Here is a 72,089-nt window from a genome sequence, read left to right on the forward strand (position 1 = left end):
AATTGCGAATAACATTTTCTCAGACTTCGGGATGAAGTTGAACTTTCTGGACAGTTGCCTGTATTCTGTTTCTACTCTCAGATGTCTGGAATAATCCAGACTCATTATTCCTCTGAAATACCTATATTTGAAGAACTTACATGGGAATCTTATTTCAGGAGTCAGGCCTGTGGATCACATCTGAAGTTTCTGTCAAACACACACTCATCAGTTTTGACCTAACTACAGAAAAGCATTTTGCATATTGGAAACTGAGTATTTCAGTGTATTTAGGTACATGTCTTCCACATCCAAGTTCTGGTGTACTATTAACTGATTTACCTGTTAAGAAAGAGAAGTGCCATGAAGCAATCAAACTAAATTTAAGGAGAACATTAGCACAAAGAAATGAGTACCCATGTTTAAGATGTTTAGAGTAAATGAACAATAAGCAATTTGTATAACTTTTGTCACACATCCATTACAGGTTATATTCTAAAATAAAACTTTAAAAGTTTACCATATAAATAGACATATGCAAACTTGTTGGTTTATCAAAGGTTTTATGTTTTATCTATTTGTAATATACTCAATATGATGGATAACAAATATTTACTAACCATATTTTAGTTAAATATTATTAGAAATTATTTTGAATTTTAAATAGAAATGTTTATTGCATGATTTGAAGTGATCAGCTTAAAATAGTTTTTATCTAAGTTATAAAAGATTTTTTAATATACATTCTTGTTTTCTAAGGAAAAAGTTTTCTTTGGCTCACAGTTTTGGAGGTTTCCAACCTTGGTCCTTGTTCTTGTGTCTGTAAGCACAACCTGGCAGACAGTGCTTGATAAAATAAAATAAAGCCACTTGCCTCAGGGGAAAAAAATGAGAAAAGAAACAAGAGACTATGTCTCACAGCCTCTTGGAAGGCCTGTCCCCAGTGGCCTAAAACTGCCCCAAGACTCCATCTTCTAAAGGTTCCACTTCTTCCTGAAAATGTCACAGGCTAGGGACCAAGTCCTTTTTGGTGAATTTCAGGTCCAATTTACAGCAGCATTATGAGTAAAACTATTGGCAATATTCGTGGGCATGTTTTTATGTGGACATGTTTTTGGGTAATTAGATTGTAGATCTAGGAGCTGTTAGTTAAAATTTATATTCATTGTTACAAATACATCATAATCTTTTGAGAGCATAAACAACTCCTTCACAAAGCATGATTTCATTTCATTAAGTAGTATGAATAAGTTCTGGCCAGTGACTGCAGACATCAGAATTATCTAAGTTTATTACTGATGCTATCTCAGGAAATTAATATTAATAGCATAAACAAACAGCAATTCAATCTCATACAACTCACTGCAGAATAAGACGTTTTGCTAATATGAGTGTTCATCTTTCAAAGTTGCATATTAGCCTTCTAAGACCCAAATATGAAAACTGCATGAACCTGAACTAGCATTTGTAGAGTTATCTTTAGTTACATTCTCAAAATGCAGTCTATACATTTTTAAAAATCATATTTTAAATAAATTTCACTACATTTATGAAAATGAAAGTTTAAAGTCAAATAAAACATAAAATATTTTGTTAGACCTATAATGATTTAGTATTCTGAAAAGAACTAAGCTATATTTTCATAGACCAAATAACTTCCAAAACACCTTAGTATACTACAGCCAGATGTTCCAATCCAGATGGATCTTTTCCTGGGTGCCCACGTCCATTGTATTGTGGGTTCTAGATTGTGTGTGTGTGTGTGTGTGTGTGTGTGTATTAAATTTTATAGAGTGACATAGACTGAATTGATTTAAACATTTAGTTTAAATTTAACACAAACTGAAATAACATGACCAGACTCAAGAATCAGTGTAAAGATTTTATTTTTTCTTTATGGTATATCATCTATGCTCTATTTAAAAAATGTTATCCGAGGACATATTTATATTTTACATTTATATTCTGTACTTGAACTAAAGCCAAAAAAGAATCTTAGGAATACAACATGCTCAAGTTCACCCCATCATTACCAGTTAAGAAAATCATTATCAATATTCCCATGTGATTACTTCAATCTCCATTAATAAAATTGTTTTTCTATTTCGGAATTATGGGAAAACAGATGAACTCTTTCTCCTATGTAATATCCAACCATAAAAGGCAGACAGGCTGACATTTTGTGGCGCACGCCTTTAATTCCAGCACTTGGGAGGCAGAGGCAGGCAGATCTCTTTGAGCTCGAGACCAGCCTGGTCTACAAGAGCTAGTTCCAGGACAGGCTCCAAAGCCACAGAGAAACCCTGTCTCGAAAAACAAAACAAAACAAAACAAAAATAAAATAAAATAAAATAAAATATGGCTATAGTAAATATTAACCTTCAGTGCTATTATTCCCATGAATTTATAACTAATCTCCATGACAACAAGCTGCACTATTGACCCTAACTTATGATCAATCATGCTTTGGTTTTTTTTTTTTGTCTTGTTCAGAATTAGACTTAAGAAATAAATATAGAAACCCAGATTACAGCTCAATATTTTAGAAGATGATTCTAGCAGTGTCTATGAAGATGCTAAAGCTCTTACAAAATCTACTCTTATCATTTTGGGAACAAATATTGTATGATCAACTCTTTTACATATTGAAAAATGCAGTCAGACAAATATCTAAGACAACCATGTTTTTTTTAAATTTATTTATTTATTAAGGATTTCTGCCTCCTCCCCGCCACCGCCTCCCATTTCCCTCCCTCCCTCCCCCGATCAAGTCCCCCTCCCTCATCAGCTCGAAGAGCAATCAGGGTTCCCTGACCTGTGGGAAGTCCAAGGACCGCCCACCTCCATCCAGGTCTAGAAGGTGAGCATCCAAACTGCCTAGGCTCCCACAAAGCCAGTATGTGCAGTAGGATCAAAAACCCATTGCCTACTTCCCTTAGCCAAGAGAACATGGCGAACAATGAGGGCTGATGAGATGCCAAGGACAATGGCAAGGAGTTTTGATCCTACTTAATGTGCTGGCTTTGTGGGAGCCTAGCCAGTTTGGATGTTCACCTTCCTAGATATGGACGGAGTGGGGAGGACCTAGGACTTACCACAGGGCAGGGAACCCTGACTGCTCTTTGAACTGGAGAGGGAGGGGGAGAGGAGTGGGGGGAGGGGGAGAAGGGTGGGAGGAGGGGGAGAAGGGTGGGAGGAGGGGGAGGGAAATGGGAGGCTGGTAGGAGGTGGAAACTTGTTTTTTTTTTCTTTCTCCTTTTCTCAATAAAAAAAAAAGAAAAAAAAAACCATTGCCATTGTTCTTGAGTTCTCAGTAGTCCTCATTGTCTGCTATGTTCAGCAATTCCGGTTTTATCCCATGCTTTTTCAGACCCAGTCCAGCTGGCCTTGGTGAGTTCCTGATAGAACATCCCCATTGTCTCAGTGTGTGGGTGCACCCCTCGCGGTCCTGAGTTCCTTGCTCGTGCTCCCTCTCCTTCTGCTCCTGATTTGGACCTTGAGATTTCTGTCCGGTGCTCCAGTGCGGGTCTCTGTCTCTGTCTCCTTTCATCGCCTGATGAAGGTTAATATTCAGGAGGATGCCTATATGCTTGTCTTTGGATTCACCTTCTTATTTAGCTTCTCTAGGATCGCGAATTATAAGCTCAATGTCCTTTATTTATGGCTAGAAACCAAATATGAGTGAGTATATCCCATGTTCCTCTTTTTGGGTCTGGCTTACCTCACTCAGGATAGTGTTTTCTAAACCATGGGTTTTTAAATAAAAATCCCCCCAAAAAGGATAAACTGTGAACTTCAGAATTTAGATGCATTATATCATACCTTTCTTTAAAATTTTGCAAACAGAGCAAGAAGCTGCATTAAACTCTGTTTTGTGTGTGTGTGTCTAGAATTCCTTCCCAAACTCTTACAGGTTTTAAGTAGATTTAGTTAGCCATGTGGGCTTCAATTTGTTGCAAGGAAACCACTAGTTAGTTGCCAGCTGCTCAGTTCCGAAATAATCACACAGTAACTACATTATTTAAAACACTGCTTGGCCCATTAGCTCTAGCTTCTTATTGGCTAACCCTTACATGTTAATTTAACCCATTTCTAGTAATCTGTGTGTGACCACGTAACTGTAGTTTACTGGCTACAATTCTGACGTTTGTCTCCAGTAGGGCTACATGACTTCTCTCTGACTCTGCCTTCTTCCTCCCAACATTCAGTTCTGCCCTGCGCTGCTATAGTCTCAAAGCAGTTATTTATTAATCAATGGTAATCACAGCATACAGAGGGAAATTCCACACCAAAACTCATTCACAGCACAGAACTAATTAGTTCAAATCTCTACTTGAAATTAAAGCTCATCAGTTCATCCAGACTATTTGACCAATGAGCTCCAGGAATTGGGATCTCTGCAAGTGCTCTAAATATTTCTATTTCCCCAAAGTTACAGGCATGAGCAAGAATACTTATGTGGTTCTTGAGATCTGAACTTAGGTACTCATTCTTGAAAGCAAGCACTTTAACTACTAATATCCCCAGTGATAATTAAAAACCTGTAAAATATAATATCTATTTATTTATGTGCATGCACTCTGATTTCACAGTGCACGTATGAAACTTAAATAATGTTCCAAGTTCTCTTCTTCCACCATGTGTGTCCTGAGGATTGAACTCAGGTCATCAGCTTTGGCAGCAGCAGATAACTTTATTTGTGGTGTCATCTCATTGGATCCCAAAAAAGCCCCAAAGCTTCTTCAGAGAGAGTAGGCTAGAAATCAAGAATAGAGGCAGAAAACCAAGAAGATTTTCTACCCAGAATGATCATTTACCATTCATAGATCCTATAGGGTTTAATTTAAATCTTTGGGGAACTAATAAATCCAATATTTGTTATGTGAACTATTTTTAAAGCATCTCTGATGACGCTTGTGTAAGTGTTACAAGGATGTATGTTACATAATACTTGGATAAGTCTTATTATTAAACCACATGGTGAATCTTCATAACTTTGCATATGTGTCAGATTATATACGTGGCTATGGATGCACACACACACAGAAATGAGGAAGCAAGCAGGAATTGGCAGGGGTTGCTTGAGAATTCAGGCTTGGCATGAGCCAGTGGGTTCAGTTCACGCAAATCCTTTGGGAAGAGTCATTTTTCTGTTGTTGTAAGCTAGCAATCTGTATCAACTGAGATTCCTTTTTTTTTTAATGAAATTCACATATGGCCAAAACTCTTGGCAAATAGATAGCATAGTCTTCTAATTGAAGAAAGTTGCAGTTGCTCGTAGTCAACAACAAATACACTCCCATTCTAGACAGCCTTTGGTTCCTCATGCCAGGCATTGTGTTCTTATTCCATGGAGCAAACACTTGGGAAGTGGAGAAGAAAGTATCAGGAACTGACATGAACAGTAGGCTGCAGAAGATTCTTACTGTATGGCAGAGGGTAATCAGTCAGAGCTCTGTGGCTGGTCTCTTAAGGATCAGCATTCTAACCCCATCTCTATCTTTTCCCATTCGAGCCCTGTGCTGTCTACTGACTTTTAGCCTATTCCAGATTTTACACTCCCCACTTCAAGGCCTTTATATATTTAGGTGTTGAGGGTAAGGGAGGAACATCAGAGTGCACAGGAAGCTCTCTTTCCCTTAAAAGAATTAGTGTTTGCCCAGTATTCAGAGTGAATTTGATGCAAATTAGAAGTGACAGAACAGAAATCCCGTATCCAAAGTTCTCTTTATTGGCCTGAGCCATTTTCCTGTATTTTGAAATCCCTGGTCTTCACAATGATGCCTTTTCCCCATTATCTACTATGATTTTAATTTGGGAAACTGCTCATGTTCCAGGGCATGCATTAGATTCCCATAGTCCTTACACAGACCTTAAAAGTTTGATAGTATTACAATTGGAAATTTTCCTACCAGCAGTTATGTAAATTAAGGCTCAAAGGTCATCACAGAGCTTGGAAGATAAAGGACCAGGTATGGGAACACTCCTTTCAAGTGGTTTTTTTTTTTTTTTTTTTTTTTTTTTGGTTTTTCGAGACAGGGTTTCTCTGTGGTTTTGGAGCCTGTCGTGGAACTAGCTCTTGTAGACCAGGCTGGTATCGAACTCACAGAGATCCGCCTGCCTCTGCCTCCTGAGTGCTGGGATTAAAGGCGTGTGCCACCACCGCCATTTTTTTGATGGCAGGATGAGAGCAGGAACAGGAAAGTTTTTAACTCTTATGGTGGTTTTCCCAAGGAAAAAAGTGAATATCCCCTATAGTATATGAAAAGGTCTATAATCTAATGAGCTAGGAAATAGATTATAATAACTTGAAAAGCCAAACACATGACAGTGGAGTTGTGCACATCTTAATTTAATTCAAGGATAGATGCATGACTTCAACAACAACAACAAAAAAAATCTTTCCTTTGAGTCTTAATGTTCCGGCTTCACATTTTCTAAGGACACATTTATTGATTCATTAAAACAATCATAGTTTTGGCCTCTGGCCTCTACCGGTTTCAAAAAACATGAAGTCCTAGATGAGAAGAGAAGTAATAAAGTCAACTTTCAGCAACAAAAGTGAAGCTACTTTTAAAATTAAGAAAACTGAGTTTTGAGTTTGATGCCATAGTGGTCTGCATGGTGAGAACTTTTTTCAAGCAAAGTAAAGACAAACAAGACAATCAGACAAGCAATAATAATCAAAGTATAAACCAAACCAAACCAAAGGGAAAAGAAGAATAACCAAGGGAAATGGGGTATTATACTACAAATTAAATACTTTATATTCATAATAATGAATTCTTTTAATAAACAACAAAATGGATAACCCTGGAAGATGGTATATAACATGAAATGAGCCAGAGAAGACAATAAAATATAGCATACTCTTCACCTGTGAAGTATAAAAATGTTGAACTCTTCATTCTAAACAAAGGGAGTAGAATTGTAGCCTGAGGATGGAAGCTGAGTTGGGAGAATAAGGGTTGTACCAAAGACTCTAAATGCTCATTAATGAAGAATAAAATCTAGTGATTCACACAAGGAACTGGAATTGGAGGTATATCACTGCACTGTATATTGCAAAATTGCTAAAGGGTAGATTTTAAATATTCACATTGCAAAATAAAGACAATCCTTAAGGTGATTGATATTTCAGTTAGTTTGATTATCTCACGACATATACTTTTACTAGAATATCATTTAACCCCATAATTATCAACAGACACAATATTTGTCTGTTGAAGTAAATGGAAATGCTGCAATATTGAAGCTTTAATTAGGAATTAGTTATTGCACATATCTCAAATTTGCGAGAATAGCATGCTAAATTTAGTGATTCCTAGCCTGGTTTTATAATTACTAACATGACTATGTTTGGCGAATCTATTATTTCATTTCTTAGATTTTTATGACTTTATTCTCATTGAAGAGCAAAATTATTTTTAAAATAAAATCTCTCCTGTGTTGAAACTGAAACTGTGTGAATACCTGAAATTATAGCACTTAGGAGACTCAGGCAAGAGGATTGCCATAACAGATGCCAGTTTAGACTAAACAAGGATATTTGGTCTCAAAAGAAAATTAAAAGCAAATATCAAATGCCTCATGTCTTAGGGTTTCTATTACTGTGATAAAACACCATGATCTAAAACTACAAGGTTTATTTTAGCTTAGAGCTCACATAGTCCTTCACTGAGAAAAGTCAGGTCAGGAACCCAAATACACTAGGGACCTGTAGGCAGGAGCTGATGCAGAGGCCATGAAAGGATGCTGCTTACTGGCTTGCTTGTCATGGTTTAGTTTGCCCTCTTATAGAACCCAGAACCAACAACTCAGATGTAGCACTGTCCCAGTGATCTGGGCCTTCCCACATTTAATCATCAATCAAGAAAATGGATGACCAGAGGCAAATCTGATGGGGGCATTTACTCAGTTGAGGTTCCCTCTTCCAAAATGACTCCAATCTGTGTCACCCTGACATAAAATTAGCCAACATCCCATGATACGTTCCTTCAGATATATATGGACTTCATTAAGTTTATTCACAGCCACAATACCATTGCTGCATTAAAAAATCAATAGTTTATTTTAGCATCATGTAGCAAGTGTTCATATTTCCCTGGATGCCACACAAAGCTTTCACTAATTTGATAAAATAATCTGTCTCTGTAACCTTTAACTTTGATCACATGGGAGAATTTCCTGTATATTCAACAAACTTCTGATTTTGAGGTTGGAAATTAGTATGGGCACTGAAAAAAAAAATCTCAGGACCACTGCTTTATCCCAAATATTTCCTGTAACATGTTAGCTAGATCTAGAGATTTGTTTGAAAGTATATTATTGATGGTTACACTTTATTTTGTTTGGTATTTAATCAAATAATATGTCAAGATAAAACTCTTTGATTCAGCAACTTCTATTCCATAGAAGTATTAATTTTTTGAAGTCTCAAGATAACTTTCTGTTTTGTAAAGTCAGAACCTCTCAAGAGATGGGCTTTGAATCTTTGATTTGAAACTGTGTGGATTCTTTAAATAGAAAATGTGTCCCTGAATCCAAATTTTAAGGAAGACCTGAGATCATCTCAGAGCTGGGGATATACATCACCTCTTCTATAAAACCTGGGAAGTAAGAATATATTACTTATATTGTTTAGCTTTCTTTTTCCTGTTTTTTTAGCATTGCATACATATATACAATGAAATATAAACATACCCACTTCCCATCTTCCTAACTAAGAAAAAGATCTTTAAGAGTGCAGTTTTCTGCATTCTCTCTATATAGTTCTATACCATCTGAAACAGTAATCACATGATGGTGTTGGAGGTCCTTCTGTCTACGTGCTGCTTTTATTGGTTAATGAATAGAAACTGTCTTGGCCTGTGATAGAGCAAAAAAAGAGAGCTAGGCAGAGAAAACTAAACTGAATGCTGGGGAAAGGAGGCAGAGTCAGGGAGAAGCCAAGGAGCTGCCACCAGAGACAGACATGCTTGAAGCTTTGCTGGTAGGCCACAACCTCGTGGTGATGCACAGATTAATGGAAATGGGTTAAATTAAGATGTAAGAGTTAGCCAATATGAAGCTAGAGCTAATGGGCCAAGAAGTGATTTAAATAATATAGTTTCTGTGTGGCTCTCCCCCTCCAACACAAGGAGTCGACTTACTATGAGGAAACACGCTCCAAGCATCACAGCCTTCATCTTCACATCAAGGTCTAGTGGGAACTGGATCCCAAAACTGTCCACATCTGTCAGTAACTCCTTCAGAAAACCAGACCAATGCTTGGAAATCCTACCAATCACAATATTTTCGTCGAGAGACGTGATCTGTATTGAAAACAAAAATCAGTGAACCAAAGGAGAAGTTTAAAACGTTCTAGAAAACTAATAATAAACTACTTTCAGGGATAAATATCAGAAATGTGCCATTCAAATCACGCTCCCATGTAACTAAACATTGGAAGGGGTGTTGCATAAAATAGGAATTTTTGGCATTATGTATGAAAAATTCACAAGGTTTCCCCAGTATTTTCACTTATTTCCTAAAAGTAAATTGTATGTCAGCTTGAATTCTGTTAATGTTTCTGAAAATAGAAATAATAATAACTTTGCACATATCTAGATGCTTGCTCATATAGATCTATTTTTACTCCTACCATTATATAAAGTCTTTGTAGGCTGTATTAAATACCCTCACACATGTTCACAGCCTCATACACACATGCTTTGTAAGATCTCTTGTAGTATTCACCTGTAATTTTTTAGAACTGCCCATGTTTGTGATTGACCATGCTTTGGTCATTGTAGGCAAGGCTTCATGTACACATAACTGTATTCTAAGGGAGGAATGAAAACTCCACAGTTACCAAGTGCAGCAGGCAGTATGACAAGAGTGAACACAGAGACCAGCATTCACTGGCACGGAGAGAGGGTTCTAAACATGGAGACCGGGTATGAGGAAGTGGCAATCCTCATTTGCTTTAGACTATCTATGACCGTTCTGTGGAAACATAGGCCTCGTTTGTTTTCAGGTTTTCTGACTTTCAAAGAGAATCAGAGAGTCAAATTTCCTCAGCTTTAAAAGTCCTCCAGGAAGTAAATGTAAAAACATGTTTTCCAATGGACTGACTGAACAAGGCGATCCCAGAGAAGCATGACTGGACAGTAACCACTATACCTGCACTAAGCTTTTTCTTCTAAAAAAAAGATTCACTCATTTTTATTTTATGTACGTGGGTGTTTTGCTTGCATGGAGGTCTATGTAGCATGTGCGTGCAGTGCCTGAAGGCACTTTTCTTTGACCTTGCTTCTTGTCAGGTATTGGTCATAGCAATTTGAGAAGTAGCCAATACAGGAATTGTGGATATTTTTCAGATGACTGCACCTTATTCTTTAACAGCATCAGCAAGGACCTTTCATTGGATCAGAAAATATTTCTCTGACCACATTATTTCTCTTTTGAAATATTTGTACAAAAATCTCCATTTAATCCAACCATAGCTCTTTGCAAAATATGTTCTACTTATAAGGAAATGAAGTCCAATAAACATGATCATATCTGTTACCTCAAAATCAATATTTCCTCCAAAGCTGCACGTGATACATGGGCCAGCAATTTTTAGAACAGCCTGTTTTTTCTCATTTTGAACTGTAAATGTTGGCAGACAAGGGTGCCAGGTCTGAATAACATAACCTATTGGCACACCTGGAGGAGCTTGGACTTCTATCTAAAAGGAAAAAGAACATTGATAAATATGTTTGTGATCATATTGTCTATTTGTGCCTTCATTTACTAAGAACGGCCCACAGGATTCCAATCTGCAACACCTGTTAATTAGATCACTGCTATTTCTTTTCTTAATTCATGGAGGAAGTAACTGCCCCAAAGAAAGATGAATTAAGTTGCATCAGATTCCTCAGCTAATACATAGAAGGAACAAATTGAATGCTTGACAGTTTGCATGTTTCATTTATAAAACTGAAAATTATATATATATAAATGAAAACTTTTATAAAAAAACTGTCAAAATCATTAACAAACTCTTTTTTCTTAAACTTGTTTATTAACAGTGGCTTATCTATATGGACAGAGCTCTGATCATTGGTGAATTTTCAACTGTGAGTCCTTCCTGATGTTGTTTAAGGAAAGGACGCTGAGCACTAGACTCATGGCCCTGCTATTTGTTTACTAAGAGGACATCACAATCCATGACCAAGCTTCATGAGCATGTTCTACTGGTTATATAGTACTTTCCTCAGATCCTTTCTCCAAACATACTGCTATGCGTGTAAGATTATACCTTGTCTAAATAGCATGGACAACACATTCATTATACACAAACTTATTCTCTCAGAGTACAGTAAGTACTGTGTTAAACCTCAAATAACTTTTTCCTGTGTTCTTTGTTTGAGCCACACTATAAGAATATCATCAGCAGAATCACTGGGATATGCAGGCAGAACTGGTCATGGGCTAGTGAAATCCAGGCAAGAGCTACCTTCCCTGAAAAGTCTGTATGCCCTGGTATCTGTTCGAAAAGGCGCCTTTGCAATGATTAGATCACCAAGTAATATGAACCAGACAGCAGGACTTTAGCTGAGGAAGTTTCCATCTGGAGAATGTTTACTACAGAGGACATAACTTGCTGTGTTTATTAAAAGAGAAGAAATGAAAAATACAGGAAATGATATTTTTTTCTGTTTGTCCCTCAGTTTAGTATTCAAATCATCAGACAAATCACAAGATGAATACATGTATCCTTATCCCAGCTCTTCTGTCAATGCACTCTATTTCTGGAAAACTGTTCCAAGACATCCTCAGACATGGAGCCCCATTAGTTTGATCCATACCAGTCATGATCATTTCTGAGAAGAGATGTAACCAAAATGTCCTCCCTTGAACATCAGAAAGTGCTGTTTGAGATATCACTCTGCCACTAAGGGGAGATTAGCCAAGGGCATAGGCTTAGTTTTTCAGCTTCCTTCCTACCGTTGAAGAAAGACCAAATATTGCTCATGGGTCACTTTTAAAAATATTAAAAAACATGGCAAAAATTCTTGCTAAACTATGTTGCAAACTGTGTTGGTAAGTGTTCACAGACCTTCTGGAGGCAGCAGGGGCAGAAACAAGAGCTACATCTTAGTGGTCGATTCAAAAGTATGACTTCGTGACCTGAGTTATCAAGAATCCTCATGGAGAAACTCCTGTAGTCCCCACAGCAATTGCGTGTGAAGAAATTAGACTCCTCCACTGCGTAGTAAACCTTCTGCCCAAGTTGGTTCTGAATTTTGTATTTGTTAGCTGTTTCAAAATCTAAAATGGCTTAAAGAGATAAAGCATGTAAACATAATCAATGGTGCATTAAAATCCTCAACCTATCCTAAGATCATATGATATCTAGATATTCTGGGTCTAGATGATATTCTAGATACCACAAAAAGAGAAAAAGGAAGAAGGTATATATAGACAATTCAGTCTGAAGGAAGGAAAGGCAGAAGAAAAGGAAGAGAGGCCAGCAAACTAAGAAGAAATCAAATAGCTGTGGGAGACACGGAAAACAAAGCAGTCATTTTTGATACCGCTATGGTTTAATTCATGAAGGAGACTGCTGCACAGGGCAGGCCCAGTGATGATAGGTGTGTGTATAAACATCCACTTCTCAAGCATAGTGTTCATGTATTATGGATAAACTAAAGAACGGCTGATGTTTTTAAAATCATATGAATCAATAAAGCAAATCAGTTGGTTTGAGACTTTTTCATAAACCATATTTTTTTTTGCATTCTCATTGAGCAATGGGGAGACTTCCTCTTCATGCACACAGGTAAAATGAGAGCAATTGAAAGTGGAACGGTGAAGAGCAACACTGCACTGAGCCAGGGTCCCCTTGAGGAGGGTAGGGAAATACTGGACAAGAGGTGAGTGTGAGAAAGGTGCATGGCACCTCAGCTCAGATTTCAACTGTCCTATCGCGGTGCCGTGTTGTGGGACCACAAAGCCATAGGTGTCCCAAATGAACTCTGCCTTACTGGTGTTCCTTTCAATGCTGAAAACAGACAGGTGCCAAATGCAGATTCTCAAGTATCATCTAACCAAAGTCTAGCTATGGGGGTCTTCTCTTATTTAGAGACAGAAAGAGTAGTTAATAATCAAATTTGCCCATAGAAAAATGTCCTTTAGAAGCCCTAGCACTATGGACTCATTTTAGAGGCTTTGATGAGACTTGAAGATGCCTTGAATTCGGTCTCTTAAAAACTGCCATGGTAACAATACCTGCCACAAATATTTTTGCGAAGATTTAGAAAATTGAAAATTATTTTATTTTTACTGAGAGAACATCTATTATTCAAATAGCAGTTCAATTGTGTAGCTTTAACTATACTCATTTTATCCAACTTCTAGTTTTCTGCCAGCTCATTGGAAAATTAAATCCAACAAAATGAGTCTATACAGGGCTACAATCAGTTTAGTGGTAGCATAATTGCTTACGATGCACAAGACCCTAGATTTGAGTCCTAAGAGTGCAAAAGAAAAAAAAAATGATGGAACTCTATCCTTAGCGTCTGTTTACTTTTCAATAACATGAAAGTACAATTGCTGGTTATAAACTCAGATGTTGAAAGTGAACAGAGAATTTGTTATCTTTTATATTGTTTGTAATAGTAAAAATGACTCCATTTGAGAGAATAAGTAAAAATTTGAAGATGTGGGTTTTTCTTCTTAATCACAAACTGAAGAGCTAGTGAATGTGGATTAATAATACAGTGACTGTAATTGCTGAGCAAATAATTTGAAACTTACATATCTAAAACTTAGAAATGTAAGGCTACATAGTCTATAAAATCTGACTTTGAGGCTTAAAATTCTCAAAATATGTACTGTGGAATTTGAATATTTGCAAATATTCAAAGTACAAAACATTATAAAAAAGATAGTGTTTGTTTTCAAAGAAAAACTTGGTTTAGAAAAACTTAAGCCCAAAATATTATAATATGTAACAAAATACATAAAAGGCTATTTAAATGAAATAAGGAAAACTATGTATTTAAAGTCCAGAAGTGCGCCATACAATGCATGGCCCGATTTTCCAATGAAAAGTAACTTTGTAGACAGGTGACCATGAATTTAAAAGGTGTATTCTAAATGTCAGCTGTTACCCTGTTCTGGTAGATACACGACACGGTAGCTGACACATCTCTCTACAATCTCCATCCACTTGGAAATTATCATAATTATCTAGTAGCTTCTTCAGTTCTTTTTTTTGCACCTGGAGACATTGGACCTGTGGAGATATCTGTAGGCACCTGGCCATGCTCTGCACAGCGTCTCTAAGACAACAGGGCCCTGGGCTGAACTAGGAAGTGCTGAGGAGCCCTATAACACGTAGATGTCATGGTCCTGCATGGCATTAACAGTGATTTTACAGAACACCGCCACCCTAATTCCAAAGATCTTTCACTGTATGACCCGCACCATTGCCCAAGGTACTGTGCAAGCCTCACACTGGTTACAATCTGGTAGAGAGCAGCTGAGAAACCAAATAGGGTGGTAAAACATGGGGCAATTTTTAGATATGAGAGCAAAGGTAAGTTTTCGGTGTTCTTTTTCAAATTAGTACCTGTATCATGAGGGAAGTTGGCCATCATAATATTTACCAAGAGATCCCTAATTTATAGAAATGAAAATTTCTAGATACCACTGCTTGTTTGAAGACTATGAGGAAAGACATTGTAAGCAACCGAGTTCTCCATCCTGCGGCCTCCAGAATGCTGTATTTGTGGTCTTCAGTGTGCCCTTACTTTCATTGTCTTTCTAGAAATATGAAGAAGAGAACAGAATACACACCTTCCACAAACTCAAACTGCTGGTGAATCAGAATGTGATCTATCTGTCACAGTGAAAAGAAAATGGAGAATTTCAGATGCTTTAGCTAACCAACTTTGGATTCATATTTTTAGTATTTATAACCAGCTGCCAACAATTATCAGTATCAAATTCTCATAATTGTTTATTTTTTGATAAAACTATATTTAAAAACTTTTTCCATTAAAACATATCTACTGAATTAATTTATTATTAATGTGTGGAAATTAGTTCAGTTTGGCTTAACCTGACATATCTATAAAAATTAGAAAGTCCTCCCTAGATGATTTTTGTGAAATATGAAAACATTTTATATATGTTTATATACATCTTCTATACATGTTTATTTACATGACTTCTATACATCTTATGATCTGTGGCCTTTTTGTTGTAGTGGTTTTTCAGGTTTTGAGCAGGGTTTCCTTATGTAGCCCATGATGGCACTGCACTTACGATCTCTCTGACTTGGCTGGATTCAGGGCATGGGTCACCATGACCTGCATGATGCTGTCTCTTTAAAAAATGTTTCAAAGTATTTTTTTTCAAAATATAAACAAGTACATATTCAGAAGACAGTTCCTTTGCTGAACTCCAGATGCTCTCTTGTACAAACACTGAACTGTAGACTCTAATTAAAGCTATCTGACTTACAAAACAAAGCAAGTGTCAACTTAACATTGCTATGTTAAACTATATGCAGTACCCCCAAACCCAGATTTTTTTTCTCTTATGGTTGATGTTTGAAACATTGCATGTGTCTAATATTAAAAGTGGTCTGAGTAAAAATTGTAATTTTATTAATTACAAAAAATAGTAGAACACTCGGCACACAGAATATAAATTCATTTTTTTCAGTACCACTTACTGAATCTGACCTCTATGATTTACTAAGCTATTTAACACACCAAGACATTTATACAGTATTGTGATTGCAGAGTACAAAATACAGAATCAAGGCATGAGGTTTCAGAAGGCAGGTCTGCTTTCATAGGCTTATAATGCTGAGCCGCTGAGGTAACTGGAAGGTTTCCACCCATGTAAATGGCTGTAATTATAGTACTTCCGCATCACAACGGCTCTGTAAAGAAAAAAGAGTTAAGCCTTATAGCCTGTGTATAAGCATGACCCTTCTCCACGGCCATGCCAGATCTTGTCAATTATCTTCTTGAAAATGGCCCCAGGTGAGGTAGAATCTCAAAAATGTTTTTAAGCTATATTTTACAGCTAAGGATAGTGAACACTTTTAGTGATGTTTACTAACCACATGTATTTCTTCCTTTTGAGAACTTTCTGTTCAATTCTATAGTTTCACGTTTTTTGGTTGGGTGCTTTGTTTTCTTGACATTTAGGTTTTTTGAGTTCTTACTATACTCCATACACTAATTGTCTGTCAAATGTATAGGTAACAAAGATTCTTTTCTGTTCTCTGAGCTGCCTCTGCACTCATTAACATTTTGTTTGTGATAAGAAGATTTAGTTTCATGGGAAACCATTGGTTGATTTCTGATCTTATGTCCTGTGCAACTGGATGGAGTTTTATTTAGAAAACCCTCACCATGACTATGTGTAGACGTGAACTCGTTAGAAGTCCTATGCAGAAAGCGCTAGCCATGCCTACATGTAAAAGTGCACTCATTACTTCCTTTCTAGCACTTTCAGACCATCAGATCTTATGATCCTTGGTCCACACTCTTGGCAGGATTTTAATGAATGTAGACACAATGAAAATCGATCTGGAAGTTTTGCAAAAGACTGAAAATAAAACTTCCATATGTCCCGTGCATGTCACTTCTGGACATATACTCAAAGGACTCTACATTTTATTGCAGGGATGTCTGCACACATATGGTCACTGCTGTGCTTTTCAAAATGGCTAAGAAATGGAATCATCCGAGATGTGCAATAACTGATGCCTGGAAAAGGAAAATGCAGGACAGGCACACGATGGAATTTTATCCATCTGCAAAGAAATGTGAAACAATAAAATTTGAAAGTGAATTGATGGAACTGGAAAATATCAAAGTGAGTGAGGTAATCTCTAATCTGGAAAATCAAACACCATATGTTCTCTCTCAATTGTGAATAGGTTTGGATCTTTATGGATGTGTTTATTTAAATTATACTGTCTGTAGAAACCCCAAAGGGGGGAGAAGAGGGGCATGGAAGAGCTGTGGGTGACGAAGAGGCCTTACAGAAACTGAGGAAGGTAGCAAATGTGCGATATAAAAACTGAAGAAATACTGAAAGTGGCAAATTTTGAACAAAGGCCAGGGGTTGAGGAGAACAGGAGGTACAGAGAGAGGGGTAACAGAAACTAAAGATGTATGAAACAAATCAAAACTTACTAATTTATAAGCTTTGTAATTTTTTTCTTTTTTAATTGATTTTATTGAGCTATATATTTTTCTTTGCTCCCCTTCCTTCCTTTTCCCTTACCTTCTACCCTCTCCCATAGCCCCATGCTATTTACTCAGGAGATCTTGTCTTGTACTTCCCATGCAGATTAGATCCATGTAGGTTCATAATTTTTAACTGTCAAAATGGATATACCATGCATGGTCAATAATGCTTATCCCAGAAGCCATGGGTGATAATGCTTATCTCAGAAGCCATGGGTTATAAAACTAAAATTCAAGGGCCAAGTGTGGAACATCTTCTCAGGAATTATTGACCAAGAATGTCCCAGAGGCTCCCCAAACTCTACAGGTTATGACCATTGCTTCCTGCACACTTTGATTCCAGAACTCAAGGAAATCATACTTCAACTGAGCTGTCAGCTTCCTTCTTGCTGCTAGATTTAATATAGTTTGTAATCTTCAGACTTTATATTCTCTAACACCATCTTGTCAAGCAAGGTATTCCTGCTACTAAAATAGAGGCACAGCTCTTCTGGAGGTAAACTACTGATTTCCTATAGGATCTGAAGTCTGACAAGAGGAAATTCATGTCTTGAACCAGGGACCAGGTTCAAAATCCCATGGTTGGGGAGGTCACAGGCACCAGCAATGAACTTATTATTTATATTTTGCTAAAATGGACATATCATCAAATTTCCTTCAAAGTATTTATATTTATCAACAGACCAGTGCTGTCCTCAGTCTTGATACTTCTCTCTGCCATGAATAGTGAATTAATGCAGAGACCCACCGCTGGCTAAGGTGCTGAGAATAAGTGACTGATGATATGAAACAGCCATGTCTCCATTTCACCGACCCCAAGTCTCAGAGAGCATCACAGAAGATAGGGAAGAGAGGAGGAGCCACACGATGAGAAGAGACCTAGGAACTCACAGCAGCTGTGTTTCCCTGGATAGGGTCTACACAATACTGAGCTGGTAAACATTTAGTCAGAGAAAATAACATGGCTCATGGGTCTCAACACTCCTCTGAGAACTACTTTTGGTCTCAGGCTCTCAGATTGCTGGCAGTGAGGAAGTCATTGTCTTTAGTAATTTAGCCACTAGTACCTTACCCATGCAACTGTTGATAGTACAATTATAAAGCCCAGGGGTAGGTCTGTTAAAACTCAGTGGTTTTCAAACAAACAGTCAAACACACACACACACACACACACACACACTAAATAAATAAATAAAAGGACAGGAAAGTTGGATGAGGATTTGGCTTGAAAATAGTTGTCAGTGTAGGAGTGAGACAAAAGAAGGTAGGTGGATTAATGTGACCAGAATTTTATTGTAGACATGTATGAAATTTTCTAATATCAGCTAATGAGGAATATACTGTATAGTGTATTATAAAAAACTAGAAATGTGCTAAATATTTACTAGTATTTGACTATTATCATAAATCACTTCCAAGGTAATAGAAAATATGGATATTAGCCTTCATCAGGCAATGAAAGGAGACAGAGACAGAGTCCCACATTGGAGCACCAGACTGAAACCCCAAGGTCCAAATCAGGAGCAGAAGGAGAGAGAGCACGAGCAAGGAACTCAGGACCACGAGGGGTGCACACACACACTGAGACAATGGGGATGTTCTATGAGGAACTCACCAAGGCCAGCTGGACTGGGTCTGAAAAAGCATGGGATAAAACCGGACTCGCTGAACATAGCGGACAATGAGGACTACTAAGAACTCAAGAACAATGGCAATGGGTTTTGATCCTACTGCACATACTAGCTGTGTGGGAGCCTAGGCTGTTTGGATGTTCACCTTACTAGACCTGGAAGGAGGTGGGAGGTCGTTGGACTCCCCACAGGGCAGGGAACCCTGACTGCTCTTAGGGCTGATGAGAGAGGGGGAGTTGATTGGGAGAGGGGGAGGGAAATTGGGAGGCGGTGACAGGGAGGAGACAGAAATCTTTAATAAATAAATAAATTTAAAAAAAACCAAAACAAACAAACAAAAAAAATAGATAAATCACTTCCAAGGTAATAGAAAATGCAACTTCCTAAGACATTCACATTTTACTTCAGAAAGAAAATAAATCCATAAAAATCAGTGACTCATTTTAGAATAGATGGTCATGTTTTATGGGTCATGTCATAACCTCTACATGATTTTTCAATCTGAGGTAGATGAATTAGGAGGAATTCAAAACAGTGGATCCTAAGCCAGACTATAGCATCGAGTGACACCGTTTGTCAAAAAAAAAAAAATCTGTTTACTGACTCTAATTTTTATGAACCACAGTGATTGCCTACCCATAACTAAACTAAAAGCATGGTCTTGTTTATGAAGATTTATCTTTTTGAACTTACGTGAATTAAATATTCCAATCCAGGTGGCACTTCAGAAGAGATGGCGCTGGAATCCATGGGGTCACAGCAGGTCCACCTAGTTGGTGAGATTCTGGCTGACTTTGGGTAATAAAGAAGGCTGGGCCTTCATCAGCATAGATGGGTGGTGGGACTGGACAGCCAGCCTGAGGTCCTGAGTAACCAGGATGTCCACTACTTCCCGAAACAGGAATAAACCAAATAGTTGTTACTGCACAGAAAAATGGAATAACAAATCCTTTTGGAAATTACCTTAACTAGCTCTAAGATACATTTCAACTCTAGTATCTATGAACTTTAAAGTGTCATTATTATTTTTTATAGCTACTTCAACAAAGTCCATGGGATAGCACATCTTCACCTATTTTTGAGAGTTCTGACTGTGATGAATCAACAGACAACCTTTCCTTTGGTAGCAATTTCCCCAAAACTGACACATTCCTCTCTGGAGGAAAAAGGGGAACTCTTAATTCTCAGCAGGTAAACAAATCTCACTGATCAAAGAAAGCCGAAATGTACAACAGCAAGGCCCCTCCTCAAGAGTATAGGATCAGTTACCAAAGCCTCAGTAGAGAGACCTCCCTGCCTTTTGAGTTGCCTGCAAGCTGTGCTGAGAGCTGCAGGAATGAACCATGTGTGAGTTGTCAATCAACAAGGATGGGCTGGGCTTTGCCATACTGCAGTTGCCTAAGAGATGTCCAAGCTCCTATTTGTAACTTTTCACCTACTCTCAGATCCTCAGCTTGGACTTCAGTGAAGTTGTTACTTTGATATGTTAATGGTACCCTCTCTTAAGGGAGAAGACATCTGTTCAGGCCTCCATGGAAAACGTTAACACAACACCCTTGCCATTCAGCCTTGAATGTTAAATATGTGAGACAAAAATCACGAATGATTAGAGTTATTTATATGAAGATTTGGCATGAGTTCATGGGAAAAGATATTAGTGATAAAACCAAAGCAAAGGATGTAAATTACTATTTCTAGGACCAAAGCATCTTGCGAAAACAAATAATTTGGAAACCTGAACAAAAACTTCTCCTGTATGTATAGAACAGGGGAAGGTTTTCTACTGGAGTGAAAGTTAAAATAAATAAAAGTTAAGTAAAAATAATAAGAAAGGAGGCTCTGCCAGTGCAAGAAATCCAATTAGGTCAAATCAAACCAAATCAAAATGCCCATCATGTTATTAAGTAAGACGCTCTCGGGCAGCCCAGTGCATGGTGGGGAGACAGGACAGCAGGGAGCTCATGCAGATGTGAAAAACACATGTTTCTCCTCTGGGAGCCCACTTAAATACCCTGTGGGAGTATGATGGGGGAGGAGGTCAGGACCTGGCATGCTAGGATTTGGAGTCCAGACCAATGCAACTCCCAGGCCAGGAGGCTGGGGTGGATGCCAGGGGCTGGGGACTATGCTCCCAACTTAACAGTGATATTTGTCAAGGTCTGGAGTTATTTGTCTATTTTTCACAACTTATGAGTTAGGCTGGCACTGAAATGTGGTAGGTAAAAGCCAGGAATGCCACCACCATCCCCACATGCCCAGAGTGACTTACTTGAAAATAAAGAATTCTCTATTCCAAATATTATTGTTCTATATGCAGTAATATGTATGACTGCAATTAAGTTTCACAGGCTTATTTTTATAGTTTATGGAAGAGCAGTTTCTAGGCTCCATAATATAATAGCACTGATAGCTATGGGGAACCTAATCCTTAGAATAGGCAACACATTTAAAAGAAATCCACACATCATTAAAAGTAGGATTGAGCAAAAAGAAAATATATAAATGTCTCATAAACATAGCTTTTATTGTCAATTCCTTCTAAATAAATGAACATTCACAGGTGATCTATCATGTGATTGTATCTGTTGTACAATAAAGAGAAACAATTATCAAGAAGATAATTTGCACTTAAGCAACTTACAATTAACTTTCAGGAGAAAGAAAATGTTTCTAAAATAAAGTTTTCAGACACAAAGCAGCCACTTCAGATAGATATAGCTTAAATGGAGATGGAAATGCCAGGAAGGAAGAAGCTTTATGAGATGCTGGAGGGAGAAACAGTGGAGAAGGAAAGGGAAGGAAAAGTGAAAGAGCTGATTTAGGATGGGACTCTGGCAGGTCTACCAAGAGAGACATCCAAAGAAGAATAGAAAGCTCTGATCGTAACACAACAGCACACAAGTTACCTCCAGAAGTCCTTTGTAAGGAGTTTTCACTTACAAAGTTTGCTTGAGAGACAATGAAAGACTATGGGGAGAAGAATGAGTTCATGACACCATTTATATCTTAAAAATGTTGAGCATTCAAATTCCCACTGTGAAAAACAAATTAAAATGACAACCTTTTTAAAAATTAACAGATATACATGAGAAGGATGAAAAGGGACAAGCTAGCAATTTGCTCCTATAGGGAGGAGAGGAGAACAAAACAAAACAACAAAGGAAAACTGTTGCTTGGTGTAGGAGGTTATTCTGTCTATGTTTTGCTTTCATTGGTTGAATAAAGAAACTGCCTTGGCCTTTTGATAGGGCAGCTCTTAGGTAGGTAGAGTAGACAGAACTGAATGCTGGGGAGAAGGGCAGACAGAGATCTGCCATGAAGCTGCCAGGTCAGACATGCTGAATCTCTCCTAGTAAGCCATGACCACGTGGTGACATACATATTATTAAAAATGGGTTGAATCAAGATGTGAAAGTTAGCGAATAAGAGGCTAGAACTTATGGGCCAGGCAGTGTTTAAACGAATACAGTTTCTGTGTGATTATTTTGGGGGTTAAGCTAGTGGGAGGCCGGGATGAAAAGCAGGCCCTCTCTCCCTCAATAGTCGCCCTTTCTAATTGGTCTTAATAATAAAAACCCAGAGTCAGGTATCAGGGTAAATGTAAAAAGAACAGAGAAATATAGGAGTCAGTTTTACCTCTATGAAATCCTCAAACCAAGGGAACAAGGTCCTATATCTACAAGTCCTCAGACTGAATGCCTTGAGGTCATGTCTCCTGCCACTTTATAGTCCTTTCTCTACCCAGCCAGATCACGTTCTGTCTTAGAGAGCAGCAGAAACAGAGATAAATTTTAGATAGGCCATCCTCAGACATTTCAGAGATCTACAGAACATGGTGTAGTGATATTTCATTTGTATTTTAATAAATCAAACTTGCTTGAAGATCAGAGAACAAAACAGCCCCATTGATCAGACTTACACACCAGACAGTGGTAACACACACCTTTAATCCCAGTAGCCATGCTAATTTGCCATAAAAACTCAGCAGTAGTGGTGCATTCCTTTAATCCCAGGCCTCGAGAGGAATATAAAAGGAGCTCTTAGACACAGTCTCATTCTAAGATTCCTGGAGGCAGGATTGCCACTTCAGACTGAGGTAGAGGTAAGAGCCAGTGGCTGGCTGTTTTGCTTTTCTGACTTTCAGATTGAACTCCAATATTTTTCTCTCGGTTTTTATTAATCATGCTACAATGTGGCATTTAAGATGTTTTAATAACATAGGTTCTTTTTTCATGACAGTGAGACATGTCTGCTCCTGGCAGTACCAATCTACTTCAGAGAGGAAGATGGGCATTACAGATACTCCAAATGGAATTTATGTTCTTTGTGGCAAAAGTAAGCCACTGGGCAAGAAAGTGTTCTTGCCTCAACTGTTGACAGTATGCTGTCCATATTGAACAAGCAGGACACAAAAGGGAGTGAGGGCTAAACCTTGCCAAGATAAAGAGGAACAGTCCTTCAAATATTCTGCTTCATAGAAAAGTTTGTTGAATATTCTAGGCCTTTAGACTGAAGTTGAATGCCCCAATTGCAAAAGAACCTTGAATGACTGTCCAGGCAGCCAGTTGATTCTGTCATTTCTCACATTTTGGTAGTTGATTGTTTGCCCTTCCTGATTACTCAGTCAATATTATTTCCTTCTCAGGTCTCTGAGGCAGATAAAGACTAGATAGTTACAGTTTTCTTTGTTCACCAGACTCAGAAAAGAGACTCACTAAAGAGGTGTGATGTGCGTAAAGATGAGAGACATTGAGATAAAGGTTTGATAATGCAAGCTCGTATAGAAATTTAATTAGGTACAATTCCCTGAACTCACCAAGACATGACCGATAATGAAGTATTTTCTCTGAATTTTTCAAATGCAAAAACTAGACATTGCTGATGTATTTATTGCCTGTATATATTTTATACAGTTATTGTGCTTGTTGTATATAGGTTTTCTTGTATAAGTTATAACTTTTTTATTTTAGACAAAAAGGGGGAATTGTTGTGATATTTTGTTTCTGCTTTAACAAATATAGCTTGCCTGAAGATCAAAGTGTGGAACTAGAAGTTAGTCATACAGGTCAGGCAGTGGTGGCACACACATTCAATCCCAGTTCTCAGAAGACAGAGAAAGATGGATCTATATGTGTAGGGATAAGTCCCGCCCCTTAAGGGGCGTGTTCGCCTCGGGCTAATGTCTGCCTATAAATTTGGCAAGCAAGCTCCGAGCTCTTGCTTCTGCTTTCCTGGTCTCCACCGGAACGGTGGTTCTGTAAGTCTATTTCTACATTAAAGCTATATATATATTTTTACACTCTGTCTGCATTCGTTTACGCCACTACATTTTGGCGTCCAACGTCGGGCTATTTTGCCCCTGACTCAAGCGGGTAGCCCACTAGCTAACACAGCACCCTCCCGGGTGCTGTTTTTCAGTTCGTGACTCCGGCCCCAGTGCTGAGTCCGAGACACACTCGGCGACACAGGCCCATTCTGCCTGCCTTGGCTAAGTTTTGCAGCAGAACCCCACTGCCTGAATTAGCAGAAGCTCAAGTACTTGCGGTTTTGCAACAAAAGCTGCCACAGCGTCAGATTTGGTCTGTTACAAAGTGACTTGGCCAGTTGTGGTGGCCCACGCCGGTAGGATTTGCTGAAGGAGGCAGAGGCAGGAGGATCACAAGTTTGAGGCCGGCCAGGCAGTGGTAGAGCACGCCTTTAATCCCAGCACTTGGGAAGCAGAGGCAGGCAGATCTCTGTGAGTTTGAGGCCTGCCAGGCCTTGGTAGTGCACGCCTTCAATCCCAGCACTTGGGAGGCAGACACAGGCCGATCTCTGTGAGTTCAAGGCCAGCCTGGTCTACAAGAGCTAGTTCTAGGACAGGCTCCAAAAACACAGAGACCACCACAGGCAGGAACCGATCATTGCAGGTAAAAAAAATTTCTTTTATAAATAAAATGTCTGAACACATTACTGTTCAAGAATTTAATGATTTTTTTAATTGTACCATGTGGGAGATTTTACAAGAGGTGTCTATCACCCCACATATATGGATCCTTCTGGCATTCGTAGTTTTCATTGGCACCAAATGGTTTGATAATAGAAATATGATAAAGTCTTTACGAGACGAATCCAGGATTCTTAAGGTAGAGATTGAACGCTTAAAAACAATTGAGAATGATAACAATCTTCTCAAGAATCAGTTTGAAGTTCTCCAGGCTGATAACAATCTTCTCAAGAATCAGGTTGAAGTTCTCCAGACTGTTAACAATCTTTTCGAGAATCAGTTTGAAGTTCTCCAGGCTGATAACAATCTTCTCAAGAATCAGGTTGAAGTTCTTCAGGCTGATGTTAAGGAGAAATTCATTACTATAGAAGAGGGAACAGCTGATCTGGACCATAAGATTCAGTCCCTTTCTGTAGGAAATGAAACATTAACTGAGAGAATCAAAACTGCTGAATGTGACAATCGGATTTTGTCTAAAGCTTATGACAGATTGACGGAAAGATTGTCAATACAAGAAGGCACGGTTTATGCCATAAAAATTATGTCCAAAGATGAGATGTTATCTCTAACGGACAAACTTCATACTTTAGAATCCTCAATGAAGGCTTTGGAACATAATTCTGGACAGGAGATTCAGACATTGCAGAAGGCAATGGTGAATAGAATTGAAAAGATTGAGGAATTTCTAAATTCTGATGAGGAAGAGCAAAGGGTAGAAAGGCAAATTTTATCTACATCTGTGGGTAAGTCTCTCCGGGACAATTTCCACAAAGCTCTACCTACAGCTCTACCTGCCTTTCCAGTAATAACAACAGAGAAGGTGATTGGTTCCAAAAACCCTAGGGTCATCAAGGAGGATACATGGGAGCCTGTGCGTATGAATGATCTCAAGGAAATAAAACAGGCTGTCATGACTTTTGGGATGCAAGACTCTTTTGTTAAAGAGATGCTAAGATCTTGGGCTACGACAAGCAGAGCAACGCCCTCAGACTGGCTCCAGCTGAGCTCTGCGGTACTCAAGAGTGGACCGCAATTGAAATGGAAATGCTTATTCAGGCAAGAGGCTAGACTCTTAGAACAGCAGGAAAAAGCGAAGGGAATTGACATTTCCCTAGATCAAATTCTAGGTGAAGGGCTCTTTTCCGATCCTCAGGAACAAGCTAATTTGGATGAAAACACACTCTCCATGTGTACTACAGCAGCCTTAAGGGCTTGGGACAGGGTACAAGACCCAGGACAGAGAATGGAATCATTCGTCAGAGTTAAACAGGGTCAGAGAGAACCCTTTAGTGACTTTTTACAAAGATTAACTAAGGCTGTACAAATAGGAATATCTGACCCAGAAGCAAGACGTATAATGATTGAGTCTTTGGCTTATGAAAATGCAAATGTGGAATGCAAAAGGATTTTGGGTCCTTTAAAGCTCAGATCAGCGCCGTTGGAAGAATGGGTCTTGCATACACTCAATGTTGATACATTTGATTATGGCACTGAAGCATGGGTAGAAGAAGCAATTTCCACTGGTAAAAGGAGACACCAGAATACCAAATGTTTTAATTGTGGAAAAATGGGTCATATTAAAAGGAATTGTAGACAACGGAATTTCAGAAATAATAATAATAATGCATCTTTTAGAAATAATAATAATAATGCATCTTCTAGAAATAACAGAAATAGGAGGACTCAGCCTTCAGGTTTATGTAGAAGATGTGGAAAGGGCAGACATTGGACGAATGAATGCAGGTCTACAAGAGATAGACAAGGCAACCTGATACAGCCGGGAAACGTGAGAGGGGGGGCCTCACAGGCCCCCATGGCAAACATGGTTCAGTCATATCCAGTTTCTGCAGAGAATGTGCCTCATCAGGACAATTAGGAAGCCCCATGCCTACTGTTACAAGCAATAATGATCAGAAAGATAAGTTACGTGTGTTTTGGCAAACTTCTATAAATGATCAAAGACCTAAACTGAGAGTGTGTGTAAATAGCATTTTTATTACTGGCCTGCTGGACACAGGTGCTGATGTAAGTATCATTACCCCAGAAACTTGGCATCCGTATTGGCCTCTTCAGAATGTAAATGTTCAGCTCCTGGGAATTGGAACCCTATCTCGAGTAAGGCAGAGCACGAGATGGGTTGAATGTATAGGGCCAGAGGGACAAATAGGAAAATTAAAGCCATATGTAGCCAATATCGCAATGAATTTATGGGGTCGTGACCTATTACAACAATGGAATACTGAAATTAACATTCCTGCTAAATCTAGAGCCTATATTTCTGAGAATAATATTAAAAGATATTACAAACTGAGAAAACCGGCCATTCGGGCTGTAAAAGAACAAGCAATTGATGTCCCTTCAGAGATACCAACAGCCTTGCCTCTAAAATGGTTGACTGAGAAACCAATATAGACAAAGCAATGGCCTTTAGCTGAGGAAAAGTTACAGGCTTTAGAACAGCTGGTACAAGAACAATTAGATGCTGGACATATAGAAGAATCTACCAGCCCTTGGAATTCTCCTGTATTTGTGGTTAAGAAAAAATCAGGTAAATGGAGAATGGTGACAGATCTCAGGGCCATCAACAAGGTTATTCAACCTATGGGCCCTCTGCAATCTGGAATTCCTTTGCCCTCTTTATTACCAAAAGGATGGCCTCTCATAGTTATTGATTTAAAGGATTGTTTTTTCACTATACCTTTGCAAAAAGAAGATAGAGAAAAATTTGCCTTCAAAGTGCCTACTTACAACAATTCTCAACCTTCGAGGAGGTACCACTGGACCGTTCTCCCCCAGGGTATGTTAAATAACCCCTCCCTGTGCCAATATTTTGTGAACCAACCATTGCAAATAATACGCAAGAAATTTCCTAAATCTATAGTATACCATTACATGGACGACATCTTGTTATCCGATTCAAACATGGATACCTTGAACAGACTGTTTGAAGAAATAAAGATACTTTTACCTAAATGGGGATTGCAAATAGCTCCTGAAAAGATTCAGAAGGGAGATTCTGTTAATTATTTAGGTTATAAAATAGGTTTGCAAAAAATTAAGACACAAAAAGCACAAATTAGGAGAGATCGCCTACGGACTCTTAATGACTTTCAAAGACTGTTAGGAGACATTTCCAGTCTACGAACAGCTATTGGAAAAACACCTGATCTAATAATTCATTTGAACAAAACCTGAGATGGTGACAAAGATTTAAACAGTCCCAGAGAATTAACAGCAGAAGCAGAAAAGGAACTGACAATGATTGAGGAAAAATTACAACAGGCTCATGTGGACAGGGTGAATCCAGAGCTCGATTGTATTCTCGTCATACTACCATCAAAAATTTCTCCTATAGGAATTTTAATGCAGAGAGATGATATTATTTTGGAATGGATCTTTTTATCACATAAACCAAGTAAGAAACTGAAAACTTATGTGGAAAAAGCCTCTGTGTTAATTATAAAAGGCAAGCTGAGACTTCGTCAACTAGCAGGCATAGACCCAGCACAAATTATAGTGCCTTTCACTGCTGATGAATTAAAGAAATTATGGGAAGATAATGAACCATAGCAAAGAGCTTGTGCTAATTTTTTGGGAGACATTAATAACAACTATCCAAAAAGCAAGCGGCTTAACTTCATAAAGAGAACTTCTTGGATCTTTCCTCGAATCGTCCGTGATGCTCCAATAACTGGAGCCCATACATTCTATTCTGATGCCAATAAATCAGGGAAGGCAGGTTACAAATCACAAGACTTGGGTAAGGTGGAACAAAGTCCATATAATTCTGTCCAGAGGGCGGAAATATATGCCATTCTTATGGTGCTAAGGGATTTTAAAGAAACTATTAATATAGTTACTGAATCACAATACGCAGAGAGTTATTTTACATATTGAAACTGCTGAATTTATACCTGATGATACAAAACTAACCTCATTGTTTCTCCAGGTTCAAGATTTGATCAGGAACAGGCTTTGCCCTATGTACATAACACACATCCAATCCCATATGGGTCTGCCAGGTCCTCTAGCACAAGGTAATGCAGAAATTGATCAATTATTGATTGGTAGTGTGCTACAAGCCTCTGAATTTCATAAAAAACATCATGTTAATAGCAAAGGTTTGAAGAAAGAGTTTTCAATTACATGGCAACAAGCTAAGGAGATTGTAAATAAATGCCCTACTTGCTCTTTCTATAACCAAACGCCACTGCCTGCAGGGACTAATCCAAAGGGCACCCAAAGGAATGAAATATGGCAGATGGATGTGTTCCACTTTGCAGAATTTGGCAAATTAAAATATGTTCATCACACCATTGACACTTATTCAGGCTTTCAGTGGGCAACTGCTTTAAGTTCAAAAAAAGCTGATTCAGTAATCACTCATTTATTAGAAGTCATGGCTATCATGGGTATACCTAGACAAATAAAGACGGATAATGATCCTGCTTATGTCTCTAGGAAAATGAAACAGTTTTTTGATTATTACAATATCAAGCATGTTACAGGTATACCATACAATCCTACAGGTCAAGCAGTCATAGAAAGATCAAATCTAACTATAAAGGATATGTTAAATAAACAGAAAGGGGTGGAAAACACCCCGAGAAATAGGTTACATATGCTTTGTTAACCTTGAATTTTCTCAACGCTAATGAGAAGGGAACGATGGCTGCAGAAAGACATTGGATAATGGAAAAGTCTGCTCAACTAAATCAACCAGTTTATTTCAAGGATGTGCTGACCTCACAATGGAAGCCAGGGGATGTGCTACGTTGGGGAAGGGGTTTTGCTCTTTTCTCCATAGGTGAGGAAAAATTGTGGATACCGTCAAAATTAATAAAGGTTCGGTTTGAAGAAGAGAAGCCACTTGGAAAAGATAAATAACAATTCTTTCATAAGGATGGCGAGCATACTGATGGTAAGAAATACAGATAGGTTGGAGGCAGGGTTCTTTTCTTATCTACACAGGAAAATACTCATCTTCAAAGAAATTAAGGGATCCTGAATATTTAATTACTGATGGATGGACACATTTTGTAAGTATTAATTTATATATATATATATATATATATGTCTTATTAAACATTTCTTTATAAATATGTAGAGCTGGTTTTGAAGTTGGACTCTGGCTCAGTCCCTCTCCAATTCCAAGCCTGTTAGTAAGAGACAAACCCAGAGTTTCTGGAGTTTCTGTCTCATGTCAAGAGCCATAATATGGGACATAAAGAAATATGAGTTTAGAGAACATCTTTGCTTTTCTTCATATCTATCATACTTTTCATTGAATATATGTATCATGCCTTTCATTGAATATATATATATATGATTAATAAATATATAATAATAAATATATTATATATATATATATGTCTTTATGATTAATGTTTAAGTTTTTCACAATGAACAATGAGTTTTTCCTGAAATGATATTTGAAGTTTCCAGGAAGAAGATGGGGCCCCACAACAACAACTCTACCTGGTTGATATGACGTTATGATACTGATAGCTCTACTTCAAGACCTGTTTTGGATACCAGCTGCACAAGACGATCCCAACTTGGTTAGCTGAAATGGTGCATGTCTTGTACAACATTCTGGCCAGACCTCCACAAAATACTCAGAGACTATTTGCAATTTTAAAAGACATTGATCTTGAAATTTAACCATCATTTTACTTTCACAGGATCCCCCAGAAAGAACGTCGCCCCCATGACAGCTGGAAGTAATTCTAGAGGACGACGTCCCCTCTCCCAGTAAATTTTACCCCTGGGTTTAGGGACATCATTTAGGGGTTGCGAGGTTGGGGGAGGAATTTTATAAGCTCAGGGATCATTTTGAAAAAAAATGATGGAATGATGGGATAATAGATTTGTAATTGTGAGTTACTGCTTTTAGACAAATATATTGGTATCCATTCCTCTATATTGATACAAAGTTAAATTATATTGACTATTGTATGCATGCATGTTTCTATCTCTGTTTAAAACATTTTTATGTATTGACATATATTGTATTGATAAATATATATTGTATATATTTACCATATTGCAATGTACATTTCTACCTCTGATTAAGATACTTATATAATGTTTGTGTATTGATATATATTTACCATATTGCAATGTGTACAGTGTTTATTGTACAGTGTTTATATTTGGAGCTCATTATCCTCATTTGTTACACAGTTGTTTATTGTCTTAGTCTTTAAGTTAGATAGATATTGAGAATTTTATAGATAGTCATCTAAGTTTGTCATTTATAATTAGACTAATCAGGTTCTCTAGATATATAGAGATTATACTCAGTATAGATAGATAATTTTCGACCTCTTCAAAGAGCTGTAGAAACTGGCCTTTAATCTAACTCAGAGTTTCGTGATAGTGAGACACAATTGTTCCTGGCAACACCGCTCTATTCCTGAGAGAATGTTGAGCATCAAAGACACTCCACCTGGAGCCTTTCTCTTTGGCAGAACCGGCCTTTGGGCAAAGAAATGCCCATACCTCAACCACTGACAGAGATACAGAGCTTGCATCAATGGATAAAACAGGACTGTCATATCCTGCCAAGACAGGGTAAGATAGTTTTGAAAAGTTCCTTCCCTTTAATAATGGTATGTCAGTTATGTTAGGCCTTAGCCAAAGTTGGTTGACTCAACATTGCAAACGAGACTTTGGGTGATTGCCCAGGTAGTCAGTTGTCTCTGTCAATTGTTGCACATTTTGGACATATCTCATTTGTTAAGTAATATTTTCACTTCTCAGATCTTTGACGGAGTTGAAGATTATATAATTGTAGTTACTCTCTATATTATTTAGACTCCTTGAGATAGAATGTTTAGCAAAACTTTTGTTCTCAATATTGTTTGTTATATTTATTATTTGTTATTATTGTATATAGTTGTATTTGGTTTAGTTCTGTCTTATTTAGACAAAAAGGGGAGATGTAGGGATAAGTCCCGCCCCTTAGGGGGCGTGTTTGCCTCGGGCTAATGTTGGCCTATGAATTTGGCAAGCATGCTCCCAGCCGTCCCTTTCTGCTTTCCTGGTCTCTGCGGGAATGGTGGTTCTGTAAGTCTATTTCGCCATTAAAGCTATATATATATTTACAATCTATCTGCATTCGTTTTCGCTGTTACAGAACATTTTTATATCTTTCTGGAAATCAGCACAATGCCATTGACTTGAGTTTCATCGTGATCATGAGAGAAGCTTAGCGTTTAAGTTATCCAGTAGTGTCTTCCTTAATTTAGCTTTTCATCAAATCATGTCATGAAACCTGATACTGGTTTTCTCCTTGCAAAGGATTATTTTCCATGGTTCTTTTATTTATTATAGGGAAAAGTCTTCTATAGTTTGGGAAACTATAAAAATTGTGTGTTTAGACAGAGGAAGAAGATAAGCCAGAATTAGTAAAACACCTTAATTATTTAGCACTTCCTATATGTGTGATATGACAGCTTAAAAACCCTTTTTGTATTTTTAAATAACAATTATTCATAAGGAACAATGAAATGATTTAATATTTTTTAAACAATGTAAAAACAGTCAGCCAATTACCATCCATCACGTTATTGAGTCATTGTCTTCATTGTTGCTCAAGAGTATGCGAAAAAGGTGGTTTAAAAAAAAATACCCGGAGAGGCGGAGCGGCGGCGGCCAGACGCACAGAGGCCGAGCGGCGGCGGCCAGACGCGGCGGAGCGGCGGCGGCCAGACGCGGCGGAGCGGCGGCGGCCAGACGCGGCGGAGCGGCGGCGGCCAGACGCGGCGGAGCAACACCGCATACAGGAAGAGGCTTTCGGGGACCGGCGCCGAAACAGACCCAAGCGGCGGGAACAGGCGTGAAATAAGGAGAGCAGATCGCCCTACTACAATTGAATCAAAGAGGTAGGCCTTTGGTTGGCCAGGTCACTGGCACAAGGGGAGCCTGGTCCTGTCCTGAAGATCCTTCAGAGGGGTGAGAGGGTTCTTGGCCTGCAGCAGGAACCACGAAAGAGAGTGAGGGCATTTTGTAAGCGGAGCCCTTGGCCAGCAGGGAAACCTGATCCGGTTTTTTAAAGGACCCATTGGATAGGATCAATAGGAGGAGATGGGCAGGCGTCAAGGCAAGAATTCTCCCAATAATCCGAAAAACAACATGAAAACATCAGAACCCAATGATCTTACAACAGAAGTATTTGAACAACCTAACACAGAAGAAATGGAAAAAATCGACTTTATGAAGATAATAGAGTCCCTTAAACAACATGTAAAAAATGCCCTTATAGAAATGGATGAGAAGTATAACAAAAAGTTTGAAGAAATGAGTAAATACGTACATGATACCCTGGGAAACCAAGAAAAAACCATCAAACAGGTAATGGAAACAGTTCAAGAATTGAAAACTGAAATGAAGGCAAAGAAGAAAATACAAACTGAGGACCAGCTGGATATGGAAAATCTAGGCCAACGAGCAGAGTCTACAGAAACAAGCATAATCAATAGAATACAAGAGCTAGAAGAAAGACTCTCAGATGCTGAGGACACCATAGAGAAAATAAACGAACAGATCAAAGAAAACAGCAAAGCCAACAAATTCTCAACACAAAACATTCAGGAACTATGGGACACAATAAAAAAACCAAACCTAAGAATAATAGGAATAGAAGAAGGAGAAGAGTCACAGCTCAAAGGCCCAGAAAATATTTTCAACAAAATTATGGAAGAAAACTTTCCCAACTTAAAGAAAGATATTCACTTAAATATTCAAGAAGCATACAGAACACCAAACAGACTGGATCAAAGAAAAACATCTCCTCGCCATATAATAATCAAAACACAAAATATACAGGTTAAAGAAAAAATATTAAGAGCTGCAAAAGAAAAAGGGCAAGTAACTTATAAAGGTAAACCGATCAGACTTACACCTGACTTCTCGATGGAAACTATGAAAGCCAGAAGGTCCTGGATAGAGGTTCTGCAGAAGCTAAGAGACCATGGATGCAAACCCAAACTACTATACCCAGCCAAGCTATCATTCATTATCAATGGAGAAAACAAAACATTCCAGGATAAGAACAAATTTAAATAATACGTAGCCACAAATCCAGCCCTACAGAAAGTAATAGAAGGAAAATCGCAACCCAAGGAATCCAACACTGCCAACACTGCCTACAATAACCCAGGCATCTAATGACCCTTCACGAGCACATCTCAAAGAAGGGAGACAATCTCTACTACCAAAAGCAATAAGAATAACCGGAGTAAACAACCACTGGTCATTAATATCACTTAATATTAATGGGCTCAATTCACCTATAAAAAGGCACAGGCTAAAAGATTGGATACGAAAACAGGATCCAACATTCTGCTGTTTGCAAGAAACACATCTCAACCACAAAGACAGGCACCTACTCAGAGTAAAGGGTTGGGAAAAGGTGTTTCAAGCAAATGGTCCTAAGAAAAAAGCAGGTGTGGCCATACTAATTTCTAACAAAACTGACTTCAAAATAAAATCAATCAGAAGAGACCGAGACGGTCACTTTATACTCATAACAGGAACAATTCATCAGGAGGAGGTCTCAATCCTGAATATATACGCCCCCAATATAAAAGCACCTACTTATGTAAAAGAAATATTACTAGAACTCAAGGCAGACATCAAACCACACACACTAGTAGTAGGAGACTTCAACACACCTCTCTCTCCAAGGGACAGGTCAATCAGACAGAAACCTAATAGAGAATTAAGAGAATTATTGGAGGTAATGAAGCAAATGGACTTAACAGACATCTATAGAACATTCCACCCAAATAGGAAAGAATATACCTTCTTCTCTGCAGCTCATGGAACCTTCTCAAAAATTGACCACATACTTGGAAACAAAGGAAACCTCCACAGATACAAAAAAATATCAGTGTCCACCTGTGTCTTATCAGATCATCACGGATTAAAATTAGAAGGCAACAACCACGCTGCCCCCAAAAAACCGACAAACTCATGGAAACTGAACAGTCAACTACTGAACCACACCTGGGTCAAGGAAGAAATCAAGAAAGAAATTAAAGTCTTCCTTGAATTTAATGAAAATAAAGGGACAACATACTCAAACCTATGGGACACAATGAAAGCAGTGCTAAGAGGAAAGTTCATAGCACTAAGTGCCCACTTAAAGAAAACGGAGAATGCATACATTGGGGACTTAACAACACACCTGAAAGCTCTAGAAAAAAAAGAAGCAGACGCGCCCAGGAGAAGTAGAAGACTGGAAATAATAAAACTGAGGGCTGAAATCAACAAAATAGAAACACAGAAAACAGTCCAAAGAATCAATGAAACAAAAAGCTGGTTCTTGGAGAAAATCAACAAGATCGACCAACCCCTATCCAAACTAATTAAACGACAGAGAGAGAACACGCAAATAAATAAGATCAGAAATGAAAAGGGGGACATAACCACAGACACAGAGGAAATTCAGAGAATCATTAGATCTTACTACAAAAGCCTGTATGCCACAAAACTGGAAAATACAAAAGAAATGGACATTTTTTTAAATAAGTACCACATACCAAAGCTAAACCAAGACCAGGTGAATGATCTAAATAGACCGGTTTCTCGCGAAGAATTAGAAATGGTTATCAAAAATCTCCCTTCGAAAAAAAGCCCAGGACCAGATGGTTTCAAGGCAGAATTCTACCAGAACTTCCAAGAAGAACTAATACCTATACTCCTTAATGTATTTCACAATATAGAATCAGAAGAGTCATTGCCAAATTCCTTTTATGAAGCTACAGTTACCCTGATACCAAAACCACAAAAAGACCCAACCAAGAAAGAGAATTACAGACCGATCTCACTCATGAACATCGACGCAAAAATTTTCAATAAAATACTGGCAAACCGAATCCAAGAACACATAAGAAAAATTATCCATTATGATCAAGTAGGCTTCATCCCAGAGATGCAGGGCTGGTTCAACATACGCAAATCTATCAATGTAATCCACCATATAAATAAACTGAAAGAAAAAAACCATATGATCATTTCACTAGATGCTGAAAAAGCATTCGACAAAATTCAACACCCCTTTATGATAAAGGTCTTGGAGAGAATAGGGATACAAGGGTCCTACCTAAATATAATAAAAGCTATTTACAGCAAGCCAACAGCTAACATTAAATTAAACGGAGAAAAACTCAAAGCCATCCCACTTAAATCAGGAACACGACAAGGATGTCCACTCTCTCCATACCTCTTCAATATAGTGCTTGAAATTCTAGCAATAGCAATAAGACAACATAAGGAGATCAAGGGGATTCGTATTGGAAAGGAAGAAGTTAAGCTTTCGTTATTTGCAGATGATATGATAGTGTACATAAGCGACCCCAAAAATTCTACCAAAGAACTCCTACAGCTGATAAACAGCTTTAGTAATGTGGCAGGATACAAGATCAACTCCAAAAAATCAGTTGCCTTCCTATACACTAAGGATAAGGAAGCAGAGAGGGAAATCAGAGAAGCATCACCTTTCACGATAGCCACAAATAGCATAAAATACCTTGGGGTAACCCTGACCAAGGAAGTGAAAGATCTACTTGACAAGAACTATAAGTCTTTGAAGAAAGAAATTGAAGAAGACACCAGAAAATGGAAAGACCTCCCTTGCTCTTGGATTGGGAGGATCAACATAGTAAAAATGGCAATTCTACCAAAAGCAATCTATAGATTCAATGCAATCCCCATCAAAATCCCATCAAAATTCTTCACAGATCTGGAGAAGACAATAATCAACTTTATATGGAAAAACAAAAAACCCAGGATAGCCAAAACAATCTTATACAATAAAGGATTGTCTGGAGGCATTACCATCCCTGACTTCAAACTCTATTACAGAGCTACAGTATTGAAAACAGCTTGGTATTGGCATAAAAACAGAGAAGTCGACCAATGGAATCGAATAGAAGACCCTGACATTAACCCACAAACCTATGAACACCTGATCTTCGATAAAGGAGCTAAAAGTATACAATGGAAAAAAGAGAGCATCTTCAACAAATGGTGCTGGCAAAACTGGATGTCAATCTGTAGAAGAATGAAAATAGATCCATATCTATCACCATGCACAAAACTCAAATCCAAATGGATTAAAGACCTCAATATCAGTCCGAACACACTGAACCTGATAGAAGAGAAAGTGGGAAGTACTCTACAGCACATGGGCACAGGAGACCACTTCCTATGTATAACCCCAGCAGCACAGACACTAAGGGCATCATTGAATAAATGGGACTCCCTGAGGCTGAGAAGCTTCTGTAAAGCAAAGGACACTGTCACTAAGACAAAAAGACAACCCACTGACTGGGAGAAGATCTTCACCAACCCTGCTACTGACAAAGGTTTGATCTCCAAAATATATAAAGAACTCAAGAAACTAGACCGTAAAAGGCTAATCAACCCACTTATAAAGTGGGGCACTGATCTGAACAGAGAATTCTCAACAGAAGAACTTCAAATGGCCAAAAGACACTTAAGGTCATGCTCAACTTCCTTAGCAATCAGGGAAATGCAAATCAAGACAACTTTAAGATACCACCTTACACCTGTCAGAATGGCGAAAATAAAAAACACCAATGATAGCCTTTGCTGGAGAGGTTGTGGATAAAGGGGTACACTCACCCATTGCTGGTGGGAATGCAAACTTGTGCAACCACTCTGGAAAGCAGTGTTTCGGTTTCTCAGGAAATTCGGGATCAACCTACCCCTGGATCCAGCAATACCACTCTTGGGAATATACCCAAGAGAGGCCCTATCATACAACAAAAGTATATGCTCAACTATGTTCATGGCAGCATTGTTTGTAATAGCCAGAACCTGGAAACAACCTAGATGCCCTTCAACGGAAGAATGGATGAAGAAAGTATGGAATATATACATATTAGAGTATTACTCAGCAGTAAAAAACAAGGACTTCTTGAATTTTGCATACAAATGGATGGAAATAGAAAACACTATCCTGAGTGAGGTAAGCCAGACCCAAAAAGAGGAACATGGGATGTACTCACTCATATTTGGTTTCTAGCCATAAATAAAGGACATTGAGCTTATAATTCATGTTCCTAGAGAAGCTAAATAAGAAGGTGAATCCAAAGACAAACACATAGGCATCCTCAGGAATATTAACCTTCATCAGGCGATGAAAGGAGACAGAGACAGAGACCCACACGGGAGGACCGGACAGAAATCTCAAGGTCCAAATCAGGAGCAGAAGGAGACGGAGCACGAGCAAGGAACTCAGGACCACGAGGGGTGCACCCACACACTAAGACAATGGGGATGTTCTATTGGGATCTCACCAAGGCCAGCTGGCCTAGGTCTAAAAAAACATGGGATAAATCCGGACTAGCTGAACATAGCGGACAATGAGGAATACTGAGAATTCAAGAACAATTGCAGTGGGTTTTTGATCCTACTGCACGTACTGGCTTTGTGGGAGCCTAGGCAGTTTGGATGCTCACCTTACGAGACCTGGATAGAGGTGGGCAGTCCTTGGGCTTCCCACAGGTCAGGGAACCCTGATTGCTCTTCGAGCAGATGAGGGAGGGCGAATTGATCGGGGGAGGGGGAGGGAAATGGGAAGCGGTTGTGGGGACGAGGCAGAAATCCTTAATAAATAAATAAATTAAAAAAAAAAAATAAAAGAATAAAAATAAAAAAAAAAAATACCCGTCTTCATCCAGAAAATTTGTAACTACTATTTATTCATAAATTTCTTATTTAATCAAAAGTACATAATACAGATTATTATCACCAAAACTTATATTTATAAACACTTTAGTAATATGCCTACTTTAATGATAAGTTCTTTATGCTATTTTTTCATGTGTTACAATTTAAATATAATTGAAATAACTTTTATTTGAAAGAAGGCATGGTGATAAGGACAGTAATTCTAACACTTCTAGGGTTAGAGACACAGAGTAAAATCCGGTTTTTAAAACAAAGTTAACAAATTCATTTAAGTGAAGAATACGACCAAGTTTTTATATGAAGAATATTTGTCTCTTAAACTGTTCATAAGTTCTGACATTGTAAAAGGCAGAGTATGAAGCTAAGATCTGATTTGGTTATTTGTAAATTAATTGATCTTCCTGGGGTTTTTGTTGGCATGTTATATGCTGCTTTACCCATTTAATTGAAAATAGTTGAATTAAGTGACTTAAATTATTATCAAATCTTTGTTTTCTTCTTTCCACTTTATATTCAGAAAATAATGTTTGCATTTTTATAGAAGAATATAACAGTTTCAGAATAAAATTGCACATCAGTTTAATGTGTTTTGATCCATTATTCTGATATAACAGTTCTGTGATGAAAACGCTGGTAGAACAGATTTGTAAACCGAAGCTACAGTAATCTTTAATGGCATGCCTTTCTAGATAGTATAACTATGCACAAACCAATTTTACTTCTAATCCAATCATTTGTATGTAGTTATTAATATCTGGTTTGACAATCTAATAGCTCTAAATTGCTATGATACTGCTTAATAAAAGTACTTGTCTTTGAATATATAAATATCATTGGCTACTTGTTTTCTCTTTTGGAGATTATCTATTTAAATAGTTTTGCAATTATTATTTGAAATTTTCCTGTTTGTCATATCTAAGAAACCATTGCCAAATACAAGACTGGGGGGATTTTATTCTGCATTTTCTTCTAAAAGATTATAGTTTAAACTGATATTTCATAATTTTCCTTCTTAAAAAGGTGGCTTTTCACTTTCCTATGCTCCCTTTCCTCATTTCAGCTCATTTTTCTCAAGCCAGTATTCCGGAATTCTGCATGCTCTATTACTATGTCTTTCTGTAAAAGCTTATTTTTCTTCTCATAGGATCATTTCTAGTTTACTGGCATCTACACACACTTTCTCCCACATAAGTAGACATATATTAAACTAAGATACACATAGAGTTTATCTTTTTGAGTAGCACATATAACTTCAGACAATAGTTTCTAGTTCTATCCATTTTCCTGAAAATTGCATAATTTAAATTTTATTCACTCCTAAATAAAATTTCATTGTGTATATATGCCATGCTTTCTTTATTCATTCATCTACTGATGGGCATCTAGGTTGATTCCATTTCCCTTCAGTTGTGAACAGATCATAAATAAACATGGACAAATAAGGATCTCTGTAGCAGAATATAGAATCTTTTGTTTATATGCTAATAGTTGGTAGAATTGAAACTTAGAGTGGTTTTCATAATAGCTGTGCTATTTTATTCTTCTGCCGTAGGTGAATATAGGTTTCTCTTTCCCTATATCTTCACCATTTGTTGTTAATAGTTTTCTCACTTGAGAAATACGGATTCTTAAAGTAGTTTTATTCTTATTTCTTTAATCTCTCCAGATGTTGAATATGTTCCAAAATATTTATTGGTCGTTTGTGTTTCTTCTTTGAATAGACTTTTGAATTTATTGGTTTATTTATTGACTGGAGGCTTTCTTTCTTTCTTTCTGTTACTTTCTTTTATTTTCTTTTGGTGTTAAGTTTCTTAGAGTCTAGCTATTCATCCTATGTCACATGTAAAGCTGGAAAATGTTTTATTCTATTCTGTAGGCTACTTCTTCACTCAACTGGCAGTTTTTCATTGTACATAACCTTATTAATTTCATGAGATCTCATTTGTCAATTGTTTGTTTTACTACCTGACCGGCAGGGGTTCTACTTTATACGCCTATATCTTTATGTATTTTCTCTACTTTCTGCTCCTAACTTCAAAGTTTCAGGTCCTATGTTAAGATCTTTGAACTTATAAGTGATTGTATCCCTAAAGAATCCTAGTCCCTCTTCCTTCAGCAACCATCAATTGCCAATAGCATCTCAGATAGGTATGATTTGTTGTGAGCTCTTTCCTCATTTGTGCTAAAATTTTGGATGGCTTGATTTTTTGTTTGTCTTGGACATGAAGTCACAGGCCTTGTGAGTTCATGTGTGAAAGGGCACTGTCATGTCTAGAAAGGAAGTTTTTATGAGTCCTCTAATACCTTTGGCTCTTAAAATCTTCCCTCTCCCACTTCTATGATGATTTATGATCATTGAAGGAGAGGGTATGATATAGGTGTCCCATTTAGAAGAACTCCATAGTCTTGTCTTTACATTTGACTAGTTGTGAGTCTCCATACTAATTAATATCTACAGCAGAAGGAAGCTTCTGAAATGAGAACTGATAGCTGCAGTAGTCTATGGGCATAGATATTTAGGAGATAGTTTAATACCATGTCAATCTTGAACAATTTCTTCTCTAGCAGGTTAGTAGCTTTATATTCTACTTATGTAGATATTCCATAAATTTAATTTTAATTAATAATAATGTAGATATTAACTCCCATTGTCTCTCTTATACAAGTCATGTATCAGGTAGCCATAAGTAATTCATGGTTCTCACTGATTTCTTACACATCTATGTTGTGTTAGTTTGTTGGCTCCTGGAAAACTGTGGCATTTATTGCATTAATTTTGTAACAAATTCTTAATATATATCATCAGAAATATTTCACCTCATTTTAGAGTATGGTTTACATTCTTATTTATAATCTCATTTCATTTCATGTGAACATTAGACCATATAATCTACTTTGCCATAAAGTAGTTTTGAAAGTTTGTCATCCAATTGAATTCATGTATTGACCTAGAAATTAGTAGTTTTATAAAGATATCACACCTAAAACTTGAACCAATGCTGTGGCAGTAATAATGAACTAATTTTGATGGTGAATCCTTAAGAATATTATTCCTATAAAACATATTGTGATAAGGAGCAAACTTACATATATCTATTTTGGCTTATTTGGCAAATGATGATATCAAGTACTAAATATTGGTAAGCTTCAGGTATTGCAGTGCACTGAACTCTAAGCATACCAACCAGTATTATCTTCACCAGAATCCCTGAAGATCTGGCCAAAAGATGTTCCCTCATATATGGTGTTGAGAAGGGTAATGAGCTCTTCACCTGAGGGCAGAGCCATACTTTTCTCTACTTCTCTTTCTCCTGTCTGTATGTAAATTTGTGGAAGACTCACATTGTCTCATGTCCTCATTAGCTCCTTTCGTGATAAAATTTTTAGAGAATTTAAGAGTAACTGAAAGGGGAATATTGTGTATGCAGCAAAGGCAAAGCTATCATCTATATGGGTGTGAAATATTTTTAGTCACATTGCTGTTTTGGCATCATTGATGCTCCCTTAAGTAATACTGGTAACTTATAAACAAACTCACTGGATCTCCTAGATGAACTTTGAAGACATTATATGATAGTCTTTCATTGGTGCCTTATCTGGGACAAGTGGATACTTGTCTTTGCTTCTGTAGAAAATGTTTACATAACACTCTGTTTTAAAGATTAGAGTTTATAATTTTCACTTGTATTTGTCTTTTTCTTGTTGCTCTTATCAGATAGAGTCTCACTATATAGTATAAGTTCATCCTAAACTTTCATTGCTGTGTCAGGATCCTGACTGCTAGAAGTTATAGATATGTATCAATACATCTAGTAGGGCTGATTTTTAAAGATAACATGGGGACTCTTATTAACATATCACAATAAGTGAATTATATATTTATAAACTTCTGGAAAGTCTAAATCAAAGTTGTAAATATTAATTAAAGTGTTGTTACTGTTGATTGTTTTAAGTAACATTGCTCACATCTGACCTTTTGTTGCTTCATCAAAACACTATGAAATCATCTTGATTACTGAGTTAGAATGTTCCAACTTTGAATCTTAGACATGTCTTAGGATTTCTATTGCTGTGAAGAGACACCATAATGATAGCTACTCTTATAAATAAAATATTTAATTGGGTCAGCTGGCTTACACTTTTTTTTATTGAAAAAAAATTTCCGCCTTCTCCCAGCCTCCCATTTCCTTCCCCTTCCTCCCACTCCTCTCTCCCTGCCCCTACTCCTCTCCCCTTCCCTCTCCAGTCTGAAGAGCAGTCAGGGTTCCCTGCCCTGTGGAAAGTCCAAAGTCCTCCCCCCTCCATCCTGGTCTAGGAAGGTGAACATCCAAACTGGCTTGGCTTCCACAATGGCTTATACTTTTTAAGTTGAGTCTATTATCATCATGATGGAGAGCATGGCAGCATGCAGGCAGATGTGGTACTTGAGTATAAGCTTAGATTCCTACATCTCTCAGCTAAAAGGAAGTCAACTGAGACCCTGGGCAGGATCCTGAACATAGGAAACCTCAGACAATGCCCACACAGTGACACACTTCCTAAGGCCATACCCACTCCATAAAGCCACAACCCCTAATAGTGCAATTTCCTATGAGATTATGGGGGCCAACAGCATTCAAAACACCACATTCTACTCCATGGACCCAATAAGCTTGTAGCAATATCATAATACAGAATCTATTTAATCTAACTTAAAAACTCCACATAGTCTATCACAGACTCAACAATGTTTTAAAGTCCAAAGTTTAAAGACTCATCTGAGGTGCATGCAATCAATCTAACTGTTAACATCTCTAAAAATCAAAATCAAAAAGCAGATTACATGCTTCCAACATATAACGGTGCAGGATGTCTATTACCATTCTAAAATGCAAAGAAGGGAGAGTAGTAAAGAAATACTGGAACAAATCATGTTTGAAAACCAAGTGGACAAACTCCAAACTCTGCATCTCTATGACTGATGTCAAAACACTCTTCAGATCTTCAACTCCTTTCAGTTTTGTTGAATGAAACACACTGCTTTCTCTTGAACAGGTTCTACTCCCTGCTAAGCAGCTCTCTTTCATGACTCTGGCATCTCTAACATCTTGTGTTTTCCAAGGCAATCCAGACTTCAACTTCACAGCTTCACACAATGGCCTCTCTACTAGGCCTCCATTCAGGGACACCACTGACACATGCCTTGCCTCATGGCTTTATTCAATAATTCCCTTCTTCTATCCTTAACTCTAAAGCCAGAAACACATGGCTGAAGCTGCTAAATTCTGCTGCTTACTGGGGCTGAAACATGGCACCCTCATTCAATTATGTCTTTACTAGCTTTCTGTCCTTCATTGTCTAAGCTGTGAAGTTGAAGCCTGGATTGCCTTGGAGAACACAAGATGTTCTGAAACTGGATCTCTAGACCATGCTGACCTCAAAAGCAGAGCTCTGCCACCCTCTGCCTTTCCAGGGCTAGATTTAAAGGTGTGTGCCACCACACCTATCTCTAAGCTTTTCATTAGTTCCTTTTACAAATTGAAAACTTAGCTGAGTAAAATTTTGCCCTAAGGTAAACACTATCTATTCCATTGTTAATCTGTTTATCTCCTTCAACAGTGAACTTAGCTCCATTCCACTTCCTGGTACTCCTTTTCTCCTTAAAAATTACATTTTGTAATTTATCCTGCTCAGCTAGCTCCTTTTCATTATAAATATTCATTAGAGTTGCAACTAATAACCATACTAAAGAGTCTATACTAGGCTGTTTTGAGATTTCCGCTGCCAACAGAATTAATCTAAAACTCTTACTTTAGGCTCAAGCAGGTTCTTCAGGAAAGGGCTGAAAGCAGCCATAGTTGTCACCAAAGTAGCACAAGAACAGTCTAGGCCACATATTAGTATTCTTCTTCTATAAAACATTTTGAGTGAGCCTTGGACAGTTCAAATAATTCCTAGCATCGCTGTCTTCCATGCTCCTACTAGTATGGCCATTAAGCAGTGCTTAAAGCATCCCATTGCTTTCATAACACAAAGTACCAAAGTCCACATATTACTCCAAACAAAATCATGGTCTGGCCTCTCACAGCAATACCCTGGTAACAATTTCTAGCTTATGGTTTCTTTGGCCATGAAGAGATACCATGACCACAAAACTCTTATAAAGAAAACATTTATTTGAAGTGACTTGCTTATAGTTTGAAAGGTCCAGTCCATTCTCATCAGGATGGGCAGCCTGGAAGCATGCAGGCAAATGTGGTGCTGGATTATTAGGCTTGTCCTTATTTCCTTTTCATAGAAAGTCGACTGAAACACTGGGTGGTATCCTGAGCATAGGAAACCTGTCCAGTGATGCTGACTGCTTCTGAACACTTACTTTTCCATCATTTCTGAAGGTTGTATTATATTGTACTATGAACCTACTCTTCAGACTATAGTCCAAAGAATAAATTGTTAGCACTTATCCTTAAGCTCTATTAAATCATTTCTTCCTTTATAGAGTCCTGGGTTTGTAATGATAATTCCCCTTGACATTTTGAAAATACCTGCTAGAAGCTTTTTGTGTGCCATTGGCAGGTGGAAGTAGTGTCACTAGTGTTGTATGGGAAGCAACTAAGTTGTAGTGAAAATAAACAGATTTTAAGAGAAAAACTATGAGTTGCATCTTTGAAAATCCTGTTCCAGTTGATCCTGTGGCCAAGTTGTTCCGTGTTTCATAGATTACTCTTAAGTGTCTCTATAGATACATAAACTAAAATTTCCCCTGTTTTGTGCTAGCTTATGTTTGAGTCTGAAACTTCCAATGAAAAGAGCCTTATTTTACATACTACATTAAAATTTTTGAGACTAGAACATGGTTTACATTTGTAATTAATTCCTTAGAATAAGGTATCAAAGTATTTATTGGATTTTTACTATATTTTAAAGCCTCTGAACATGAAGGGTTTAAATATACAATGCATAAAGAAATTAGAAGAGACAAATCTGATAAGATACCATGTTCTAGTTTATTCCTGAAGATAAATTAGAGAAAAACAAGTAAGGAGTTAAAATCAGGTAAAGAAGTTATTGAAATTCATTATAGAAGAAACTTGGCACATCATGAACATTTCTGTAGACAAAATATGGCATTAAAAAGAATGTATAAGGGGCTGGAGAGATGGCTCAGTGGTTAAGAGCATTGCCTGCTCTTCCAAAGGACCCGAGTTCGATTCCCAGCAACCACATGGTGGCTCACAACCATCTGTAAAGAGGTCTGGCGCCCTCTTCTGGCTTTCAGGCATACACACAGACAGAAAATTGTATACATAATAAATAAATAAATATTAAAAAAAAGAATGTATAAAAATACCATATACTCAATATCTAATATGAGTTGTACTAAATTCAGTGAAATTGTAGAAAATAAATTACTATCATTATACTTTAAGTATGACACAAAAATGTAATGTCCTTTTTACTTTTTGAATTTTTCATGCCTTCACAAAGTAACATAAATTATATTCAGATAAAGATTATTTTAGTGTAACACCAGTGGCACTTTTTTGTACTTATCCATTATTAGTTTTTGTGTGTAAGAACTTAAGAAGGATTTCTTATCTTGTTGGGTTTTGGCTCACAGAATATTTTCCTTGAGATACTTCTGTCCCAATCTCATGTCATTCAGATTGATCACCTATTATTTTATTTTATTTATTACTATACCTTCATATTACATCATACATTACCAACAGTAAAAGCATGTTCAAGGAATGAGCATTAATTATAATTTAGCATATGTACAAGAAGGTTGAGATCTCCAAGTCACCAAGAAAACTTGTTTTCAAATATTTAACTGAGCAGTACCGGTGCTATTATAGTCATGATTGTGATTATTTTCAAGTGAACTTGGTTCCTGTAGGTACATGTGGAAAACAGTGTACCATGTCCTTATGATCATGTTTCTTTCTGGAAAAGATGCTAATTTTATCCTCATTTGAAATTAAATTTTCACCTAATGAGATATCTTATCTAAGGAATCAGTGCTTTTTTGACAGCTTAGCATACCGCCTTTCGTATAAAAAACCCTATGCAAATACCCTCTGAATAAATTTGAAATATACTAATCTTTATGGTTCTTTCTCTCTGTCACATTATGATCTTCAATCTAAAGAAATTATTAGTTGATTACCTTTATAGATATGAAAATATTTTAATCAACTATGTAATCTTACCCTGTATTTATATTCAGGTTTTTCCCTTAGTAAGATGTTTTTAACAATACCTAATTTCAATAGTACACAAGAATGAGTTTCTTCGCCAAACACACTTTAAAATACACAGCAAAGTAGATTAATCACCATGGTAGTAAATAATGATTTTCAGCTTGATAAGATCTAGAAATACCTACAGGGAGAAACAGTATATTTTCTAGATAAATTTTGTAGATATAGTTAATTGAGATGTGAAGATCCACCCTAATTGTAGTCACCTCTGTTCTATGGGCTGGAACCTTGGATAAAACAAAATGGAGAAAAGTAACTGAGTTCCAGCATTCATTTTTCTTTGCTTCCTGAATGTGAATGTGGTGTGGCAAGCTGTCTCACATTCTTGCTGCCATGCCTTCCACATTATGCCTACAGGCATCTTCCAGAAATGTAGAAATTTCTGGAACATTTGTTGGAAAGAACTTTTTAATACATAAAAAAATTACTTATCTAATATCTTTTAGCTCACCTTGCTTGTCTACTTGACTGCAAATTTTGATTCAATTTGCTCCATTTTCGAACTGGATCTTGCCTGGAATGAAAGTATCAAGGTAGAGTTTTCAGAAAGCTACACACACACACATAGACACACAACACATAACAAACTACATTTTTTCATTTTACATGCAAACCCTAGTTCCCACTCTTTCCCCTGCATTCCCTCCAGCTAACTCCCCCATCCAACCCCATCCACTCCTCAATGAGGGGAAGGCACATTGTTTTGTGGGAAAGTCCAAGGCCCTCCCTACTATATCTATGCTGAGCAAGATATCCATCCAAAGAAATAGGTTCCAAAAAAAGCCAGTAAAAGCAGTAGGGATAAATCCTGGTGTCACTGCCAGTGGCCCTGCCATCTACCGCAGGCATGCAACTGTCACCCACATTCAGAGGGACTAGTTTGAATCTATGCTGTCTCCTTCCCTATCTGGCTGGAGTTGGTGAGCTCCATAGGCTCAGGTAAACTATTTCAGTGGGTGTACCCTTTATGGTCTTTACCTCGTTGCTCATATTCGAATTCCTCCCACTCTTCAACTGGACTTTGGGAGCTCAGTCCAGTGTGCTCCAATGCAAGTCTCTGCCTCTGTTTCCATCAGTTGCTGGATGAAGGTTCTGTGGTGATATTTAATATATCCTTCAGTCTGACTACAGGGCAAGGCCAGTTCAGGCACCCTCTCCTCTATTACTTAAGGTCTTAGCTGGGCTCATCCTTGTGGATTCCTGGGAATTTCTCTAGTTCCAGGTTTCTTGCTAACCCCATAATGGCTCCCTCAATCAAATGTTTCTTTCCTTGCTCCTATATCTGTCCTTCAATCTCTACTATCCCATTCCCTAAAGTTCTCCTCCCCTCTCCCTTCTCCCCTTGTCTTCCATTCTGCCCTCCCTTCTTCCCCCACCCCCATGCTCCCAATTTTGTCAGGCAATCTTGTCTATTTTCCCTTTCCAGGTGGATCTATGTAAGTTTTTCTTATGGTTCACCTTATTACTTAGCTTCTCTAAGAACAACAGGCTCAATATCCTTTGTTTTACAGCTTGGTATTCACTTGTAAGTGAATACAAAAAAGAAGATCAGGGGGATTCAAATTGGAAAGGAAGATTTCAAACTTTCATTATTTGCAGATAATATGATAGTATACATAAGTGGCCCCAGAAACTCTACTAGGGAATTTCTATAGCTGAAAAATGCCTTCAGTAATACGGCAGGATAAAAGATCAACTGAAAAAAATCAGTAGCTCTCCTACATACAAAGGCTAAAACAAGCTGGAAAGAAATCAGAGGAACATCACTCTTCACAATAGCCAAAAATAACATAAAATATCTTGGGGTAACACTAACCAAATAAGTGATAGACCTGTTTGACAAAAGTTTTAAGCCTTTGAAGAAAGAAACTGAAGAAGATACCATAAAATGGAAAGATCTCCCATATTCTCAGATAGGTAGGAACAACATAATAAAATTGGCAATTCTACCAAAAACAATCCATAGATTCAATGCAATCCCTATCAAAAACCTAACATAATTCTTCACAGACCTTGAAAAAATAATATCCAACTTCATATTGAAAAACAAAACAAAAAAACCCAAGATAGCCAAAACAATCCTGTACAATAAAGAAACTTCTGAAGGCATCACCATCCTTAACATCAAGTGCTATTATAGAGGTACAGTAATGAAAACAGCTTGGTATTAGCATAAAAACAGAGGAGTTGACCAATGGAATCAAATAGAAGACCTGGATATTAATCCATATACCTATGAACACTGATTTTTGACAAAGAAGCTAAAATTATACGATGGAAAAAAGAAAGCATCTTCAACAAATGGTCTGGCATAAGTGGATGTCAACATGCAGAAGACTAAAAATAAATCCATATCTATCCCCATGTACAAAACTCTACTCCAAATGTACTAAAGACCTCAATATAACTCTGACCACACTGAATCTCATAGAATAGAAATAGGGAAGTAGCCTTCAATGCATGGACACAGGAGACCACTTCCTAAATATAAAACCAGAAGCATCAACACTAAAAATAACAATAAATAAATGGGATCTCCTGAAACTGAGAAGCTTATGTACAGCAAAGGAAACAGTCAATAAGACAAAAAGGCAGCCTACTGAATGGGAAAAGATCTTCACCAACCCCACATCAGACAAAAAACTGATCTCCAAATTATATAAAGAACTCAAGAAATTTAAACATCAAAATTCCAAATAACCCAATTTTAAAAAATGGGATACAGAACTAAACAGAGAATTCTCAACAGAAGAATCTCAAATGGCTGAAGGACACTTAAGGAAATGTTCAACATCTTTAGCCATCAGGGAAAGGCAAATCAAATGACTCTAAGATTGCATCTCACACCAGTCAGAATGGCTAAGATAAAAAAACAAAAAAAAAAAACAAAAAAAAAACCACCAATGACAGCTTATGTTGGAGAGGATGTGGAGTAAGGGGAACACTCATCCATTGCTGGTGGTTATGCAAACTTGTACAACCACTTTGTATTTCAGTATGGTGATTTCTCAGAAAATTGAGAATCAATCTACCTCAGGATTCAGCAATACCATTCTTGGGAATATACCCAAAAGATGCTCAATCCTACTACAAAAGTCATTTGTTCAACTATGTTCATAGCAGCATTATTTGTAATAGCCAGAATGTGGAAAAAACCTACATGCCCCTCAACCGAAGAATGGATAAAGAAAATGTGGTACATTTACACATTTGAGTACTACTTAGAGGTGAAAAACAATGACATCTTGAAATTTGCATGCACATGAATGTATCTAGTAAAAGCCATCCTGAGTGAGGTAACATAGAACCAGTTACCTATTTTCTATTTAAGGCTGATTTTCCACACAAGAAAAATATCATAGAGGGAAACTAGGGAATTTCCACTTCAATTCAGACTCACCATACAGAAGTAGGTAAAGAGACATTAGTCTGGTTAGAAGGTAAGCCAGAAGTTATGTCTTACCTTTCCATTTACAAAGGTCTCAAAATACATTTTACTCAGTGTATTTAATTGAGCTAATTTCAGAAAGCACTGATGGTAATTTTGAAGTGCCTTAATCACCCATCACTGTCCAAATGTACAGTACATAATTAGCTTAAAATATATGCATAATACTCTTAATTAAACTAAAAAAATCTTCTGGTGATAGAGACTTGTTTCTCTTCAAATAAAGGTTGTACAATTGTACATTTTCATCAAGTTCAGGTCCAAAATATTGAGATGCCATTTCCTCTGAAAAGACTTGGTAGGGCACAAAGACCTAAGCTAAGAATATTGAAAGGAACACAAGAAGAGAGTAGGTGAAAAGAAAGTTAATTATGAACTTTATGATTTGAAGTAGTGGTACATATGAAATATTAGAGTTAAAATGAAGCAGCAATGAGATTTATTAAGGTATTATGTAAAATTATTGAATAATGTTTGAAAATGCATATTGCAGTGTGACTTTTTCTGATTCTCTGTAATTACGAAAAGTAGCCAATATCTTCTTGAACAAGAAAGAGAATAGGTAAAGTTGGATTCTGGAAGTGGGGTGATGAATGCCTCTTAAAACCCCTGCACATTTTCCCAAAATGACTAAGAACATACCAAAATGTATCACAGATATTTCCCAGGTTAAGATAAATATATGTGGATGTAACCCATAACTTTGGAACAGAGAAAATGGAAAGAATAAAGCTAAACAAAATACAGAGAAATGTAGAGAGGCTGTCAGAATGCCACTCAAAATAGAATAGAAAGTGTCATTTGTAATATGTAGTAAGGCTTAGGCAAGGCTTTTTCTTTTTTAAATGTCTGTCTTCTTCCTTTAGCAATTGTAATAAGTGGTGATTCAGTAAGGTGATTTCCTCAATATGATTCAAGTGATTGGCTTATGGTAATGTGTGATTTCTATATTTGTTTATTATTTGTAAATTTTCACTTGACCCTAACTCATGGTCTCACTTTTGTAAGAAATAAATAGCTTTTCCTTTTGTCAAAAGCTGTTATCGAGGGGGAAAGCTCAGCAGGTGTAATAATATTCACCCCATGTTCCATCATGACATGGTATATGGAGGTTAATATAAACTAGAAGAAGGATTTAGTATTAAGATGGGCTACTTGGGTTCAGTAATCTTGAATGTCAGCTATAATTTCCTGAATGTCTGTCAGGCTAGAAATCCTTCCCTGAATGTTATAGAATTTGTTAGCATTCCAAACACAAATTAAGCAAAGTTAGTCTACCACTTTGACATCTACTCAGAACTCTTGCAACTAAGTGTATTTTGACCATATCTGATCCTATGCAGGAATTTTATAGTAAAATGTAGAAACTGACAGAAGACACATAAATAATCACTGGGACGGGGGGGGGGAGGGACAGAAAATCCTTCCCCATGTCACTTTGCCAGGTTTGAAACAGGAATCTCTTATTTCTGCTTCCTTCCCCCAGGGGTTTCTTTGGCTCCAGGGAATGTCAGATCATCTTCTACTTTCTGGCTCAGCTCTAATGTTCTTTACCATCAGCAGAAACCTATGCCTCACTGCTTGGCACAATGTTTCCCTCCGCTCTTTGGAAGCTGCTTTTTCCCAGTAGCTGAGGGAGACATTTTGCTTTTGTCAGCGTTTTCTCAGAAACTTGTCAAGTGGAGCTCAGCTGCCTATTAAAGCAGTGGTGATGCCATTCTGTATTTTTGTGAGGGTCTGTAGCTTGACTCTTGAAGATGAGGGACAACTGAGCATTCCCTCAGTACTTATAGCTTTTGTAAAGAAGTACAAATGATGAATAAGCAGACCATCTTCTAAGTAACTTGATAAACAAAACCCCAAAACCTATTTAGTGCCAACTGCTGTACAAGTCGTTTTATTTTATTTTATTTTACTTTATTTGGCTCTGCCTCTTGTTTTGCTCCACAGAAACTGAGAAAGTCATGTAGTACATTCATTTTAAATTTTATGCTAAAATACAATTAGAGCTATAATTCCACTGAAACAGTATATATGTATAAAATCATATATAACTAATAACGATGAAAAACCTTTACTAATGAAAAGCATTCTGATGTTTTCTATCCCATACTATTCTATTCAAAATCTATTTGTGTCCCACAAAAAATGAATTCAAAACCCAATAATTGGTTGCCACCTGCAAATTAAAAATATTGATCTAGTCCAACACCAATTTGATTAATTCCTCCTTGTATATAGATTAATCATTTACTTGTTTTCTTAATTAAAAATTGATTACTTTTAATGTCTGAAGACAACTGGACTCTTCATTGACAGAGTTTAGATTCTAACAACAGAGAAAGGTAATCTTCTATGTTCCTGATATTTGTGAGAAGAAGTAAATTGGTTTGAAAAGAGCAATAGCTTGGAAGTTTTGGTTCTGCATCTGGCACCATTTAACTTGTAGACTTTAAGACATAGTTTTACTTCCTCTGGAAAAATTTCTGAAATGTAATGTGAGGAAAATAGTTGTAGTTAAATTAAAAGACCTATTTCAGATAGAATATGTGATTTTATGTCATTACTTTTCAGAAATTGCTATTATGAAGATAAGAGGTAACTCATACAATCCACCTAAGTAAGATTTTGTGACCCTTATGAGTTTATAACAGTAGCATATTTTATGTCTATGTTGGGCTCAGAAATGTGCTGAATGGTGAGAAAATACCCTGAGCAGATACATTAGGAGAAATAACAGTATCTTAGCACCTGTTACACATATCTAAGTTGGGAAAATTCCTAAATTGAGATTATGTCTAATGTACACAATCCCTGTCCTTTTCTGTTAAATTTCCTATCTGCAGAGACAAAACCAAAGGCATTTTTAAAATAAAATAGAGTTGTGTAATTACAATGTCAGATGATAGGAAAGACCTCTGATACTATTTAAATTAAAGTATATAGTCACATGTCCAAATTATATCCAAACTTGGCATAGAGATACAGATTAAGACATTATCATGGAATAGACTAAGTCAATAAAGTGGAAAAATTCAGAAATCCTCCCTAAGTGGAAAAGGACTTATTTGTCAGCACTTCATATAAACATAGTGCTAATAAAAATGTTGGCAAGTTGATGTGGGATCTGGCAAATACATTTTTAATGAATATTGAATATTTGGGAGGATACTTTATTAGAACAAATGTTTTTATTTGGCCTGTGTCCAAAACAAGCCATTCACTTTAATAATAATGGTAAAGAGGCAATCATGCTTGCTCAAAGGTCCTCTAGCATTCTTCAAGAGCTGAAAATTCTGTGATGCCCACAAGCAATGTTCAAATGAACCTTGTTCTAGCCAGGAAATGATAAGAAGATTGATCTGTTATAGCCTATTGGAGGACAACTCCATGTAAAAGTACTCAGCATGGATGAAGGGGATCTGGGGAATGGCACTGAGTGTTGAGGTATTTTATGTAGTCTTTGGACATCCTGGGACCCTTTTTCAGAATGATCATTACCAAGGCTTTGTAGTTAACATGAAAGATGAGGCACGATTGGAATCAGTCAGCATGCTGATTTAATTAGAAGCCAGACACTTTCCATTAGGATTCAAAACCAAACCATTTTATTTATTTATGACAAGCTAGTGTTTAATAATGTTTCAGAAGCATTTGACTTCTTGATTACACATTCTAAAGAAACTAGTGTATGTCAGCAGGAATAAAGCCTCCACTGTGAGAAGTAAACCCATAAATCCCATTCTAAACTGCATGATTTACTTATTAAGTTGCTTGAATTAACTGGTTGTTTTAATATAATTTACATATGAATTTATGATTCCAGAAAGCATATAGTCTGTTTATTTCTGAGAGCTAGTGATCAGGATCTCTAATTTTCATTTCCTTAATGTAAACCTCCAGGCTCCATAAGCATTTTACAGTGCAAACATTATAGAAAGACCTAGTAACACAATACAGGGTCCAGGAAACTGATCACTCCTCTGCTTTTGAAAAACAAAACACTCACTTACTTCTGCATCAGTTATGAATCCCTTTGTTGATCAGTAGGTGTGGTAAGGAGGGGAGATGGAGATTATATGAACTGAAATCTGAAATAATTAAAATGCAAAAATATATTTAAAACAGCATAGGACAAACCAAATCAATCAAGAAATTCTTCCCCCTATGTTCTTGATCCAAGTTCCTTCCTTTGTGGAATCTAATTTGGTATATCATATTTTCTTATTTTTACATTATCAATATTTGTGATATATGTGTCTCTTTCGTGTGCACCCGTTCAGTGCCAATGGGACAATGGTATTTTACCCTGTCACTTCTATTGTATTGCTTTAATAAAACGTTGATTGGCCAGTTGCCACACAGTAAGTATAGGCAGGGTAACCAGGCAGGAAGAAGAAGCAGGATGGTGAGAACAAGAACATTCTGGGAGGAGGAAAAGCTGAGTCTGCAGTCATCACAGAGGAAGCCAGACACAAAAGAAGCAATATGTGAACACATCACTAATAAAAGATACTAAGCTACGTGGCTAACACAGACAAGAATAATGGCCTAATTTAAAATGTAAGAATTAGTTAATAAGAAGCCTGAGCTAATAGGCCAACTAGTTTATAATTAATGTAGACTTTTGTGTGTTTCTTTGGAGCTGAATGACTGCAGGATCGAGCAGGACAGAAATCTCTGTCAACATCTGAGTTTCCCAGAATCTCTGCAGATTGTATAGTCTATGCAAATTTAAAAAGAAAATATTTCCAGCCAGGTGAACTCAATAGGGGACCATCAGACTGGGACATGGATATGGGGAATGCTCCACTAAACTGAGGGAAATTGGAGAGTTGTATTTATGACTTTACTCTCACTTCTTTTGTGTTGCTGTATTTCTTTTGTATGATCTCTGCTCTATGATGCATATTTGTGAGCTCTAAATTCTAAACATCATAATGGTAAAGAGCATTTAAATGGCTTCAAAGAACAGTATATCTCAGTGTGGAACCAGAGCCTGACAAGGTGCTTCAATAGGCTACCCCAAGTGTGTCTGAAATGCTAGGCCAGGTGCTAGAGAGATGCCTCAGTGGTAGGAGTTCACTTTCAAAGGATTCAAGATCATTTCCCACACTAATTGGGTATTTTCAACCACCTTTAACTCCAGGTCCAGGGATCCTATGCTCTTGGAGCCTCAGCTGGAAACAGCACACATGAGGCATAGGCTCACAAAGATATACACACAAACACATAAGTAAAATAAAAATAAATCTGTCCAAAAAAGAAAATATTTTCATAGTGTCTTTTAAACACATAAAACTGTCCTTTATTATTTTTCTCTTAATATTGTTCTCTTTTGTGTAAAGGGAAAAATTAAAGTTCAATCCGTTGTAGCAATCCTTTGCAGTCCCATATATTATAGAATCACACACACACACACACACACACACACACACACACACACACGATATTTACTCCAAGATTCAGAAACGTATATGTTTATTTAACAGTAATTTTCAGGCATCCTATTGACATAATTGTGCTGGGTGGTTTATGCGAAATTGACACAAACTAGATATATCTGGGAAATTGGAACCTCAATTAAGAAATTGCCTCTATCATATTGGCCAATAGTCAAGTCTGAAGGACATTTTCTTGATTAATGGTGGTTGTGGTAGACCCAGCCATCTGTAGAGATGGGTTTCATAAGAAAGCAGACTTAACAAAGGATGAGGAGCAATCCATTAAGCATCAGTTCTTTAAAGATTTTGCTTCAGTTCCTGCCTTGGTTTCCTTCATTCATACATGACTTAGAATATGTAAGCCAAATAACGCTCTCCTCACACTGACTTTGGTCATGGTCTTTAAGAAACCCAACTATGAAGCATATGTCATCCTTTCCCAACTGAAGTTATCTGTATCTTATCAGATGACTCTATTGTGAAATGTAAATCTTAGAATTTGTATTTCAAAGCAGTCTTTTATTTCCTAAAATGGATCAATATTTAGATGTCACAGATCATGCCTATTACTCCTTACTATCTCTTATATTTGTATCAACATTGACTACATCATATTTTTTATCTGACAGTAAATATTCCAAGAACCCTAAAATATGCCTGAATCTATGGGTAGTACAGAATCCTATGAATGCTACAACTGTCTTTTGTATGCAGATGAAAGTTCAATGAAATTTCTGTCTTGACTAAGTACTTCTTTCTTATCAAGGTATTTTGAAAAATACTGATAAAATTGGTACCTTCTTCTTCTTCTTCTTCTTCTTCTTCTTCTTCTTCTCCTTCTCCTTCTCCTTCTCCTTCTTCTTCTTCTTCTTCTTCTTCTTCTTCTTCTTCTTCTTCTTCATTTTCTTCATCTTCTTCCTCCTCCTCCTTCTGCTCCTCCTTTAGAAAGTCACAGATTGGATCTTAATCCCTTGTACATTTTAGCAATCTACTCAGCCTACCAATTTTCTTTTCGTTTCAAGTTCTTAAGTTTAACAACTTCACTTAGAGGAAGTGGCTCATGACTTTTCTTCAACATAAATCATTTTATCACTACTCATACCCTTTGATACAATGGTACCAAGCAATGGTTATTTGAATACAAATAGAGAAATGTATGTTCAGTTGTAGTAGGAGGTTGCTTTTTCATTTTTTTTTTTTGGCTGCACAGACTTCCGAAATAACCACACAGAAACTGTTTTAATTAAATTGCTGCTTTGCTTATTAGCTCTAACTTCTTATTAGCTAGCTTTTACATCTTAATTTAACCAATTTTCATTATTTTATATTTTACCACGATCCTCTTGCCCTACTGGCAAGGTTCTGATGTATCTGTCTCCAGCAGCATCTCCATGGCTTCTCCTCACTCTGCCCTTCTTTCTCCCAGCATTGTTTAGTTTTCCCTGACTAGCTCTGTTCTACCCTATCAGGCCAAGCCAGTTTCTTTATTAGCCAATAGTAGTCACAGCATACAATGAGAAATCCTACATCGCCTACCCTTTTCTGTTTAAATGAAAAGGAAGGCTTTGGTGCAAATACCATGGTTAATAAAAGACTGCTTTGGACCTATAGCAGGGCAGAACTTAGCTAGGCAGGGAAAACTAAACTGAAATACTTGGATAAGAAAGGCAGAGTGAGGATAAGCCATGCTGTCCCACCAGAGACCGATGCCTGAAATTTACCCAGTAAGCCACAACTTTGTGGCAATACACAGATGAATAGAAATGGGTTAAAATAATATGTAAGAGTTAGCCAATAAGAAGCTAGAGCTAATGTTCCAAGCAGTGATTTGATTAATACAGTTTCTCTGTGGTTATTTTGGGAGTCTAGGCAGCAAGAAAATGAAAAAGCAGCCCAGACTACAATGCCATAGCATTGAAGATTTTACCATTGCATTCCTCTATAGCTTTTCTTCTTAACAATTTCTAAATGTATATTGTATAATTGTTTCTAATAATTTGAATCTCTGTCTGTTATGGAATATTATTTTAAAGATGTGTTACATTTGTTTATGTTGCCGAATATTTTTTAACTATGTGAAGGTGTGCTGCATTTGTTTCTATTGTGTTTGTTAACAATGTGTTGCATTTGTTTCACCTAAGGAATCTGATTGGTCTAATAAAGAGTTGAATGGCCAGAAACTAAGCAGAAGAATAGGCAAGGCTGGTAGACAGAGAGAATAAATGAAAGAACTAGGGGAGAAAAGAATGAGAGGAGAGAAGAAGAAAGGGGATAATGAGGGAGAAAAAAAGGGAGATTCCTGTGGCAAACCATCCAGGCAGCTGTCAGACAGACACAGAAGTAGGAAAAGTAGGACATAGAAGGAAAAAAAAGAAAGAAAAGATAAAAAGTTGTGAGACAAAAAATAAATAAAGAGAAACAGGTTAATTTGACTAAAGAAAAGATCTAGTCAGAAATGAGCCCAAGCAAAGCTGAGCATTCATAACTAATGTTAAATCTCTGTGTCATAATTTGGAAACTGATTGGTGACCCAAAAGAAAAGCCTGGTACATCTGTCTCCTTTAAGATGAGAAATGATGTTTAATTACTTCTGTGTTATGTAGTGACATGCTGTGATAAGAAGACTATACTCTATGGAAAAATCTGACCAAAAGTTGACCTTGTCAAGTGAAATGTAAATTAAATTAGAATTGTGATACTTGTGAGCATATGGAATCACATCTGTGGAATTCAATATATAGGAAAAGACTTAGGATGTACTCTCAGTTACAAACTATACTTGCCTTGAATAAGTCCCTGGGCTCCATACCTAGCATTACACACCATTATACACACACAATGATGGTATTGAGGCAGGTCTTATATACAGCCCTATACAAAGAGTTTGTGATTAATAATAATTGTATTAAATGTAATTAATTCCCACAGCCTACTATTTTCTCTATTAATCATGAATTTGGAGCTTCTGTAATATGTTAAAAGCTCTAGTCTTCTATGATTTTCCTATTATATCTTTTTTTTGTAAAGCCTTTCTGATTTTCTCTCCATTGTATTCAGTTCCCAAATTCGCCCCAGTTTTAATCTGAGTATACCCTGCAGAAATTATTTCTTCTCTGCAGGATGGAAAAAAAACTTAACATGCTTATAGGATTTTGAAATAAAAAAATACAAAGAAAATCTCATTTTATACCTCTTCTACATGATAGACCCAATCTTCCTAAATAGTTTAGGTTAAATAGCAATGGGATTTAAAATGTATAGATGTACAGGATACTGATGTGAAGAGCCACTGTTTGTGTACGAAATTGAGTGTGAACAGTGAACAGTGAGAGGTTAACTTGCAGAATAGACACATTCCACAGTTATTTGTAACTTGGAAACAAAACTGAAACTTAATGAGGGAATGAGAATTTGGAAGACATTTTTTTCTGACATTTCAGGGCTTTTCCTGAGATAGGTAATTGTCCTTGGTGGTACTCTTCCCTATTGAGGTTACTGTTGCATAGTATCTGTAATTGATTTATATGCACTTTGGCAATTTGAACCTTTTCTTACTGCAATACTAAGGGCCAAACATTTTAAAAATAGACTTCATAGATGATCCCACGCCAACATACATACAGGCAGCACCAAAAAGAATCAGGGTTTGTTTCTTTAAAAAACAAACAAACAAACAAAAAAACAAACAAAAACCCAAGCAGTCAGGAGGGAAAAGTAGTGTGGAGATAGAGGGTTTGAAGAAGAGGGAGTAAGGGATAGATTTAATCAAAAAACATGTAATTATGAAATCCTCAAATTATAAAAAGCTAAAAGAAATGGATCTTAACCAAACCATCATTAAGGATAACATTTCACTCACCCATTAATTTCCTTTATTCAAATGTAAATGAAATCATATAAAGTAACCTATATTGAAACCTAAAACAATTGATAAAACTTACTCAACTTTTCTGACATCCTGCCACGCTAGCCTAAATGCTGTGGTTACATAGAACTTGCTGCATTTCATTTTCTATTTTCTTCCCTTCCTTTATTCCATAATCCTTTCTTTCATTTCTACCTTTCTTTGTCAACTTTTCCGTCTTTATTTTTGGTCCTTCCTTTCTTTATTTTTCTCAAATAGTTCAAACATTTTCCCCAACTTACAGTGAGGCTAAGGATGGCCTTCAGATCATTATCCTCATGGCCCCTACCTTCTAAATGCAGTATTAGATAAATGTACTGCTAGTCCCATATGTTTTTATATCTAGCTTTATTTCTATATGCAAATAAATCTATAGTCTTAGTTGTTTGTGCTGGTTTGATTAGATGTTATTAATATAATATATTTTATATTATTTACTTAAATTTTCCTTTCGCATCTCCAACTCTTTTCTTGGGTAGTGTTAGGTTTATAGTTTTCTTAGATCCTATTGATCCATTGTTATCTCTATTCAGGGCATTGAAAAAGAAACCTTCATTGTTGTCAATTCAATGCACATAAAATAGATTTTTTATGATCTTAGTTTGTGTTTCCATGAATATTCAGAACAACAGTAGTTTATTCATGCATTTACTGACATATGTATTTCTTCTATGAGATTCATACTTGTATCTTTTATAATCTTTAAGATTTTGGTTTATGGTGTTTATAATAATCATAATTCTTAATGGAAATATTTTACTGATTACTTATAATAAAAACAATTTCTCAGTCTCAGAATTTTACATTGCTTAGGCTACTTCCTGCTAGGCAGAAATTGTTGCTTTTTTATGACCAATATTGTCTTTTTTTTTTTGACCGTAAGAGCGAAGATGTTTTAAAATTTATGTAAGATAAATTCTCCATTTTGAGTAGAGAAACATTTTCACTTATACTTTCAACTATGATTTCTGTTATTGTTCTGGCATTTGAGTATATATTTTACATGGTGTTTTCCTATAAATAATCATTTTTATATTTGTTATTTACATTGATTTTTTCCTAACAATCTGTTATATTCCATATTTCTTATGGCACAGTTATGTATAATCACATCTGTATTTCAATCTCTCTTAAATTCTGTTTATTCTTTTATCTGTGGCAATGAAAGTTCAACATGATTCTGTATTCACAGCTACAAAATAAGTTCTTATATCCAGCAGGCATATTCATAAACAGTAGTTTGTTGTTGGAAATGAGTTAATAATGTATTTTTACTCTACGAAATAATTTTTAAAAGATACATCTTCAAACAATTTAGTTTTTATTATAATTGGAATTCAGGTAACTTGTAAATTAGATAATCAATACCTTTTGATAAGTTTCTTGTTTCCATTTATTTAAGTCTTTATTATTAATTATTCTAGGAAATTAGCTAGTTTCTTGAGAACAGAGATTGCACATATTTTCATTATATTAACTTGTAAGTATAAATCTACTTCATGTTAAAATGTATTTTCGTAGTAGCTTATGTGTAATGCCTAGAAATGCAATAGATATTTGTTGTCATATCCATCAATTTATTAAATTATATATTGATTTTACTAAATTACCAAATATTTTTTCTAATTCTAAGTAATCATTCATGTATCTTCAAGTGATAAAAATTGTAAGTTTTCTTTTGTGTTTTTATTTATTTTTAAAGTAACACATGCCAAGATTTACGTATTTAGAGTGAAACACTATAATATTCCTTATGTGTTTTATAGATATATTGCATCAGTTGAAGGGAATTCCCTTATATTTGAATTTCCCAAACAGTTTTAACATTAATGCATACTTAGTTTTCCAAACGCTTATATTGTATGTATATGTGTTATTATAGAATATTATTTTAAGATGTATTATATTTGTGTATACTGTGGAATATTTGTTTAATGATGCAAAGATGTGTTGTATTCTTTTATGTTTCATTTGTTTTATTCTTGAAGCTGTGTTACTTTGCCTGTCTAAAATACCTGACTGCTCTAATAAAGAGGTGAATGGCCAATAGCAAAGCTGGAGAAAGGATAGGCAGGGCTGTCAGGAAGAAAGAATAAATAGAAAGAGAAATGTGACAGAAGACCAAGGAGCAAGAGAACAAGGAGAAGTAGACACTAGGGGCCAGTCACACAGCCACACAGCCAGCCCTAGAATAAAAGTGAACGTAAGATATACAGAATTAAGAAAACGCAAAAGTCTAGAGGCAAAAGGTAGATGGGATAATTTAAGTTAAGGAAAGCTTGCTCAAATAAGCCAAGCTAAAGCTGGACATTGATAAATAATAATAAGCCTCTGTGTCTGCTTTATTTGGGAGCTGGATTGCAGGCCCTGACAGAGTAAGAGCCAAAGAGCCAAAAGACAAAAACCAAACAAAACAAAAATAACCACCAAAGTGTGTGTGTGTGTGGGGGGGGGGGGTCAGTGGGGAAGGGAGAAAAAGAGAGAATTTGCATATGTGCATATGCCACAGAGTATTTGTGGAGATCAAGAGATAACTTTGCAGGAATTAGTTCCTGCCTCACATCTTGCCTTGCACACCACCACATCTAGTTTTAATAAATAATACATTATATTAATTCTTTAATCATTTCATATTATGTATCTTGGTACTATTCACTCTCAAATCCTTCCAATACTAGTTCTTTGTAATTTCCCTCCTACATCCAGTTGTTATGTGGGTTCTGGTACTGAACACATGTTGTCAGCCTTAAATAGAAAGTGGTTTTAGCTACATAGATCCCTCCCAGACAAGAGATAGTAGAGACTCATGTTGACTGTGCATACTGTTTCAATCTCTGTGAGTTCAGATGAGCTTTCCTCATGTTTATTTAGAGGGCCTTATTTTCCCTCAGTGTCCACAAGTCCCTTTGGTTCTTAAACATCTATAACAGGGTTCCCTGAGCCCTGAGGGGTAAGACTTAAGAGAGACATCTCTTTTAAGACTGAATGTTCCACAGTCTCTCATTCTCTGCATAATGTCTTAATGTGGGTCTCTGTATTTGTTCCGATTTGCTGCAAGGTGAAGCTTCTCTGATGATGGCCAAGCAAGGTACTGATCTATGAGTGTAGCAGAATTGCCTTTGGAGTCATTTTATTGCTACCTTCCTTTGGCAGAACAGTAGTATTTGGTTTTGCCCTAGGTCCTTTGAGGTATCTAATCTCAGGTTCTTGGCCCCCCAAGAAGTTTCAGGAATGGGTTCCATCTCACAGAGTGGCCCTTAAGTCAAATCAGATATTAGTTATTTACTCCCCCAAGCATTGTGCTATCATTGCCTTAGCGTATTTTGTAGGCAGGACAGCATTGTAAATCAAGGCTTTCTAGCTAGGATGGTGTTTATTTTTTTCTCTTTTGGTAGTGTGCAGAGTACCTTCCTATACTAAAGAAACTAGAATGTAGGGGTGAAGGTTCTAGTAGGTACCAGCTTGAGTTTGCCACGTTCAGTGAATTGTGTAGATATTGTCTTCACCATTGGAGCCTTGCTGTCAGTTTGTAGGGAGCAAACTATAATTTGGCAACAGCCTGAGTTGTTTGGGGATTCTAATGGGACCGGTTTGCCCAATAATTCAACTGGCTATAATCCAATTCCAGTACTGAAAACTTCACTTGGTGACAATAAATGGCAAGTTGGGACTCTGGCTCCCCAATTATTTGGTGATTTCATTTAAATTGCCTTCATATATGCATATATTTTAGGAAGCCTCTACTGTAATACTGTTTGATACTACCTTTTGGATTATCTTAAATTTAGCTGTCTCTCCCCATATTCTCTCCCTCATCCCTCTGACCCCTCACATTCCCCATTTGTTCTTCCTGTTCTAGACTCCAATCCACCAATAGAAAGCTGTTATATTTCTCTTCCTAAGGAGAACTATCTGCCTCCCTACTCACTCTATACCTACCCTCTGTGGTTCTATGGATCATAGCTTGTTTATCATTGACTTGATAGCTAATATCCACATATAAACAAATGGAAACCACATTTGTCTTTCTGACTCTGGATTACCTTATTCAGGATGACTTTTTTTCTAGTTCCATCCAGTTACCTATGAATTTCATGATCTCATTTTTAACAATGTAAAAATATTCATTTGTGTAAATGTACCACATTTTCTTTACCCATTCTTCTATTGAGGGACAGTTAAAATGTTTTGTATTTGTGGAAACCCAAAAATGTGAGCCTATTCAACCTTGTCTGAAGGTAAGAGAGTTTTAGTTTGCTCAAAGATGTTGACAATTGTGGCTACACACCCTGACCTAGGTTGTGTTTACTCAGTGTTTTGGACATTAAGATGGGCCATACAGGTAGATCCTTTCCACCCTGACAAAAGGTCAGAGAATTTAAACGTAATTCTGCTCCTTCTTTTGAATTAGGAGGTTTGATATAGGGAGTGGCTGCCTTCAGAATTCTTGGTCTAGGGTGGGTTCACTGCCTAAACAGCAGAATGCATTTCTCATTAATTAATGGCTGGATGTCTCAAAGGATTGAAGGAAGTAACTGTCCTTGATGTTTTTTGTATCATGTAAAAACAGTCTTTTGCCTTTTCCACCCTTTTGTATTGGGGTATAAAAATGTATGGAAAATTAAACACGGGAGAACTCAGAACTCAAAACTCAGTACTCAGAACTCAGTATTCAGGAAACTAAGTTTCTCTCCTGATACTATGCAATGTCTATGAATTTTTTTAACTTCTACTACTACTTAACATTCTAATACTTACACCCCTACCCTGGAATGTACAAACCTACTATGGCTAGGAGCTCAGCAAAAATCACCCTAAAAAGGCAGCTCATGACATATGACAACCCAATGTGGCCTGGCTCAAGATGATACTTCTGGCTATTATGCAGAAAGCAATAACAAATTGAGCAAATGTCCCTGAGAAAGAATTAAATGTCTTTTGGGTATATACCCCAGGGATATATAGCTGTTTATTGGGATAGATCAATTTCCATCTTCCTGAGGAAATATTACACTGATTTCTACAGTGGCTGTAACAAGTTTGCACTCCTTCCAGCCTTGGATGAGTGTTTTCCATCCTTCGTATCCTCACCAACATCTGCTAAACCTTGTTTTACTGATTGTAGCCAGTATAGCAAGTCTAAGGTGAAATCTTATTTTTATTATTATTATTATTTATTTTTAAGTGTTTATTTGTTGTTTTTAATTCTTTTTTTTAATTGAGAAAAGGAGAAAAAATAAAAATAAAAAAACAAGTTTCCACCTCCTCCCAGCCTCCCATTTCCCTCCCCCTCCTCCCACCCTTCTCCCCCTCCTCCCAACCTTCTCCCCTCCCCCACTCCTCTCCCCCTCCCTCTCCCCTCTCCAGTCCAAAGAGCAGTCCGGGTTCCCTGCCCTGTGGTAAGTCCTAGGTCCTCCCCACTCCGTCCATATCTAGGAAGGTGAACATCCAAACTGGCTAGGCTCCCACAAAGCCAGCACATTAAGTAGGATCAAAACCCCGTGCCATTGTCCTTGGCATCTCATCAGCCCTCATTGTTCGCCATGTTCAGAGAGTCTGGTTTTATCCCATGCTTTTTCGGTCAGTGTCCAGCTGGCCTTGGTGAGCTCCCAGTAGATCAGTTCCACTGTCTCAGTGGGTGGGTGCACGCCACGTGGTCCCGACTTCGTTGCTCATGTTCTTCCGCCTTCTGCTCCTCATTGGGACCTTGGGAGCTCAGTCCAGTGCTCCAGTGTGGGTCTCTGTCTCTATCTCCATCCATCTCCAGATGAAGGTTCTATGATGATATGCAAGATATTCGTCAGTATTGCTCTAGGATAGGGTCATTTCAGGTTCCCTATCCTCAGCTGCCCAAGGAACTAACTGGGGACCTCAGCTTGGGCACCTGGGAGCCCCACTAGGGTCAAGTCTCTGGCCAACTCTAAGGTGGCTCCCTTAACTAAGAATTGTGGTTCCGTGCTCCCCTATCCAACCTTCCTTTATCCCAATCATCCTGTTTCCCCAAGTCCCCCCCTCCTTCCCTTCTAACTGTTCTCTCCCCATCTCTCCTTACCCCCATCCCACCCCACCCCCAAGATACCAATTTTCTTCCCAGCAATTTTGTCTACTTCCCTTAGCCAAGAGGATAACTATATGTTTTTCCTTGGGTTCACCTTCTTAGTTAGCTTCTTTAGGTTCACCAACTGTAGACTCCGTGACCCTTATTTATGGCTAGAAACCAACTATGGGTGAGTACATCCCATGTTCATCTTTTTGGGTCTGGGATACCTCACTCAGAATAGTGTTTTCTATTTCCATCCATTTGCATGCAAAATTCGAGAAGTCATTGATTTTAATGCTGAGTAGTACTCTAGTGTGTATATATTCCATACTTTCTTCATCCATTCTTCCATTGAAGGGCATCTAGGTTGTTTCCAAGTTCTGGCTATTACAAATAATACTGCTATGAACATGGTTGAACAAATGCTTTTGGCATATGATAGAGCATCTCTTGGGTATATTCCCAAGAGTGGTATTGCTGGGTTCAGGGGTAGGTTGATCCCGAATTTCCTGAGAAACCGAAACACTGATTTCCACAGTGGTTGCACAAGATTGCATTCCCACCAGCAATGGATGAGGGTACCCCTTCCTCCACAGCTTCTCCAGCAAAGGCTATCCTTGGTGTTTTTGACTTTAGCCATTCTGACAGGTATAAGATGATATCTCAAAGTTGTTTTGATTTGCATTTCCCTGATTGCTAAGGAAGTTGAGCATGACCTTAAGTGTCTTTTGGCCATTTGAACTTCTTCTGTTGAGAATTCTCTGTTCAGTTCAGTGCCCCACTTTTTAATTGGGTTAATTAGCATTTTAAAATCTAGTTTCTTGAGTTCTCTATATATTTTGGAGATCAGACCTTTGTCTGTTGCGGGGTTGGTGAAGATCTTCTCCCAGGCAGTGGGTTGCCTTTGTGTCTTAGTGACAGTGTCCTTTGCTTTACAGAAGCTTCTCAGTTTACGTTGGTCCCATTTATTCAATGTTGCCCTTAATGTCTGTGCTTCTGGGGTTATACATAGGAAGTGATCTCCTTTGCCCATCTGTTGTAGGGTATTTCCCACTTTCTCTTCTATCAGCTTCAGAGTGTTCGGGCTGATATTGAGGTCTTTAATCCATTTGGACTTGAATTTTATGCATGGTGATAGATATGGGTCTATTTTCATTCTTCTACAGGTTGACATCCAGTTGTGCCAGCACCATTTGTTGAAGGTTTCTCTGTTAGGTTTCTGTCTGATTGACCTGTCCATTGGTGAGAGAGGAGTGTTGAAGTCTCCTACTATTAGTGTGTGCGGTTTGATGGCTGCCTTGAGTTTTAGTAATGTTGCTTTTACATACGTGGGTGCTTTTATATTGGGGGAATAGATATTCAGGATTGAGACTTCTTCCTGATAAATTGTTCCTGTTATGAGTATAAAATGTCCCTCTCCATCTCTTCTGATTGATTTAAGTTTGAAGTCAACCTTGTTAGAGATTAGTATGGCCACACCTGCTTGTTTCTTAGGTCCATTTGCTTGATAAGCCTTTTCCCAGCCCTTTACTCTGAGTAGGTGCCTGTCTTTGTGGTTGAGGTGTGTTTCTTGTAGACAGCAGAACGTTGGATCCTGTTTTCGTATCCAATCTCTTAGCCTGTGCCTTTTTATAGGTGAGTTGAGCCCATTGACATTAAGTGATATTAATGACCAGTGGTTGTTAACTCCAGTCACTTTTTTAGTAGTAGGGTTTGTGTGTTTCCCTTCTTTGAGTTGCGCTGTTGATGGGTCTCTAGATGACTGAGTTATTGTTTCAAATTTTACAAAGCATTCTTTTGATGAGATGTTAAAAAGAAAAGCTGTCAAACAAAAAACAAACAAACAAAGCCACCAAATAAGTAATGACAGGCCACAGAAAGTTAAAAAAAATGTAAATGGTCTGCTTGAATCAGCAGAAAACTATGTAGGTTTTTTGTTTTTTTTTTTTTGTTTTTTTTGTTTTTTTGTTTTTTTTTGTTATGGTTCCTGCCACTGTGCTGTCTCCCGTGCCTTCCAAATCTATCTGACTTTAGGGTTAGACACTTTCCCATTACAGCACGCAGCAGGCAGAAAGAAAGCTATATTTGTTTTTTTTATTTTTTTAAATTTATTTATTAATTAAAGATTTCTGCCTCCTCCCCGCCACCGCCTCCCATTTCCCTCCCTCTCCCCTGATCAAGTTACTCTCCCTCATCAGCTGGAGGAGCAATCAGGGTTCCCTGACCTGTGGGAAGTCCAAGGACCACCCACCTCCATCCAGGTCTAGTAAGGTGAGCATCCAAACTGCCTAGGCTCCCCCAAAGCCAGTACGTGCAGTAGGATCAAAAACCCATTGAAATATTATCTACATTTCAAATGGAACAAATGCAGTAGGCACAATCTTGTACAAATCATTTTGATTCTTCTAAGTAGTTTCTATCAAGACCAAATAAGAATAAATGGTACAGTCATTTTGTTTTAGTCTTATTTGTTTTCACTGTAGATTACTTCTACAGAAAATCTCTACGATCTCTCCCAGATATCAAATTTTAGATGTTTAAGGGTACGAACACCATTTTGTACAAAAGTAATGAGGGACTCATTTTTGACTGAACATATAGGGGTGAAGCAACATAAGAGCACTTCAGACTTCTTGACATGGAGGTAGATGCTTCCTGACACTTATAAACTTGGCCCTCAGTCAAAGCAATGTGCAGAGTCTGAACTGAAGGAAATATTAAGGATTGCCCATGGGAGGTGAACTGGGGGGTGAAGGGAGCAAAAGGAAGAGTGGGAGGGTGATCTATGGTTGGATTGTAAAATGAAAAATACATAACATTATTTGAAAAGACATATTTTAAAACTGTGAAAAAAGAAATAGAGTGACCCGTGTACTATTTTATCTTTTAAATTTTTTTTTAACTTTCGAGAGTATAATAGTTATATCATTTCCCCTTCCTCTGTCCTCCCTTCAAACTCCTCCTTCCTCTCAAATTTGCCTCTCTTCTCATTAATAGTTTTTACATAGTACATATACTTGTCTATCTATCTATCTATCTATCTATCTATCTATCTATCTATCTAACATGTAACAATATTATTATACAGAGATTGAAGGAACTTTATACCATATATAGTATATTCTTCTTTGTTTTGACTCAAGAGAGGCAAAAGTAATTTATGTCTGAGTATTGAATGTAACACAATAGCACGGTTATGCAACATAATTTATGCTATTTTCAGAAAACTAAGCAGGATGAAGATCTCCATGATATTGAGCCGAACCAATACTTCAATTATAAACAACAATATACGGAATTACAATAAAATATCAAAGTGTTTTTAAGCTTTGACAAGTGTCTTTTTAGTTCAGGTTTTGCATAACTTCTTGGATACCTTTACCAATCTATGCATTCTGCTGTAATAGATTGCCTAACAGTCACCTAAAAAGAAATGCTGAATAGATGCAAGACCACCAGACAGAAGAAGTATGTTTTTCATAGAAGTGCATGGTGCATAGCAGAGGTCAGATCATGAGCAAAGGAAGAGGTGAGGAAAAGGATGGAAGAAATGTATAACTGGAGAGCAATTGGCATTGTCCTTGTTAGTTTTGACTTTTAATAAACTCTTTAATTGTACATAATATGTATTAGTCTACATATTGTATATGGTTCCATAAATAAACAAATACATAGATAAATAAGGCTTATTTCCTAAATATATGAAAGTAATATGTAAGTATATTAAGCATTAAATAATTCGGTATTTCGATGTTGTTTTCAATTTTAAGACATATATTTTACCATCAGTGTTGGAACTGTATTTAAAATTTTTAATTACATTTTTCTTAGCATTTTGTAGACAGTATATTCTTTTATTGATTGACATGTTTCTATGTTAATAATATTTGAGAGGCATCAAATGTACTTTTGCAGTTCTATCACTGAGCCATTCCACCTATTTACATCCCATCCTAAATAGAATGAGCTGAAGGAGAGGTAACCTTACAGGTTGGGTTTCATTTTTTTTCTTGATTTTTGTTTTATGTTAAAGAAGAGGTCTCACTCTGTAGACCAGGCTATTGTAGAAATTACTAAGTACTAGAAACTATGCTTTAATCATGAAAATCCTCCAGCCTCAGCATCCTGAGTGCTTATATCATGGGCATGAGCCAATATGAGAGGTGAAGCTTTTGAAATATTTAGGATGCTAACAAGGTCTCCTCCAGAAAAGGGACATATGCAGTCCAGAGAAGAGATAACAAATTCATCCATTAGTTGACATTGCATGATTTTGCCTTTTACAAGTTTTCTGTGATAGTCCCTCAAGTATTCACAAAACTCGAATTTCATTTCCACCTTCAGTAACATAGAACTTGTCCACTTACTGTTTTTTTTCCAGCCTTTCAGAATCCAGAGTATGTGTAAAACTCATAAATATAAAATATTTTTTCATGCAGGATTTTATAGTATGTACTTTGCACATTGTAGCAACCAAGTAATGTTTCACAGCAATCTACCCACTACTTTGACAACTGACCCCTCAACAAGAAGTTCTCTTATCAAGGTTCCTTAAGATTTAAGAAGGTAGTAAATTTTCCAAACTACAATGCTTATATTAATACGGAAGATTACTTTTTATATTTGCAGCTAAAATGAGGCAGACATCCTATGTGTTACATGGGACATTAGAGAACAGCGGAGATGAAATGGATAACAAAAGTTACAGGTCATTGGAGATAATAGGAAAACCGAATTAAAGTGCTAGAAACTCAAAATATTTAATTTGAAACATGTATAATTAAAAGACTTGCTGCATACAGCATGGTAGAGACAAAGATTTTCTCTTGAAAAGGATCCTAGATATCATAGACTTTAATGTTTTACATTTTGTTTCTTGTACAATAAGAGAAAAAGAATCTTGTCTTATTTTTTTGACATAACGCTCAACATAGTTGATGTTCAATTCATCTCTGTGTAGCTATATAAAACTGATAGTGACATTGTCAAAAGCACAGTTGGCCAGAATCCTTATGTTTTGCCTGCTATCTATGGACATGGATGGTTCTTATAGTCACACATAGAAAACCTGGAGCATTACTATGCAGAGCAAGAGCCTATGAAATGCATTAAAGCAGATAATATCATAGCCTTGTGAAATTGCATTGGAACTGGAACTTCAGGTATTTATTTCTAGACATACCTCTTAACCTTTGTTTTCCAAATAGAATGTCTACATGACCCTGCAGTCCATAATTGTACAATTCAATTGTTTTTCTTTGGAGATAAGCAGTTTGAAAAATATACAAACAAGCAAATTTGTCTACAGAGGACCTGGCCTTCATATTCCCATCCTGTAAGTGTTCAAGATAAGAAACAAGAGCTCTTCATTCTAGCCACAATTAATTATTATGAGAGTGTTACCTATCTTGCCCAAGAGAACACAAAGAAATAGCAGAAAGCCTTTGGAATTGTGACAAGTCATACTGTAAGTGCTACTGACACTTAAGGGACTAGTCACACAGCCTCATTCAAAAACTGTGTTCCCTCAATTTTATATTATTGGGCTTATTAACATCTAAGCAGCATCTTAAAGGACCACTTTGCACATGGCAGTACCCCTGTGGTTTAAGTAAAAGAGATACCAATAAACTACTAAGCAGCACACATAATTAGGGGCTCTACCAGGGATGGAAACTGTTTAAGCTACTTTTGAATACGTAGGCATCACTGAAATGAATTAAGCAATATAATAAAATAACTCAAACCCATGTGTGTCATTCTCTGCTTTTCTCAGGCTCTAACAGGTTCATTTCAAAACTTTCACTAACATATTCATGCATGTCCAGCCCTTGGTGCAGTACTGATAGAAGCACATGGAATTTCATTAATAATAGTGAGAGCTTTAGGTTCTAGGCATTTCTCAGTAATCTTGCAAAGTTTAACTATTTCAATCCACAGTATAACACTGTAAAGTAGTGGTCAATACCCATTACACAGAAGAATGGGTCAGCACAAAGAGATTAATTTTCCTAAGTATCTTAGTTGCAATAATTCTAGCATGTGATTCAATGAAATAGATATTTATTATGTCCAATTTTTATATTCATAAGTTGTAAAGTACTTTGCCTTAAGTCATCTAGTTCTTAATTTTAAAAGCATTCATTTTCCACAGCTCTTGATCTAAAGTTCCTAGTTTCCATGAGCTTGGTTCAGCTGTCTCTGTAGATTTCCCCATCATGATCTTGACCACCCTTGCTCATATATTCCCTCCTCTGTATCTTTGATTGGATTTTCAGGACTCAGCATGAATCCTCCACATGTGGGAGACAGTGGTGAAGCTTGGACTATCTGAGACGCCCCTGGCAGCAGGACCAGGATTTATCCTGGTGCATGAGCTAGCTTATTGGAGCTCATTCCCTATGGTGGGATGTCATTCTCAGCCTTAATGCAGGGGG

The 72,089-nt window shown here is 37.1% G+C and overlaps 1 pseudogene; it reads right to left on the reverse strand.

The window, feature by feature from the left end:
• Positions 1 to 6,448: 6,448 nt before the first annotated feature.
• LOC121439433 lies at positions 6,449 to 44,408 on the reverse strand (annotated as a pseudogene).
• Between the last annotated feature and the right edge of the window lie 27,681 nt (positions 44,409 to 72,089).

This window comes from Microtus oregoni, unplaced genomic scaffold, assembly GCF_018167655.1.
Source record: "Microtus oregoni isolate MIOR12 unplaced genomic scaffold, Mior012 000061F_ref0000440, whole genome shotgun sequence".
Classification (NCBI taxonomy): Eukaryota; Metazoa; Chordata; class Mammalia; order Rodentia; family Cricetidae; genus Microtus; species Microtus oregoni.